Source organism: Chlamydotis macqueenii, chromosome 1 (assembly GCF_036417535.1).
Source record: "Chlamydotis macqueenii isolate bChlMac1 chromosome 1, bChlMac1.mat, whole genome shotgun sequence".
In the NCBI taxonomy this organism is placed as follows: Eukaryota; Metazoa; Chordata; class Aves; order Otidiformes; family Otididae; genus Chlamydotis; species Chlamydotis macqueenii.
Window position 1 is genome coordinate 56,414,413 of NC_141556.1, and position 68,961 is coordinate 56,483,373.

Here is a 68,961-nt window from a genome sequence, read left to right on the forward strand (position 1 = left end):
CCACAATCTTCTGGTACTGGGGAGGCAGCTGGTGGTGAGGGACACCCTGGAACCCAAAATGAGGAGGAAGGTCAAACACACAGTCCCACAACACAGAAACCACAGCTGGAATCAAAATTCTGTAGGGACAGGACTCATCTTGGCATATCTTAGCCTCATGCCAGGGCTCTGCAAGACATACAATTATTTGTTCAATCCTAGCAAGTGACATGGCTCCTGGAGATGACCATCCAGTTCAACTGGAGAACAGAATCCACATCTGCCCAGATGCCACGCAAATCTGAGGCTTTGCCTCTCATCTGTGTCATATGGCTTTGTCCTGGGAGAGCCACGCATATAGGCTGAACTGCTCTCCATATGTTCAGTCCCTTTCTAAAATAAATAATGCTGGGTCTAAGTAGTGCCAGTACGAACAGCGGGAACTCTGGGAAATGGACCAAGATGCTTGCTTCACTTCACACAAGCTCCCAGAAGAGAAGCACAGAGAAATAATTTTCAATTACAGCCTCCCATGGACCAGACTCACTAATATGCCCAAGACTTATCCATCAGTCTGGAAGGTGGGACCTCCAGCAATCTCTGTTCTTAAGGCTACATTACCTCTGGTAGCTGGGACTGCAGGCTGGCCTTCTCTGCCAAGGCATCATCAATGGACTCCAGGAAACTTCTTTCTACTACATCAAAAGCCTAGAAAAGGCCATAAAGAGAAAATTGGAGGCTATCCATCTGTGCCACTCTAAAACTGGTTGATAGTGGTTGATCGCTGTACGTACGTCAGACATTCAAGGATCACTCCATCACATTGAAACACAATTATTTTACCGTAACTAGTTAACAGCTTGTAAAAACAATCTGCAATTACTCAAAACAGCAGACAAAACCAATAAAATTACATTCAAAGCAGTGTCAGAGACCTATCTGATTTTGTGTGTTGATTGTAATAACTTGTCTATCACTCAAGAAAGCACACTCACAAATCCATCTCCCCACACATTAACTTCCCCCTTTCACTCATTGTCATCTCCTTCACGGGCTGACTTGTTCCTGCATGTCCAGTGAAGACCAGCTGCAGCTTTCTGCAGAGCTCTGAGCACTGTGCTGACAGAGCCAGGGGGACAGATGGGTACGAGGTGGGAGTGAAATAAAGCACTACAGCTGCTCAGGATGAGTGCAATCGCAACCATTGGCAGATGTTTCCAACCCCCACAGAAACCAGATGCTGCTACCCTGGTGACAAAAGAGGAGGTGGGTAGTGTGAGAAGCAGAAGTTGTTCCCAGTCAAAGCTTCTTTACCTGCAGCAGAACTCGACGCACATCAGCATCGCTGTGATCTGCATGGAGCTGGCCCAGCAGCAGTTCTGCAGAGAGCCTCTGACCCACGAAGTTGGTGACTCGGTTGCCATCATAGCCATTGAAGACACCATAGAGGTAGCAGTTATTCTCACTCCTGTGAAAGAGGGCAAAAGCAAAGAGGTCACAAATGTCTGAGACACCCAACATATGTAACAAGTTCCTCCAGACACCTCCCGCACACTTGGGCCCCACCCTCTTCTTCTAAGTCCTGTGTGACAAACTAAATACCACTTTTACCTGCCCTTGTGTCTGCAGGAATCTGTGTCCCAGGTACAACCCACTTACCTGAATTTTAACCAGTTATCTTCCAAGGGGTGACCCTCTGTCCCCTTGCCATCAGCACTGTAGGAACGGTTTGGAGCTGAGCCCACCCCAGAGAGATGGCAGGATGGTAAATCATCTGTCCAGCTGGGCTGCTGTTCCTGGGAAACAGAATGAGGAAAAGAGACCATGTAAACCCCAAGCAGCCTAAAGTGGAGATCCTGGTCCAGTAGAGGTTACAAGTCCATCCCCACACTCTCCTCAACCCTTTTCCCTTTGCTAACTGGGTAGCACACCACCACAGCCAGTAACTTCATATTCCCTGCTTGCAGAACTGGGTACTTACCACATTCTTTCCCTCTGAAGCTGAGCTCTGGCTGCACCTCCGGCTCTTGCTAACAAGAAACCAGAAGTGAAATTTGCACCCAAGTTTTACACTCCATACAGCACAGCGCTAGCTTTTCCTTTGGTGAATCAGATGCTCCTGGCTGTAACAGGGAAGGCTCTGGCTCCCCACTGGAGTACGCTCACCCACGACAAGGGGGTTGCGGGCCAGCAATTCAGAGAGGCACTCCGGGGCCGCCATCTCCCTGGCGCACCCCACCTGTCCACACACACCCGGCCTGCAAACGCCAGCTGCCCCCTCACACAGCGGAGCGCCCCGAAGCCCACAGCGCAGGCACTGCCCCCCCCAGCCACCTGCCGCCCCCCGCCAGCCCCACAGCGCTGCAGACCCACAGGTCAGCCCGGGGTCGGGGGGGAGCAATGACCACGCAGGGCTTCACTCCCCAAGCTGGGACCCTCTGTCCTCAGGAGGTGTAGGGAGCAGGGGGGCAGCAACCCCACTGATGGGGGAGGCTCCCGCCCTCGCCGGCCCCCCCCCTTCCCACACGGCACCGCGGGGGGCGGTCGGGGAGGAGGCCCGTGTGCCCCCCTCGCACCCACTTGGGGGGTTGCGTGTGCACGGAGCGGGGAGGAAGGTGCCACTCACACTCTGAAGCAAACTCCTCCTCTGCGCCGCCATCTTGGAGCAGGAGGACGCTCCTGCTCCTCTCCCCCCGCCCGCCCTTCTCCTCCAGAGCAGACGAGTCCGCCAGACAGAGCGGCCACTCCCACCTTCCCCCTCCCTCCCGCCACCTCCGGCGGAGACTGGCTCCACCCACCCGCCCGGGCATGGCCACGCCCCTACCCCCTCCCTCGCCCAATGGACGAGAGCGGCGCCGTGCGCTCGAGCGCGGGCGCGCGGGGGCACCTCCCCCCATCAGGCTCCGCCCCCCCCGCCCGGAGGCCGGCCTTGCTCCGCCGCCATGATGGTTTTCACCTTTGAGGTGGCGGGGGATGCCGGCGTTGAGGGGGCCTTGAAGCGGTGCCCTGAGCAGTGCTGTGGAACACCCTGGGGCTTCCGAAAACCTTGGAGAGGCGTGCACCCCCCCACCCCTTCTCGCGGGCCCTGCGGCGCAGCCCCTGGGCGGAGAGAGCATGGTCAGCTCGCCTCCCCGGGGAGAGAAATCGCACAGAACTGAAATATTTTTAAATTCCCCTGTCGTTGGGCCTTCCTTTTCTCTACAGGGAATGGAGACATCTCCGTGTCTTACCTTGAGGCCTTCGGTTCTCTTAAGAAGCACTTTTTTGGCCACCGCTGCATGGGGAAAAGGGAAGGAGGGGCAGGGTTGTGAGGATCCTGTGAAATGGTGTCACCCTGGGTGACAGAGAGGCCTGAGGGAGCCTGGCATGTAAATGTTTTTCTTAGCACTGCGTCGTGTTGTGTGCAACCTGTAGGGAAGGCCAGGCCCAGGTGAGGCCAAGATGCCAGCTCTCAGCTGCACTGCTTCTCTGTAGACACCGCAAGAGGCACCCATTTGTCTCAGCTTGGAATCCATCTCCTGCCAAGGTGATCCACAGCCCTTTCCCGCTCTCTTCTGCAGGCTGTAACAGGGACATAGTGGGACCATGCACTCCGGTGTCTAGAACAGCTGACAGGTGGTTCCCAATGCTCACTGCAGTTTGGAGCAGCCCCTGGTAGTTTCAAGTCAGGCCCAAAGGTAAAATCACTCATGTGCCTGCCTGAGTGATACAGACAAAATCAGAGGTCACTGATTTTGCTTTTCTTCAAGATCCTTTCTAGGCTGTTTCAGGAGAGGCAGTTACCATTGAATCGGCTCAGCTGGAGCAGGAGGGAAGACACAAGAATCATTCCCACCACTTTCCTAATGTTTAAGTAAGCGGAAGAGCCCTCTAGGTGTGTGAGGGCCATGCCTTGGAATGAGCGATGGCGGGCAGACCAGCTGCGGCAGCTGGGGGCTTGGGGAAGAGCACGTTTCCCTGTGTGAACTGAGGCTGAAGGGGCTCCAACATGAGACGTGCAGATTCAGTCATGTAGCAGTGCAATTGTGGTGAGGGTGTGAGTGTTAAGTAGTCTTTACTTCCAGCAGTGGCTTGATACTCTTAATGACATCTTTGTAGCAAATATATTAGATTCAGATACACTTCAGAAATAATTGCCAGTTAATTTACCTCATTCTATGGAATGATATTGTTTTGCTGCAGGGGGTCCTGCTAGAGGATTCCAGCTCTCTTTGTTGTAAATCCTTTTTTTATTGTTTTGTTACATCTCTTTCTTCCAAATATACAAAGATTACAGATCCTTCTGCTTCACTCAAGGCTCACAAATAATCAGCCATTCAAGCAGTCTTAGGTACACAGGCAGAATTACTTTTTTAAAGGTTATATTGGCTGAAGATAGAAGAAAATGCTAAATTTAGAACCTCAGTCTACAACAAGTTTCCACATGTTTGGCTTTCTGTGTAAGTTTGGTTTCACTAATGTCATTTGGAGTGTTCCTGTAGGTAAAGCTGTGAGTGGGTACAAGTAATAAAGGAATGGGTCTTGAGTCTGCATTAAAATCAAAAGTAGGATGGACAGATTTAGTACTAACAAAGATTTGTTCTCTTACCAGCATTAAGAAAAAGTCCTGGTGCTGCAGAAATCTGTGCAGAACTGCATTGTCCATGTCATTAAAAAGCAACAGGCAAGTTTATCAGCTTTAAAACATGATGTCACTTTTTCAGCATTGCAGCAGAAGCTTATGCTTATTTAATGACATTCAAGGTTGCAGTCACGCACCTCGATGAGCACAGACAGACCCAGTCCTTGCTCAGAGCGCCACTGAAATCAGCAAGGCTTCGAGTGTACTCAGAGACTGCCAGTGTGTATCGCATTGCAGGACTGGGAATTTAGGAGTCATTTCTGTCTTCTTATATCCGTAAGTGAGTCCTAATGAGACTTATGAGACTAACGAGAGCGGAGTCTCTGTGTGGGGGCAATAGGGCAGAATGTGATCTCCGTGAGAGAGGAAAACAACTTTCCGAAAGATATGAGATAGAAAATCTGCCACTTTTCCTTGTTTGTACAATGACTAGTCACCTCTGGCAGTTAAAAACATGCCCTGCTCCTGATTCAAATGTCTGGCTTTGGCTCATAGTCACTAATCATTGTCATTCTCGTGTATTTTTTTACTGCTGGATATTCCTGTGGTTCTGTCACTGAGCTTCTGCCCTAACCTTGAGTGAGGCAATTAACTGCTCGGCATGCAGAAAGTGAACAGCAAGGTTTACCAAACAAGGCTGCTTGCAGTGTTAAATGCGTATTTGTCCAGCATTTCACAGTCCTCCAATGAAAGTGTTACCAAAGCTGGTGTGCTGCTTCATGAGTATCTGCTCACAGAGACCAACAGCTTTGTGCAGCACTGGCAAGATGAAATACTGTACCAGCAAAGTTTTTGTTGGCTGTATTGATCAAGCTTATTTTAGCCTTTGTTTCGTTTATGCTTCTTACCTTCTGTCAATCCCCTCAGAAATTACCATGCGGTATTCTCAGGCAGCCAATATCTCCCCAGGAATGCAGGATATTGGTTCACTGAACCTCATCATCCACGCACCAATACATGAATTATGTGATTCAGTGACTACCAGATCCACAGCTCCCTCTCTCACGTTAAACTCCCATATTTCTCATTCCTCCCTCTCTTTCTTTGTATATTTATTGTTTCTCATTGCTTCTCTGCCCCTAAAGGTGGGGATTATACGCACAGTATTTCTGGTGCCAAGCTGTACTGCTGCCTTCCTGTTCTTACTAATGCTTTCTCTGTAGCAAAGGAAGAAGCATGGTCACTGCTGGGCTGCTGGATAAAAGATGAACAACAGGATTGAACAAGGAGCCGTGGAGAGCAGGGAGCGTAGGGCAGCCCCAGCGCAGGGCTGTTGTAGGCGCTCAGAAACCACGTACAACGGGAAGCAAACACAGGATCGCTGGCAGAAGCCATCACATCATTTAGTTTCTCTCTACTGGTCTTGTGCGAGATATGTTTAGGGAGGATTTTTTTTTTTTCTGCCTTGTTTTGATGATAACAGAGGCTGGAGCTGGAAAGGAAAGTCATGATTTTTGGCAAGGCTTGCAGGAGGTGATATGGCAAAAAAGTGCAGTTCTGTTCTCTGACAGAACTGCACTTGCTCAACTCCTACGGCGGACCGTTACAGAAAGGAACGGTAGAGGGGGCGGCATTGCAAACCCTCACGCAACTGCACCCTGAGCTCTCCTCAGCTGCCTCTACCACCTCCAGCTTGATGCTTCCCACAGGCGCAGATGCCCTAATTCTCCTCGCTCCTCTGTGGACTGCTATTCCCAGGCAGGCTGGAAAGGTGAAGAAATGGAGATGGAGCAGTAGAGAGAACAAGCACTAAAGAAATAAGGAGAGCTGGAGACAGAGAAGAGACAGCAGCTTCCTTCTCCCAGCACCCTCCAGAAAGCTGGAGAGTCAATGTGGAGAGCTACTGCCAGCGGAAGGGGGAATGGAAGTGAGGGAGTGCTGATCTGCCCAAGACAGAGCCAAATACCACTGCAAAACAGAGTTTGTACAGAGCTTTAGGCCAGCTGGATTTTTGGGGGAGGGAAATGGAGTTGTTTCAGTTGTGCCAAAGCATATGATTTTTTTTTTTACTTCTATGAAACACTAAACAAACTGGGATTATGTGAACTTTTTTTTTTTAAAAAACAACTTTATAATAGAGTTATGTTTCTAGATGTCATGGCTGCAGGGAGAAGCTTCAAAACATGACTCATAAGAGCTTGAAATACCAGAAAGCAAAATTAAATACATTTCAAATTATTACAACTGGTAATATTGGAGTCGTCTTCATTGTAAATGCTTGGTTTTGGCAACGTCTTGTCTCACCAGTTTTTAACTCCACCTTATTTGCCTTTCTGTGGGCATGGTATCTCCACACCACTTCCACCCCTAAAGCTGTGACTGTAGGAAGGGTCTTTGTCCAAAGAAAGATTACTCAAGAAACAGATGGGTCTGTCATGACTTTTGCATATAATCTGAGGTGAGGCTACAGTGTTTATGTGCTCAGTTTTGTCCCCAAGAGGGGAGACAGTTTGGAGGACTGGTTGTTCACCATCATGTGCGTCTGCTTACTGTCCTCAAACTGCACAAGGGCTGGGAAATGTGATATTCAGGTGACAGGCTAATTAAAAGGAGATGAGAAGGAAGCTTTCCCTAAGCATCAGCATGGGATGGGATTTTTAATTTTCTTTTTATTGCAAAGCCCGTTGAAATTAGATCCTTTTTAATGGTGGACTATCGATTACTGACACCACTCTCAGCAGTGCCCTGAGAGCTCGTTTCCCGGTATTTGGTCATGTTTTGAAAACGTGCACCACGCCAGACACCTGAGCCATGGTCACACATAGAAGAATAGAGGTAAAGAGACATCAAAAGAATAAACAGTCCTGCTTCCCCAGGTGTGCAAAATGTTAATTTTCATACAGGTTTGTGTCCTATATTCCTGTATGTCCCCCACCCACACCTCCTATAGCCATATCCCTTTCACAATGAGAATCCCCTTCTAATATGGCACGTCAAGCCCCTTCTCATGTTTTCCTGCCGATCAGGTAAGAGACACTTGGCACTGTGTGCGCTCTGAACCTTAGGCCAAGCAAAACAAGCAACCATTAGCTGAAATACGTATCTCAGTAAGGGCAGTTCTTCAGGTGTCTTTCCTCCATCCAAGCCAGTGATTGTCACTAAACTTGCCGACCAGCCTTGCAGGAGCACAGGAGCCTTGCTCTCTTAACAAACCCGTCCCTCCCCAAAGAAGAAAATCCAGACCAGACCTTTTTTTTTTTTTTTTTTCATATAGTTTGGTTATTTTGAACGTCATAACTTTATTGAGACACCAGTAGTTACCACCTTCACTTTGTTAACCACAAATATATAGGACATTGTAAACACAGGTGCCGAGGTGGCGGGGTTCGCTGTAGTTGGATTTCGGAACGGACCGGGGCGAGGGACGGAGGGGGAGGAGGGGGTGAAGGGACACTCGGGCTTAGACAAGACCACTCAGGGGATCCTGTATGCGGCAGGCCATCCATGAGTCATCGTATATACGTATATATGTATAGCTTTATATTATACATCTTTTTAAATATATATATATAATATATATACTATACACAGGCAGTAATGTGGCAGGGGAAGGGGCAGGGCAGCCCAGGTGGTGTTCGCGATGCCACGCAGGCAGCAGGGAGTTGTCTGGATGGACGGTTTGGATTTGCTGTGTGAGGTGGCCTCACTGGGCTCCTTGCCTTGTACCCGCTCTCGGGATAGGAGCCGAGACTCCTGTGGGAACCACCCTGCAACGCTGCCTTCCCGGGTCCTCCCAAGTGCTTGTGAGGGTGCAGGGACACAAAGATGCCTCGTCCCCTGAGGGAACTGCCAGGAATAATGCGGAGGGGAAGCGCATGTGATGAGTTGATGGACAGTGTGGTGGGGACGTGCGTGAGCTGGGAATGAGGACACGTCAGGAGGCCGAAGCCACAGGCAGAACTGGGGCAAAGTTTCATCATCCCTTTGCCCTTCACAGCCTCTGCTTCCACAAAACAGTGCCTTACTTGCAAGCTTCGTAAGATAAGAAGACATCAAGGGGCCATTGCTCCCAACAGGGGACACGTAATCCTCTGTAATCCGGACAAATGGCAGAGGGAGAAGAAAGCCGCCTTATTGTTTTGCTTATACAGCTTTCCCTCTGATCTCCTAATCCCTAGAGTGGGGCTGATCTCACCCATGTTTAGGATCTAAAAGGGACACATCCCAGCCAGCTACTCGGGTCTTGCCTATGATCACCAGAAATCGGCAGCACCTTATCAGAAGCACCCAAGATAAGATAACCAACCCTTTGGGTAGGTCGGTATCTCTCATCAGCTGCAGAACCAGCCAAATGCCACTGGAAATGGCACTTTGAAGAGCTACATGCAAACAAGGAGAGTCCCATCCCCAGGTTTGTCACCACCAACCCTCCACTGCAAAGGCTGAAAGCACGTCAACCCAAGGGGATTATGTCTTCTCCCATAAACAAAACCAGGAAGTTACCCAGGTATCTCCTGTTACAGCATCCCCTGCCATACCAATGCCTTTTCTACGACACAAAGCAAGGAGGAAAGGGACAGAGAGAGGGACAGTCACCCAGGATGAAGCCACCTGGCTCATGTCTCACTGAAGCGCCAGCTCTGAGGGGGAGGCTCATTCCTACCTCAAGCCCACTGGAGCCCATCAGCTGGTTACATGAGGGAAGCAAGCCGAAGGGGATAAAGAAAAGCTTGCTTGTTAGTCAGCCCCAAATGGTGTTCAGCCATCTACGTAACGGAGAAGGGGCATGTAAAGTACTCCTATGCTACACCCCAAAACAGAGCCCCAGGTAGACATATAGCCCGTACCTCTCCTCAGGCACCTGGTCCCTCACTCCGTCACCGAGGAGAGGGGACAGGTGATGGGCTGTTCCTCCCAAAAAGTACAACACATTTCTGTGCTGAGGGCTGGTTATTTGCAGCTTCCTCCTCCTCTTGGTTCCCCCCACACATCCAAAACAAAAGCACGAAGGATGACACAGATGAGTCTGGGTGAGTACAACTGTTTTTTCTCCTCCTCCCTCATCATTTGTTCTTTCCTCTCCCCCAGCAGAAGAGGTGGATGGGAGGGAGCTCCCCCAACAGCCACAGTCATAACGAACCTCTCTCAATAAAGTAACCCCCTCCCAAGCCTAAATATTAGGCTGAGCCCACAGAAAAAGAAGCCCAAGGGGCTTCCCTCCAAAAAAATACCTCTCCTATTTACAGTATTGCTTTCACTCACAGTCACAGAGCAAGGGATGTGTGCCCAGTCCCTCCTGGTGTGTCCATGGGTCTAGCTGGTCCCCCTCTCCGATCCTCACCAGTGGTGAACCACCAGCAAGGGGGCGCAAGCCATGGGGAGGACAAGCCATGGGGACAACCACCAGCAGCAGAAGTCTGCTGGTAGGAGCAGGTAGAAACGGTGCCTATCTACAGCGGAGAACAACTGCCCCCTTCCCTGTTGTTTCGAACAGCTGGAGAGGAGGGGAAGGACTGGCAACTTCGGTGTCCTTCAGTGAGATGTTCATACAACCGCAGGCCAGACCCATATCCCATCCTCCCGACTCCTAAGGGTGCTATGGGGAATAGGCTGGATGCTCAGGGGGATCTCCTATGGATTTTGGATCTGCCCCTGATCTCAGCTACTGGGGCCAGTGTTGCGTGGAGCAGGGTGGCTGCCTGGGGGACGGAGCTCCTTGCTGCTGCAAGGCATACCCCGCTTCTTGTGCTCTGAGATGTCTGTGCTGGGGAGAATTGTCCAGGTGGCTATTGCTGAATTATTTCCCTTTAGGGACCGTCTTCACACATAGACCTTACTTCTCTGCTGGAATAACGAGTGTGCTTCCACAGCCACATCTCCTTGAAGCGAAATCGTGAGTGTGGAGTGATGGCCATGCGAGCTCTGTCTGAGTCACTACTGCCACCTAGGTGAGGCTTTGAAGACAGCCAGGATCTGAGGTGCTGCAGAAGACGCACTAAGGTATTGTAGTCTACGTAAAGTACACAGTAAGACCAGTTTTCGGAGAGCTCAGTCTGGCCTCAACCAGTTCTCTGCATGCCGAGACCTCCTCCCCACCTGAGTGGGAGGCAAAGCGCAGCCGCACGGAGCAGGACCCTTCCCCGCTTGGTTGCACCCCCGTGCAAGAGCCAGATGCACCCTGGCCATCCCAGCAGCGTTGTTTCTTTCCAGGGGGGGGTCCTGCTCCATTCCTGTGTGTTACAAAGAGGCCTTGAACTGTGGTAGCAGAGGAATGGAGGAGGCTTCAGCAGGACGTGAGGAGTGAAACTGGCTTTCTTCTCCTCCTCCTGCTCAGGGTAAAATGGCAAAGCTCTCCTCTCCCCCTCAAACCAGCCCAGCTGGGAACGGGGGCTCTCGGGACTCCCTAGAAGCCCACCTCCTCCATCTTTCTTCCCACAGGGACTGTGCCTGGGGGCTGGGGACTGGGCATGGCTCCCCTCCTGCCTCACCAAACACAAGCCTGAGAAGAGTGGCGAGCAAGACGTACAGGCGAGGGGAAGCACCTCCACCTCAATCCAAGGGGGCTGGCAAAGGAGTGACTCTCACAGCACTGCCCCTCTGCTCCGCCGAATCTCCTGCTGTGACCTACAGATGTACCTGTGGTTTTTGATTGTACCCGCAAATCTTCCTCCTTCCCTTCCCATTTTATCTCTTTGTGCTCCCCCCCCAATACCACTTCTCCCCAAACCCTCTAAAAATAAAGCACCCCTCCCTCATTAGCGTGTGGCAGAGTAAAGCCCCCGTCTTTGCATGGGGGACACCATTCTCGCTCCTCTCCAGCCCCTCCTCCACCCTCGCACTCCTGCATGCTGACTCCAGCACCGTCCCCCTCCCTGAGCCACCAGGCCCTCTGGCCTGATTCGGATGCTCCCACATCTACTCCAGCCTTTAGTGACACCATCTCTTCTAGGAAGATCCCTGGTTCCTCTCACTCCTTCCCTTCTTCCTTCAGCACCCTCTCCTCTGCCCTGCCCGTGCCATCGCCCCTCTCCAGCCCACCGGCCGCACTCTGCCCTCCACAGCAAGGCAGGAGGGAGAGGAGGAAAGGGGGGACCTTCCTGTCACAACATGGTGACAGATTTTGAAAGAATTTGGTTCCGGCGGGTAGTTTCGGGGGGAGGAGAAGGAGGAGGTGATTGGGAAACTCTTTTTTCTTTTTTTTTTTTTTCCTTTTTTAAAAACGATAAATAAAAACAGATGACCCAGAAGGCTGGAGCATAGCTGAGAGCCACCTCTTGTGCCTCTACGCACATGTCTGGTTTGTGCCTCGGCTTTCTGCCGGCAGTGGGAAAGGGGGCAGAAGGGAAAGGGGAAGGGAAAGGGGCATCGGTGGCTCAGTAGTTCTGCGTTTGGTACCCCTGTGTCTCGGTGTCAAAAGCATCTGCCGGAGGGGGCTGCTGGTACGTCCCCACCGCATCTGTAGCATCTTCCTCGTTCGTGTAGGGAGCATAAGGCATGCCGGAGTCCTGGCTTGGGTCCATGTAGTCCTGGGAGAAGAGGGCCGAATCGGCACCCAGCTGGAAACGCTGATACGCCAGGAATGCCTGGCCCACCTTTAAGGGAGGAGGTGGAGGGAAGAGATGGGAAGCGGAGAGGGGAGGAGAGAAAGAGAGGGGGAACACACCAAGAGAAACAAACAAAAGTGGGGTTAGTAGTGGTTATGGATTAGTGCATGAGGCCTGCTTTGCAAACCGCCGGTGAAACCCTTCCATGAGCACGGAGGTTCAGGATGCCCCACAGAAAGCAGGAGCCTGCCGGGAGAGGGCTGGACAGGGAAGGCTGCGAGCCCAGCTGGCTGCGTGCAGCTTGCCGGGGCTCCCGCTGTCTCTGGGGTGTGCTGGGCACCTCCTGCCCGGTGGTGGGGTTTCACTGATGTGGCACAGGTCGCAGAGGCTCAGTTGGGAAGTGGTTATCCCGTTCAGCCCCTCCTACCCCTGGGAAGGCAATCTGCCTCAGCAACACCGCAGAAGGTTCGTCTGCCGGGCAGGATGTATGCAGCTGTTCTGCTTGTGGAGGCCTGGAAGGAGAGTGGGATTTGATCTGGAGTAGCAAAGTAGTGGTAGCCCCTTGTAACCCCTTCAACAGCCAACATCCGTACGATGCAGCACAGACCTTGGGAAAGAGCAGCAGGAGGCAAGGCAGCTGCTTCCCAGACCAGGGAACGGTTAGCAAGTGCAGTGCTGCCTCCTGCCCCAGGCACTGCAGGCAGGATACCCTTTGGGGGACTGAGGGAGCCCCGGCACAGGGTTCAGCCTCACGGATCCCAGCAGGCATGGCCCGTTGTCCCAGAGCATCCCTGACACAGGGAAGCAGTCTAGCAGGTGACAGGGGGAGAGGTTTTTGGGGAATAACGGCTGGGAGGAAATGAAGGAGATAAAGTGGTGGGGGCAGAGGGCATCTCCTGGCTGAAGTATTAGGTCTGAGCAGTCATCAAAAGAAAGGCACAGCGGTGTTACGCAGCATTAGTTAGGGTATGGGTGAGGGAGAGAAGAGAGCAGAGGAGGATGAGGAGAAATATCCAGTTCCAACTCTCCAGAGGGAGATGCCCTGTTCAGTGGACAACCCCACTCCAGTTCAATGGCTCATGTCCCACCCCATGCCCTGCAATGACCAGACACCCTTGGTCAGGGCGTTGGAACCATCTCTGCTCAGTAACCTCCTTCAGCTGCATCCCTCCACCCCCTCCCCCAAATTTCCCCATCAGTGAGGGCACTAAGGCAGCAAGGATGGGGAGTTAGGGAATAGGGTGTTGTATTCTTCCTGAAAAGTAATGTCTCTGAGTCTCCGGAAAGCCAGAAATGTGAGGAAGCCCTGTGAGGAGAGAGAGGGGTGTGGGGAGGAGAATCAGTAAGGAAGAGCAAACCAGAGCATTTGATTGAAATAAAACCCCTGGGGAACCAGGGAAAGAGGATGTCTATTTAGCCACTCACAAGGCCATGCATGGGGGAGGACTGGAGGTCCAGGTGCAGGTGGTGGCACCTCAAAAAGGGTTCCGAGGGACCCCTTGCAAAAGCCTTGCTCCTTATCACGCTTTCTGCTGGAGCTTGCAAGGGGCTTTCGGCAGCACTTGAGTGCAGCTCATGGTGGGGACACACACGCTGCTGTCCCTTGCCCCTGCTTGGTGAGGGTACTGACCGCACAACCCTTAGCAGCCCCCCTTCTTCTCTGACAGCCTTGTCATCTTACGGCACCCTTCCTACCCAGCCCCTGCCCAATATTAAGATCTGTAGGGAGAGGAGAAGATAAAGCCACAAGGACTTATGCATGGACTTACTGGCCCCAAATGCTTTTCTGCTTGGCGCTATCCTGTCACTTCAGACAAAAACCACTCAGGCTTGGTGCTTTCAGAGGTGGGAGGAAATCATAGGGGATATTTATATTGCACACCACACAGTTTTTCCAGGAAACTAACAATAAAGAACTGCTAGGGAAAGGGCAGTCTTGAAAGGCAGCACCATCACCTTCCTAAGAGGTGACCCAGTGGGGCGGTGCTGCAGCCATGGGTGCAGAGGGAGAGCCCAGAGGGATGCCGATCATCGCAGCATCTTATGGCTACTGATGACATTTCACGTGATGGGAGCAAAGCAGGGAGGGAGATGGCTGCAGCCCCCACCCTGGAGCTCCCTTCTCTGCTTAGTATTTGTGAGGTGAAAATGTTGTTAAAGTCCTCTGACGCACAGGGAAAACGATGCCTGGGGAGCTGGTTTGTCCAAGGTCATATCAGAGGTTTGTCAAGGACACTCCTTAGTGGGATATGGGACCCTCCTTCCCATTGTGCTTATTAATGCTCTATCACCTTCTTCCAGGTAAGTTTCTGAGTCCTTGTTTCCTACATTTACCTCCTAACCACCTCCCCTCCTGATTTTCCTTCTCAGAAGCCGTGTGAACTGAGATCTCAGAGGAGATCACTCTCAGCCAGTCACCTTCCATTCCCCACAAGCTAATACGGTGCAGAAGACACTTGATCCAACATCATGGCTGCTGTACTCACCCAGGTGAAGATGGAGAAGAACGAGAACGTGATAGCTGCTCGGGCTGCATCTCCTCCCTCGTTCAGTGGGTTGTCCTCTTCTTTTGAAGCTTGCCACTGGTTGGTCAGAAAGCAGAAGCCAACGAACCAGAGGAATGCCCAAAAGGCTGGGATGGACCACCACCAGCATACCAAAGCAGGAGGGGAGAGACATCAAGAAGACACATGTGAACAGAACATAAAATCATCACGTTTCTTTAGAAACTTCAACCCTATGAGACCCACCAGTGTGTTGCAGTCTGGGCCAAACTGACTGTGCAGCCCGTCTAAGCCCAAGCGAGCTAGCAAGCTCACCAATGGCTAAATTGTCAAGGTGACGATAAGTGTCTGCAGAAAGTACCTCAGGAGGGTTTGTTTGCTTGTGTTTGGATTGATCACAGGACTTGCATTTGTCCTTGGGAGGGAGCCTGAAGGGCTTCCAGTACAGGAGCGATCACCTGGGCTCTCTGAAACAGCCACTGCTTTGCAACCCTGGTCTGCAAGGACAAGCAAAAGGCGATTCCTTCCAAGGGAGCTGCAGAAGAGTAGGAAGCAGCCGTCCTGCAGTGGCACAGAGACCAGCTTTTGCTCTGGACAGCACAGGCTAAGGATCCTGCACCCAATCCTGCCCTCACTCCACTTGTGGCCCCTTTGACAAACTTTGTGGGGGAACCCCGACGTGGAGAAGTTTGCCTGTATGGCTGGAGTAAGCCAGAAGAGCGACTCAGGATCACGGCACAAGAGCAAAGCACCTCCTCGTGATGCTGCTGACTGGCGTTAAGCATGCACACGCACCATCACTCCGTCTGTCACTTCGACACACTACCAGGGGTGGAGAGATCTGACTGTAAGGTAGAACAAGCCTCAGGGCTGGGTGAGGTCCTGCACAGCTATTCACATGGGGAAGGCCAAGTGACCTAGGAGGACTGGTTTAGTCAGCCTGCATGAAACCCTCAACCCTTTTTTTTAATGTTAAAATATACAGGGTTCAATCACCTGAAGCTGTTAAAGAAGAAAGTACCATCTCCAGAGGCATCAACACTTGGCCTTAGCAAGCACAAGCATGCAGGGAGGCAAGACCTGCTGATCCTAAAGGCTCCCTGAGCTACGCCTATGGAGAAGAGTAGAGAGGCATCAGCCAGATTGGCTAAGAAGAAGAGAAAGGGAAAGAAAAAGAGAGAGAGAGAAGGCTTAAGAGAGTAAGGAACCCAAAGACCTCCTGCTAGCAGAGACCTGGCCTGCAAGGCGGCAGAAGCTCCCTCCCTCTCCCTTGCCGGCGGAGGAGAGGGGCGCTGTGGCCAACTGGCCAGGAAGCTCACCCGAGACTCCGATGTCCGAGAGTACTGCCTTCTTGCGGTCCTTGACGCTGCTGATCTGCGGGAAGTAGGCATCCAGAGCCAGGTAAAGAAGGCAGCTGAGGAAGGCGAGGACACCCACGGTAATGCCGTAGTTGCAGGCATTGCGATTGCGGTTGAAAATGCAGTGCTCTTCTGTCTCGTCCAGACGGTTCACGTACCCTTCATTGACAATGGAGCCGAACACCACGATGGAGAACACCTGGCGGGGAGGGAAGCAGGAGACACATCAGGGCAAGCCCCATCTCTCTGGACGAGCACAAAGGAGCAGAGCTCGGCAGGGGACAGACACCCTTTGCAGGCACCTCTCTGAACTGCTGAGCTCCCATCCCATTGCCTTGCCTGAGCTGTAGCCACAGGGAATTTACTGAGGAGATGGTCTCATTTTATTTCTGAGGATTAACTTAAAATAGGACACTTTGAGCCTTTTTATCCATCTGATCTAAAAGTGATGTAAAGCGGTCGCAGTTTGGAGTAAGGGTGACTTCCCACAGACACACAGGGAGGTGACATGGAGTGTCAATTGGGATGTGGTTTTGGTGCATGTGCCTCTGTAAAAGGGCCCCAAGTAGTGGAAATCCTCTTAGTCTGCTCTTATTCTACCACCCACTCCTTTCTCTTCTAGGAATTCATTGTTTCTACCACGCATTTGTTCACTAATTTTATCTATCCAGCTACTACACTCTTCCCCATCCACCCTCCCACAATCCACAGCCCTGCCTGCTCCGCAGCTCCATTCTGCCGGGCTCCCACTCCCCCCATCTCCCCACACGTCACACACCTCTCTCCACCAGTTTTCCATCAGCCCAGCCCATGTCACCACCTGTCCTGCCCACTCACCCATAAGCCAACATCCTCCGGCCTTCCCCATGGATTTCATGGGTCAAACACTCCCCCATCCAGGTCCACCTGTCAGGACCACCATGAGTCCTTCCTACCCGTCACCGCCACTGCATGTTATTTTAAATCAGGTAGAATTAAGGAAGAGTCCAGGTAGAAATGTCATAATCCGCCGTTGCCAGTCTAATCTTCACTCACAAGCTTAGCCTGCGTCGCCTGCCAGAAGGCTGTCCCTCTCTGACGCAGCAGGTTCACCAAAGTAGAGAGCTATTTACAGCAGCCCCTGTCCCGCATCTCAACTAAATAGCTTCCCCTCACAGCCACAGGAGAAACAGGGGAAGATTAAGGCCACAGACACAGATTTTTCTTTGCAGGACACTTTGGGACCCTCAGTAGGAACAGCTCATCTGCAGGCTGCCTGCGAAGGCCTCAGGCAGACGGGAAACAGAACTTCAGGCATGGGGTGAACATTCATACAACGTGCACCAGGACATCACCAGAGCACTCTTGCTAGACTGGGAATTGTCTGTGCAACAGGAGCCTGGCACCCTTGGAGCCACCACCCAGTCCCCAAGGAGAAGCAGCACACAAGAAGATAAGGTGGCCAAATCTTCTGCAGGGAGCGGAGGTAGCTTTAAGGGTTTGGTAGGTCAGAAGGACCCCAGTACCGCTTAACTCAACCAAGCACCAGAAAAGGACAGGGCAGACAACCCAGAAAGCAGAGAAGCAGCTTTGTGAGTGCAGGGAAAATTAACTGTTGATTAATACCAAGCCAATAAACCATCTGTCATCGGTGGGGTTGGATGCCTGAGATCCACAGCACAGACCTGTTTCACTTGTGGCATCAAGAACCAGAGGAAAAACCTTACTCACAATCCCCAACAGCCCTTGGGCAGAAACTCAACACTGACCATATTTCAGCTGCCAAACTCTAACAAGTATCCACCAACGTCAATATTATTTTTTCACCCCAAAGCTCATAATTGGGTCACACTTGGATCGCTGAGATTGGGCGTATTTTTGACACACTGGAGCAAACTGAAAAAGGTGGAAGCTGGTGCTCCTAAGCATGGGGACTGTATGGGTTCTCTGAAAGTTCACAAGAGCTTTTTAAGCTTAGAAGTAAAACGACTGATTTCTCCTCCTCTTTCTTCTTGAAAATAGAGATTGATCATACTTTGCAGAAATTGACCAGGAAAATTAAATAGAAATCTCTTTTGCCTGAAGCAAAAGTCTGGTCTTCAAAATTTCAGCCTGAACAGTTTGGAAAGCAGCAAAATTGCACACAATTACAGCCAGGCTCTTTCAGTGGGAAGTCTCGCACACCTTCTCAACAGGCTGGGCTGACAGATCTGCCTGGGACCACTGGCAGTTAACACCGCGTTCCTCTAACCTGAGGGGGAGCTGACAGACTCCTGAAGCGACATCCCAATGTGAGGCTGTGACCAGCGCTGATGCTGCCACCTGAAGTACCAACCTCCATATACTGGGATTACAAAGTGGGTGCCCTGTTTTCCACAGCACTAGACAGAAAGTGTATCTTCTCTTTGGAATATGAGAAACAGCCTCAAAAGTGGTGCAATCTGTTGTTCAGTTTTGGTTTAGGGCTCAAAACTGGTAAAATGTTAATTCCCTGAGTCAGGTCAACCCTTGCAATGAGCTGTACTGCACGTCTCTGCTTATTCATTTGGGTGAAATGAACCTGCAATGGCCTCTTCCCAGAGACACCTCAGTTCACTCTGCTCTATCCTGATACACATCTTCCCTCTGCTCTTATCTTTGGGTTTGCTGCTGGCCTGTAAGGGCTCTCACCTGCAAGTGAAGAAGCAGAATCGTTCCTTTTTGCATTTGCCCCTTTATACCTATCCGTGTTGGCCCTCTGTGAAGACACAGCTTAGAGTCATGAGATCAGAAGAACATCTCCCTCTCCCTAAAATTTCAAGCAGAGTGGCATTCCTAACTTAATTTCTCCATCTTCAGTCAGCCAAGATGCCACAACTTATCTCGTATGAAGAGAAACCTGTTTTACAGCCTGGAGATGCCCTGGGTATGATCTACTGGCAAGCATCTGATCTTAGGAGTTTTCTGGGGACATTCCACTCAGGGTATTCTCATTTGTGAGCAGAACAAGTCACTGCGGATGCTTATCTTCTGTGTCTTGAAACAGCCACCCCAAAGTAGTCTTTGTCCTTAGGAAAGCCTTCTACGGACCAAAGGACAGTAGCTTAAGGGATGTCTCCTTCTATCCATGTTTTCCTCACTACTGGTATCAGCTCTGGTCCGTGCTCCGCTCACTGGTCCTGCGAAGAGGACAAGGTCAGTGGCAGTGGAAAGGGTTTGCTCCCTTTGCCAGCCTACCACTGCCCTCACAGCGCAGCAAAATGCCGTAAGGATCTGCTCTGCACAGAAGCCTTGAGCTGGACTGGATAACAGAGACTGGGCAAGAACGGGCAGGCTCAAACCAGAGGTTTCAGACCAACAGGCAGAGCTGGAGCGGGAAAAGACGCAAATTGCTGCTGCTGCCAACAGATAGTGTCACCCATTTTATCCTCGTGATGTCTGTACCCAGAGGCTGTTGCAATGGTTGCACAGACAATTTTCTAGAAAAAAAATTATGAAAAGCCAGATCTCACAGCCCTCAGAAGAAACTGTGGCACTCTTAATCCACAGCAGTCACTTCTTCTGGGTAAGGAGGTGGGTGGGTGGAAGCTCACTGACACAGCAAGTCATCTTAGAAAGAGCAAGTATTTTTTATTTCCTTGATTTCACAATCCTTGCAAAGATGATCCAGGCAGCAGGTGCAGTACGCATGCTGCCTGGATTATAAACAAAGCACCAAGTCTGCACAGACGAAGCATTTACGTTCCCATTCCCATCACATCTGCAGCACTTCTGAAGAAATGCCAGCAACCAGCAGCACCGGCACAAGCCTCCTGCCCCTCGGCGTTACCGCTGCTTGTTCCTTCTACCCGTTTGGCATAGCGAAACCTCGCTGCACAAGGCCTCGCCTACAGCCACTACTAAAATGGTCCAACATACGCATCCAGCTGTGAAGAGAAGGGGAGGAGAAGGTGGAGGGTTCTGGAGGAGATGGAGATGCAGGGAAGTGACTTGTCCGAAGGCAGACAGGAGCAGGGCACAAAGCCCCGCATTCCGACACTCCCAAACGCAGCCCACCCTTCCGCTCCGCAAAGGGGGATCATTGGCCGCTCTCCTACTCTTGGCGACGAAAACCAGCCAGCCATCCCTAGCTTTGTGCAGCTCGGTGGCCTCTTGTCTTCAGTGAGGCTGCTTAAGTTACTTGAAGTAACTAGGTTTTTAGGTTGAGAGGGTTTCCTTAAGCCTCCAAGAGCAACGCTAATTGGGCAGGTGTGCGGCCTGTCTGGAGGTGCGCATTTAATAAGCAGTAATATATTCAGCTACACTTGACAAAAGGGACAGAAAACAGCACCTGGAGAAGATCTGACCAACTCAGCGTTGCTGCTGGGACCTGGCTTTTCTTGACTTCACCGCTCCTTAAACATCACATCCACACAGGTCATTGCAATGATTTTCCTAGACTGCTGTTTTCATCAAAGAGCTCCAAGACATCAAGCAAAGCCCAGAACCAGCTGCAGTGCTGACAGACAGAGCAACTTGCCAAAAGACGCAGCAAAATGAACATAATGCTAAGCATTACAGGGCAGAGATGGGGAGAGACTGAAAATTTCCCTGTCCCAGTTTCTCAAGGGGCTCACACTGGCCATCGCAGGGGACAGCAAGAAAAGTGGAGAACAGGCAAAAGGCTGCATCCCACCATAAAAGACCTTTTTTTTTTCCTTTTACTGAACTGGGTGATCTGGTTTTGCCAGAGGCAAAGGCGAGAGATGAGTCTTCAAAGGAGAGGCTCTCCGGTTCCTCCCCACCTCCCTGCTGCAGGCTCAGCCCTGCAGAAAGCCGGGTGAAACCTCCTGAGCATCATGTGAGCCTTTCCACCAGGCTGCCCGTCCCCAGCCATGCATCAGATGCTCCTGAGCATCATGTGATGGAGGCACAGCACAGCCAGCCTCCGGCGGTGCACTAGGATTTTCCTGCACCTCATCCCAGGAGTTGGTCACACTGCCTCCTGACTTCATTCCCGAGATCCCCACGATGATTGTGGCAGGGATGAGGCTGAAAACGGTTTTGGTTGAGCCACTTGCTCGGGTTCGCTGCAGTGCCCTCCCATCATGGGCTCTGTCGCATTGCACGTTGCCTCTCCCTCTCTCAAACCCCGTTTTTATTTTACTCTCGAGAGGAGATAGTTTGGTGGCATAATATTCCTTCTGGGACTTCAAATCAAATCCACCTCGGGCAGAATAAAGCAATAACCTCTTCTGTGTCTGATCTGGTAGTGACAAGGAATAAATCTGTTTAAAAAGCAAGCAAGAGCAGGGGAGAGTGCAAGCGATAAACTGGCAGAGATGATCTGGCTTTCATTTTCATTCAGCCACTCGCAAATGGAGTCTCTGGAAGGCTTTGGAGAGCCCTGCACAGACATGGGTTATTATTATTATTATCATCATCATTAAATCTACTTGTATGTAGTTCATTTTGAAGAAAACATATGCAGCTTTTAATACGCATGGGACTGGCAGCTTGGAAACAGGCGGCCTCTATTTATTCCCTCCCGCCGGCACCACACGGGCAGCCAAGGACTCCTGCCCACGGTCTGGATGGCGTCTGAGCCCTGTGCGGGTGCTGGAGGGGGCCAGCCTCCCCATACCCATTTGTACCCGATTCCCCCAAGCATGGGATGGGGGAAGAGCAGGAGTACCCCAGCACCTCCCTCCCAGCTCACCCTCCCTGGCCAGCAGCCACGTCGCACCAGTGGCACCAGCTCCCCAGCTGGGGCTGAGCTGTAGCAGGTGATGGAGGGGAGAAAGGCTCCGCATCCCTAATTCCTGCCACGGGATCTCCGACAGGCTTTCCTGGCCAGCCAGCCTTTTTTCCACGCATGACTTGGCAGCCGACAGACTGGCCATTAACCCTTCTGCCTCCGCCAGACGCGTGCCCGGGTCGATCTTCCTCCTCACAGCAGCCCAAGCTCCGGGCGATGCTGGGGCTCCCTGGGAGCCGGGAAGCCTCGGATGACAGCCAGGCCCAGGCTGAGCAGCCGTGCGTGCCATCCTGGGGAGGGAGGAAGAACTTTGCTGTGGAAAATGTCCAGTGGTATAACAGGGAGCTGTGTTCCAGAGAGCGACTTCAGGAAGCTCCATCCAGTCCCGCAGGTCTCAACGCTCTTCTCATGGTCAAACAGCATCTCTGTTCCACTGCTATAAGTAACAACTCCCCATGGCCAAACCTCCACTGTGGTATCCAGGACCTTCTGTGCTTTCTAGGTGGTCCCTACATCACCTAGTCGCTGCTCAGTGAAGTGACTGCCATCATTTTCCATGAGGAAGAGTTCAGTATTCCTTCTAGCAACACATCTCTCCCTCCTTGGCTTGGCTGTGCCAACCTAGGGTGGAGGACCGTATCCACTGCCACCTGCACCTGCTCCTCTCACAGCCACACCTGTCCTCTCTGCTGCCGTGTCTGGCCACAAACGTTTGCCTTTGCCATGTCTCATCGCCATGCAGCTTCTCTGCTCTTCACATGTGTGCCTCTCAAGTTTTGAAACAGCAGATTGCATGCGATTATCTTATTCTTTTACATCTATTTCTGACGGCCTTTGGTCCCTATGTGCTATTTCTCAGATTTTTATCTGCAAATGCCATTAACAAGATATTTGTTCCCGCTCCAAGATCTTTCCTGGAAATACTATACTGGTGACAACCTGTTGTACCCAACCCCGAATCACCCCACAGCTGTGCACACCTGTTGCTCATCTTCTGACGTGGCCTCTCACCCAAGCCCAGTGACAGCGATCCCCAAAAACCCTTTTGAAGCTGACCCAGGGAAGGGGATCCCATGAAGAACCATACCTAGGGCTTGACTGAAAGCACGTGCTTTGACCTGCTACGTTTCTTTCACCATGTGCCAACGTATCTTGCAAGCACACAGTCCACGAGTGTGGTGGCTGAGGCAAATATCACGCGGAGGAGCAGAGAGCATGAGCATGTGTCCATGAACACAGGGAACATCTCAGCTAAATTTAGCTGGAAGAGAACGAGGGTGGACATTGCAGCTAGTTTCAGACTAACGTGGCCCCTGGGCTCTAAGGTGGTTTAATTGCCACCGCAAGCCCCAACCAGGTGTTCTTTCCATATGGCGATGGGCAATGTGGGGGGAAGAGGCAAAGCGTGTTGTAAGCCGGGTGTCACTGTGGCGAGCCAGGACGCACCGGCAAGGCAGGAGACAAGGCTCCCTGCCACGCCGGGGCTTGTCCCCGTCCCCCAGCTCGCAGGCACCAGCTCGTCATGACGAGGCCAGGGACGCAGTTCCCGTCCTTCACCTGCCTTGCCTGCTCAGGCAGAGCTGCCAGGCACGTGTAGTGCCTGCAGAGACAGGGGACAGTGCTTCCCGTCCCGGCTCGAAACAACTGCATGCTCCCACCAGCCAGGGGACACGGCAACAGCAGTGGGTGATGGAGGAGGAGATGGAGGGCAGGCAGTGCCTCTCCTCACTGAACCTCCCTCTGGAGGGGTAATGCCCTTGGCGTCAGAGAGAGATTTGGCGTCTCAATCTGTGTGGCTGATTGGTTTTAATAGGCTGCTTTGCCTGCACGGCAGCTGTTGGAAATACTCTCACTCAAGCCACCTAGCTGGGCCTGCTTCCAAAAAGGGAGTTAATTTTGCCTTGTTAGGCTTTTACATCAAGCAGTGCTTCAGTTTCTTGAGCAAGCAGGTTTCCAAGCAGTCAGGAGCACCTGGAACAACCTGTTTCAATTAGCATTTTACTTATTTATGGAGCCAGCGCTGCATCCAACGCCTGCGGGTCGCAAAGGAGCCTCCCAGCTCTCCCGCACCGGCTGCGGAGAGCACTGCGGGTCAGGGCACGACGGCATTATGCAGGGATGTGCCCACGCTTGCCAGCTTTATTTCAGGAATGATCCTGGAGCCACGTACCGTAGCACAGTACCAGCTCGGTGTGGGTCACATAGCTCCATTAGCTCCAGCTGTAGCACCACTAGCTCCAGCTGTTGGGTCATCTAAGTGGCTGAAAGCAGATTTAGATGGCAGGGTGGTAGAAAACCATGGTGGTGGACCCATGTCCCATGGTGGACCCATGTCCCGTCTATTGTAGGCACCAGCTGTGCGATGCAGCTCAGCTCAGAGCACGCCTCCGTGTTGCAGCCGGTGGCAAGCGAAGCAGCACGACGTGGAGCAATGCCTTGAAAAACCACGACTTGAAGTAAAACCCAGCCACCCATCACAACAGGGCAAGTTGCTTGTCTTCTCTTCACCACCACTGGGAATAGAGAGAGGGTTGTTCTGCCCTTCCCCACAGAGAGAGGGGGAAGCCTCCGGGATCTCCCAGCAGCACATTGCTTTTGTTGTGCAAGCCTCAGTCCAGCCAGACTGGACAAGTCCCCTCACTGCAAGATCCAGACGTCCTTGGAAGCATTCTCAGCAGAGGTGCTCAGGAGGCACTGTTCTGTAGGGCTGCCTCCCTGCGCTACAAGGTGTAGCTTCACCCAGGCAAGTGTATCTGCAGCAGAGAAATGTCTCACGCTGAGGTTGAACATCCAAACCTGACACAGGTGCTCTGCAGGACCACCACCAGCAACCTTTCTGTAGGGAGATGCATACTTATTCTGCTGTGCCTGACTTCCTAAGCACCCAAGAAATCTGAGCTGCCTCACAACGCTGCCATGGTGGACTGATGCTCCAGAATTGCAAACCTCTTTCCATAGTTTAGCATCCTTCTTGTCAAACCTATCCCATCTCCTCCTCAGCAAGGAGCAGCATAAATAACCTTCAGTCACCCCATCTGCTCCTGATCCTGCAGCTCTCCCTGGAGATTTGCCACCATCTCAATTGGGCTGCAAACTCCATGGGCAGGAGCCAGTTTTGCTGCCCATTGGTAGAAAGCCATACACACCTCCGTGCCATCATAAAGTCTTGCTAAAAAGGCCGCGTGACCTGAGCACAAGGTCACTGCCTGGGGAAGCAATCACGAGAACTTCTGCTCTCGGTGAAAGCTCATCACATGAAATGGGCCAAAAGGAGTCTCCAGCTTGCCCCCGGGAGACGATGGACCACCCACACCACAAGCAAGATAAAAGCAAATGAGATCTCAGGAGATGGCAGGCGAGGTGCTTCCGGTGCGTGCACACTGAGTGCAAGGAAGGACTCTCACAGAGACCACCAAGAGGGAGAGCCCTTCACCACCAGAAGAGTTTGGCTCGTAGAGCCCGGCGACAGAAAGGCTAAGTGCGGATGTGATCGCGGTCTATAAATATACCCAGAGGAAAACACCAGGGAGGGAAAAGCACCATTTAAACTGACGGGCACAAGAGCGTAAAAGCAAATGGATAAAAACCCAGCCGCTAACACAGTGTGGAAGGCCCTGACTGTTGGAGCTGCTGAATCCTCTCCCAGAGGGAGTAAGAAGGGCAAAAAACCCATGAACTAGTCTTTTTTCAGCAAAGTTCAACCAGGTTATGGAAGGAACCATAAAGGGTCTGAGGCTTGTGACAGCCTGAGATAGGACTTCAATGCCCATGAGGACCCCTCTTGGTCTCAAGTTTAAAAAAAAAAAAAAAGACCAAAACCACAACTGAGGTGAGCTTGTGGCTCCCTGGCTTTGTGGAGGGAGAGAGGCTTGGAAGGACAGACACGACCAAGCTGGTGAAAAAGCAGAAGGAACTCATATTTTGGGAGTGAAGAGGTGCACGCATAGCCTTGCACCATGACGGCCAGGCCAGCCTTCCTTGCTGGACCGCTGACCTGGAGCACCTCCAGCTCCTGCAAAAAGACTTTAATTTCCACAGCCAAGTGAACTGCTCGGGGTAAATCCCGTCCTGTCCTCTGTCAAGGTCAGACAGGCAGCGGGGAAACAACCCTGGGTCCCAAGGAGATGCGGTCCCCAGGAAGTGCTCCTTGCCTGGGGAGACCTTGTTGGGCACGGAGCTGATCTTGGAGAGCAAGCCAACAACGTCTGAGATACTCTGAAGCAGAGTAGGTGCCTAATTAAAAAATAAACATATTTCCTGTTCTCTCTCCTTCACCTGGCGCCTCTGGGAAGCCAAAATCCCGCAGTGTTTGGATGAAGGGGAAGAAAAACGCCACTAGGTCGAAAGAGAGACAGAGAGAAAGACGAAATTCTGCCAGAGATTAGCAACGGGAGAGCCTTTGTAGGTCACATCACATCCATCATCCCCAGGCACGCAGGCTGGCTCTGGTCCACCTGCCCACAGCGGGGGGCACACGTACCCCCTTGCCCGGTGCCCAGCGGCAGCCCCAGTACAGCCAGCCTGCTCCCGGCATGATGTGCCGTAGGTGTAAACAAGCCCGGGCAGACGGACAGAGTGCCTGCATTAATCACGTCCTCAGCTGTCTCGGGGCTCTCCAGCCACCCTCCGAGTCACGTCACCCAGGGGGGACATCACCCACCCACCCAGCTGGGAGGACAAGGGCTGCCTCCCCATCCCCAGCAGCAAGCTGGGCCACCTTCCCCTTTCCTCCTCAATTCCCTTGCCTGGCACCGCTTTTATTTTATTTTCCCAGAGCCAGCCTGACCCCTCTCCTCCTTGCTCTGGTGCGCATGTGTCTCCTTCGCTCCCTCTCCCTGCCCTCCCTTCTCCGCTCCCGGCCGAGACCTCAATCTCTCCTCGCCAGCTCGGTGCGGCAGCTCTCGCTCCCTTAATCCCAATGACCTTCTTGCTCATACGCCTCGGCCCCACGGGCAACCATGGGATCGGCGTCACGGGATGAGGGAGAGACCTTCCCCCTGGCACCCCGCGCCCTCCCCACCGCCTCCCTTAGACCCCCTTTTCCCCCTGCCCCCTTCCCCAGAAATTATGGAGGGGAAAGCTTTACAGGGATAGGAGGTTGAGGGGATGAGAGGATGAGGATAAAATGCAGAGCGACATCCAGCCCCCAGAGCCCCCCCAACTTGCCCCGGTATGGCCACAGCCCAGCACTCCCAAGCCCCGACCTGCTGGGAGCCACGCCAGGGCTGCAGCGTTACCCCCAGCTCCCCCACACCCCCCCATCACCACACATCCCGCTGCCTCCCTGCACCTACCATAAACCCACCGGCATGGGAGGGTGGAAGGAGACACCCCCTTCATGCCGAAAGCAGCCGAGATGCAGACGGGGTCGCACCCCAACCCGGCTCACCCTTTCCCTCCCCGGGGAAGAAACCCCAAATCAGGGTGCTCTCACCACATATGGCCCTATATCTATATGTCCCTATATCCATAGACACGGATAGATAGATATATATGTGTACATATGGCTGTACCTCTGTGTGTGCACACATATGGGGGGGGATATATACGGAGATAAATACCTATGGAGATAGATAAACCCAGAGGCAGATCCATACATCCGAACACACGCGCACATGTAGACGGAGACAGCGCCATAAATGCTTATGGAGGGGTATACGTATATATCTGCGCGTGTACAGATCCAGAGGTCTGGAGACATACCAAGGGGCATATGCATATCTCTACGTGTGGGTACGTATGCGTGCTCAAGCACATATAAATAACAGTAGATATAGAATACACAATAGCATAGAACTATAATAATATATAATAGTACATAATGGTATATAACATGTAAAGCAATGATTTTATATGTTTATATATATTTATATACACGCAGGTATGCGGAGAGGTCGGGGTAGGGGCCGGTGGGGGCCGCCCGCCCCGGAGCCCCGCGCCCCCCCCGCAGCCCGGCACGACCCCCCACCCCCCCCCCCCCAGCCCCGGTGCGGGGCCTTACCCAGGAGAGGAGCCGCAGCAGGGTGTGGGGCTGCCGGATGAAGGCGTGCGGGTCGAAGGCGCCGCCGGCTTTCCCCGCTCCGAAGGCGCCCCCGTCCATGGCGGCGCGGGGGTGGGCGGGAGGCGGGCGGGGGGCTCGGCGGGCGGTGCCGGGCTGCGCCGAGCCGAGCCGTGCCGAGGAGCCCAGCCGTGCCTGGCAGCCCGGCGGCGGCGGCGGCGGCGACGAGCCGCGCGCTCCCGTCCACGGGGACGCGCCGCGGCGGGAGCGCGCACCCACCCCCTTCACCCCCGCCGCCGCTTTTGCCGCCGCCCACGCCGCATCACGGGGGCGGGGAGGAAGGAGTGGGGTGTCCGTGGGGCAGGAGTGTGAGGAGGGGGCTGTTTGGGGGGGCGAGGGCACGGCGGGCACTGCGTGAGCATGTGGGGTATGCGGGGGGGGGGGTGTCAAGGTGTGAACACCTCCCCGGTACAAGGGCACCCCACAAAGGGAGAGGGAGCAGGGATTGCCCTGCTTTGTTTTGGTAGGGCCTAACAGAAGTGCGGGGCCAGCCCCCCACCCGCTCAGACCCGCAGTCTCCCTCACCCCTGCGCCACCCAGCCCGGCACCGGTATTTTGCCCCTTGCAGCCCCCACAGAGAGGCAAGGCTGCTCCCCTTGTGTGGAACCCAGGTGTCCAAGGGGAGCAGCCGGTGGTGCTCTCCTTTCCAACAGCCCTCGCCCTACAGACACCGCGTCCCAGCGAAGGGGCTGTGGGAAAAAGGCTCTTTGCCAATATGGGGAGTCCAGATTTTGGGGAGATCCCCTGACTCTGGGAGGCAGACACCTCGCATGCCTGAGGCTGTAGCCTCGGAGTCACCTGGGCTTACCCGATGTCCACAGCACCACCACGGCCACTAGCACCAGGGAGGGATGCTTGGGGGGAAGCCATCCAGCCTTAGAGGTGGCTCAAGCTCCTTGGCCTTTTTGTAGAATCACAGAATGGTTTGGGTTGGAAGGGACCTTAAAGAAGTGTCAACCCCCCCTGCCCTGGGCAGGGACACCTTCCACTAGACCAGGTTGCTCAAAGCCCCATCCAAACCTGGCCTTGAACACTTCAGGGATGGGGCATCGACAACTTCTCTGGGCAACCTGTTCTGGTGTCCCACCAGCCTCACAGTAAAGAATTTCTTCCTTATGGCCGATCTAAACATACCCTCTTCCAGTTTAAAGCCATTACCCCTTGTCCTATCACTACAAACCCTTGTCAAAAGTCCCTCTACAGCTCTCTTGTAGGCTCCCTTTAGGTACTGGAAGGCTGCTATAAGGTCACCCTGGAGCCTCCTCTTCTCCAGGCTGAACAACCCCAAGTCTCTCAGCCTGTCCTCATAGAAGAGATGCTCCAGGTCTTACAGCACCAGGACACCTTCAAAGGGCTGAGAAATACAAAAGTTGCCACATTGAAAGCTAAATCCCCATGAATTGGGGAAGATGAATGAAAGAAGGGAGAAGAATGAAGAGGAGAGAGGTTTGGTTTTGCTAAACAGGTATCTGAAATGCTCTGCTGTTCCAGGTGAACAGGGTTTGGACCAGGCCAAACAAGCCAAGTATGCAGCAAAACCAGCTGCTTTCACTCTGAACCCAGGCGGAGTGATGGTGCTGCACCCAACCATCAGCATGGAGGCTGATGAAGCAGAATGAGCGGCTGGGTGGTTGACATCCTGCTGTCATGGTTTAACCCCAGTCGGCAACCAAGTCCCACGCAGCCACTCGGTCACTCCACCTGGTGGGGTGGAGGAGAGAACTGGAAGGGTAAAAGTGGCAAAACTCATGGGCTGAGAAAAACAGTTCAATAGGTAAAGCAAAAGCCACGCACCCAAGCAAAGCGAAACAAGGAATTTATTCACCACTTCCCGTCGGCAGGCAGGTGTTCAGCCATCACCAGGAAAGCAGGGCTCCATCACACGTAACAGTTACTTGGGAAGAGAAAATGGCATCGCTCTGAACATGCTCCCCCTCCAGCTTTATATGCTGAGTGTGACATCATACGGTGTGGAATATCCCTTTGGTCAGTTGGGGTCAGCTGTTCTGACTGTGTTCTCTCCCAGCTTCTTGTGCACCCCCAGCCTGCTCGCTGGTGGGCTGGGGTGAGAGGCAGAAAAAGCCTTGACCCTGTGTAAGCACTGCTCAGCAATAACAAAGACATCCTTGTGTTATCAACACTGTTTCCAGCAGGAAACGAAACCATAGCCTCTTACTAGCTACGGTGAAGAAAATTAACCCTGTCCCAGCCAAAACCGGCACACCCGCTCTCCTCCAGGTCACACCTATGCAGAGAGTCAGGTTAGCAACAGGGGAGCAAAGGGCAGAGCAGTGGGATGGGGAAGGTGCTTGACCCCCCTCTAGCACCATTTCATTCTGCCCAAGTTCGAATCCATTTTCTTGGCAGAGTCTATGAATTGGCTTCACAACTCAAGAGCTCAGTGCAGGAGCTAGAGGCAAATGTATGGGGGAGATAAAAGAGCATTTAAAGCCCACCCTTGGTTGCCCATTTGGAATAGCACCGTAAAAAGTGAGCAACCGTCCTTTGTCCTTTGTGGAGCACCTTCTGAGGGGCAGGTTGGAGGTAGAGGATGGACACTCTTGCATCACATCCAGCTATAAAATCATAGAATATTTTGGGTTGGACTGGACCTGTAAAGGCCATCTAGTCCAACCCCCCTGCAAGGAGCAGGAACATCTCCAACCAGATCAGATTGCTCAGAGCCCCATCCAGCCTGGCCTTGAATGTTTCCAGGGATGGGGCAGCTCTGTTTTGGGAAGATGCACTGCAGCACCAACACAGCTGGACCCTCAGCCCCCTTCTGGTCCCCTTCTCACTGTCTACCAGGTTAGGGCAGGCAATGAAACATCCTCCAGATGAAGCACCTCTTGGTCTGCGTGGGCTTTTTCATGCAGGTTTGCACGCAGAGCCCCTCCAGCAAAGCCTCCAGTGTTGGGTTTTACTTAACCTGCAGGGACTGGAATTGGAGAGGGAAGGTGGAAGATCTCTAGTAGGTGATTAAGTGCGTTTAATCCTTGGATATGCCCTCCGTAATTATTTCATGCTAGCTGGGTAACCAGCCTCCCCACGCTGAATGGCTTAGCTCTCTTACACCTGTGTAGTTGGCAGCAGGATTTGGCTTTACAGGTAGATGTCTGCTTGATCTGTTTAATTAATGTTTGCAGTAATTTGATATCACTGCAATGAACAGCACTTACATGACATGTTACAGGTCAGCATCCCCACAGTGGGAATTCAGATGGCTTCTGTGTGGTGCCACAGTGGCTGGCAGGGAGGGAGGAGGCAGGGCAGGAGCCATCCATGGGGGCACTGATCGCCCCACGGTGCGGTGCCTGTCAAACACATCCTTCTCTGTAAGCCCCAGGAGACCCTGAGGGCCGACTCCGGGTGTCCCATGTGTGGGAAGCTCCAGCCCACCCAGCTCTGGGTACCATCATCTTCATGGCCTTGGGTTTGTATCCCCTTTTGTACCACAGGCAGTAGTGGATTGAGGCCCATGTTCCTTCTAATAACACGAAACTATCTATTTATTCTCAATTTATTCAGCCTCTGGATGTGGTGGGAGTGGATCGTATTATTCAGCAGTTTGGTTATTTTCCACAGGTAACCTCGCAGATATATCTAATACCATCTGAACCACCCAGCAGCTTCATCGACTTCCCCACTTTGCTCATGTTCTGCATCCTCACCCCAGAGAGGGGCTGTAGGTAGCGGGATGTGGCCACCAGCTGAGCTGACTGGGCTCTTACCAGCCACCCAGATGCCTGATACCATGCCAGTTATCTGAAGCCTGGATTCAGCCCCAGAGGCAACGTGACACCCCGACATTTTGAGCGAGCAGCCAGGAGTCGTTCCTCCAAAGGGACTGGCGGAGTGAGGGCTGGATGAAGCCCTCGGCTCTCCCAGCAGCTGGGTGCATGTCCTGTGTCTCCATTGATGTGAAAAATCAGGCACGCAGCTCGTGAGGCTGGGAGGGCGCCTGTCTCTACACTAACGCATGGTGGTCCTGGAGGGACCACGTCTCACACCGCTGTCTTGATACCTCCTCACCTGGTCTTTGGTCAGCCCAGCCAAAGCGGGCAGGCGGCTGGGCAAAGCGGGCAGCTCTGCCCAGCCTCGTGACCCTCTCCTGTCCCTCAGACATGGACCCACTCTAGATCCTTTGGGGTGGTCCTCCTTCCGCCTCGTTGGCCATGAGGTGTGGGATTTCTGACTGAGGACCAGAGCCACTTCAGAGGATGTTTCAGCCCAAGCCATGTGCCACATCAGCAGTCCCGCAAGGGCTCTCACACCATTCCCAATCCAGGGAAGTCTGAGGGACCTTCTTCAGCTGAGCCCTATCCGATTTCCCAGCATCAACAGAAGGAGAGTGAATAATTTATCTCCTATCCCCCAGCTCCCTCCCCGTTCAGGTTTCACCTTGGCTCTGCTTCGCCCCTACTCTGAAGAGACACTCCAGTGCCAGCTCCCATGTTGGCGAGTTTCTGACGTGAGCCGAGATGGCCAACATCTCCCAGAGACGCGGCTGGTCCTGGCGGTGCGTATCCGTGGGCCCAAACAGTGGCAAATGGAGCGAGAGAAATAATAGCATGGGTAACAACTGCTCCAGGCAGGTTCCACAGCAAGTCTTATGCTCAGTTCCTCTTTCACAGCCCAACCTTAGCATCTACATTGGTTTTATTGTTTATTATTAATTCAACAGTAGCACACAGAGGCCCTGATGGAGGTTGGTGCTGCGCTGTACCAAGTGCTGCGGGAAGACACAGCGGGACGCAGCCCCTGGAGAAGGCACCATCAGCCTAAGAACGTGTCCCCACATGAAAGAAGAGAGGTTGTCTGATGTCTTTTTCTATTTTGGCATATATGCAAAAGGAACGGGTGCCAACGTTAGCAGTGAAACCTATTTTATCTTATTAATTTCACTTTTTTCTTTCTTGTTACTGCATTTCTTCACATTGCCTAATGTCTTAGAAATGGCAGTGAAGATTTGTCAAGCGCCTTTTGACCCAGGGGCCGTTGCTGCTGCCGATGACTCCGCAGCTGTTGGATAGAACCGGTTAAATGCCGCGTCGGGATGCTCCGCCGAGGCAGGGACTTGCTCCCAGCTCGGAGCACGCACTCCATTTCCCTGGAGAGGAAACACAGAGCCTGTTCAAGGCGGAGGACTGCAGTGCGACACGCTTTCTGACGTTACACACATCTGAACGACGACACGGGGACACCGCGTTTTTGCGTAATGGGATAACGAACCGCAGCTAAGCATTTATGTAAGGAGCCGCGTGTATTTTATTACATTCCTCCCTTTCCTTTTGCCTTTTTAAACCACAACATAACATTTTCTGTAAGCGTAGGCTCTTAAATTTTCAAGACGCCCCGGCACTTTTTTTTTTCTTTTTTTCCCCGTGTCCCAGCAACATCAACACAACCAACCCCCCCCCCACCGCGAATCGCCACTTCCGCACACTTTCTGTCCCCGCTCCCCACCCGTAGCGCCGCGCGCGTGCGCCGCCCCGCCCCGACCCCCTCTCGCGAGACCGGCGCGCGGCGCGCACCTGCGCGCCACGCGTCACCGCGAGGGGCGGGGCGACTATAAAAGCCGCGCGCGCGGCGGCTTTCGGCCCTTCCGGCCCGGCGCGCGGAGACAAGATGGTGGGTGTTGGCGGTGGTGCTGCCGCCCGGGCCCAGCCGCGCCATCCCTCGGGTATCAGCGCCATCCCGCCCCCGGCGGCTGCTTGGCTCCGCTCCCGCCGCGCCAGGGCTCCCGCGGGAGGCGACGCGGGACTCATTTCGGGGCTGGGCCGCAGCGAGCGCCGTGGGCGGGCGAGGCTCTGCACTGGGGACGCCGGCCGGGCCTGCTTGGTGCTCGGGGGCGCTTGGGGTCTCGGTGGCGCGGGCGGCGGTGGGGGCCGTCAGGCGGGCGCTTTGCCCCGGTGAGGTTTGATGTGTTTCGTTTTAGGAAGGGGTGGGCAGAGGCGCTGCTCTGGCGAGCTCCCGGCAGTAACGTCAGCTTGACCAGGCAGTGGAGTGACAGTTGAGGGCCAGGAGCGCAGGTGCAGTGAGGCCGTGGTGGGGGGTGCGAGCACACGGAGTGGCCTGTCAAATAACGGGCTTCTCCGCCTTTCATCTGTAGGATCAAATTTCGTGTATGGTCGCGTCACTCCTATGTGGAGGTATTGAGCTGGCAGCCTTCAGTCTTGTGTAGGTGTCAAAATTTAGTTGCGCTGGGCTGTGCCAAAAGATCCATAATCCTAACAAAAAGCCCTTTTTGGGCCTGGTAAGCTTTGTCTGCTTAAGGCAACTTGTGTCGAGTATTTTTTTAGAAATAAGACATATTTCTTAGCTATTGATTGTTAGCTCCATATTTAGCCGTACGGTATTTTTCTGAAATTTGTATGTGAGATTGGATGAGTAATCCTTGGCTGCGATGAGAGTTCTCGGGGTAGAACCCAGCCTTACCTGGCTCTCAAGTTGCAGAGGGAGGCTACAGGGCTGGTGGTTGAGAACGTCTTTTCAAAGACAGCATTTTCACCCAAAGGGACTGACTCAAAAGTAGATGCTGAAATACTGTTTTACTGCAGCTTTTCAAACTCAAATTATTTTTGTATTGCTTGTTTTAATAGTGTTATCGATTCATTGAAATCTGTCGTGAAGTTATTTGTGCTTCTCCATTTTCTAGGCTTCTGGGGTGCATTGAAATTCTAGTGGTGTGCTGTGGCCTAACTACAGCTTGTGTAGTTCCCTGACTAGACACTTGGTGGTGTCTTAAAATAAGCTTGTAAGAGGGGGGGATGTTGAAGACGTCTAGGAGGGACATGTTTGGGGCGTGAGGATTACATTCTTATAACATGATAATGGAATTCAGAAGCCAAACAGCTGATACTGAGAAGAATTTGTAAAATGCAAAGTGTCTTGTCATAGTCATGTTTCAAGGCAAGAAGAGATTTGGCCTTGGCCCTTAAGTCGGTATAAGTGAATCTCTGTAGCAAGCACTAAATGTTTCATTTTCTCTCTCTAGTCTCACCGCAAGTTCTCAGCTCCGAGGCACGGGTCTCTGGGCTTCCTGCCCCGCAAGCGCAGTAGCAGGCACAGGGGCAAGGTGAAGAGCTTTCCCAAAGATGACCCCAGCAAGCCTGTCCATCTCACTGCCTTCTTGGGGTACAAAGCTGGCATGACCCACATTGTCCGTGAAGTCGACAGACCTGGATCCAGTATGTATTAATGTTCCTCTTTGTAGAGGAGTTAGGTTTCTTTTCTTTATGAATGGCGAAAGATGACCTTTTTGTTAGTAGCTCTGGATTTTAGCCCTGGCTTGACTTATTTCCGTGCAAAGTCCACGAGTCGTGGGGTATAAAGCACCCAGACTCCTCCCGCTTCTATGTGAGTGATGTCCCAGCAGGAGGACTTCATGTCTGTCTACGGTCCTGTTTGAGATGCACAGTGACCTGATGGTTTAGTTTAGCTGTACTATAACTGGGTATTTGGGATGACCTCTTCTCAATGGGTGGGCATAAGTAAATTGCCTTTGGCGGCTTTTTTGCTCATTGTTGAGTCCTGAACGTGGTTCTGTTGCTTGCTGCCTTCCATTTTGGCTGTTGGGCTTTGCTGTGCTTCCTAGTGAGCCAGCCTCAAATGCTTTCAAGGCATTCAATTATAACTTAGAGTTGGTCACTTTACCATGCCTTGTCTTTGCTCTTTGAAAAGAACTTGAGTCATTTAACCTTTCACATGAAGGATTTGTGAGTGAGGATGAACAGATGATGTTTAGTAGCTGATGCTGGTGTTAATCGTTGTGCTGTGTTTCTGTCTTCATCCAGAGGTGAACAAGAAGGAGGTGGTGGAGGCGGTCACTATAATAGAGACTCCTCCCATGGTCATTGTGGGCATCGTGGGCTACGTGCAGACTCCTCGTGGTCTCCGTAGCTTCAAGACCATCTTTGCTGAGCACATCAGTGATGAGTGTAAGCGTCGCTTCTACAAGAACTGGTAAGAGAGCAGGGCTCTTGTTGCCTCCATTTCAGGCCATGGTTTATTTTTTCTGCTGGGTTGCAGATTATGCTAGTACAGCTTTTTGAAGAGGTTTTTACAGTGGTTAGAGTTTAGCCTTGGTGGACTGGCCTAATAATGGGCCAGGCGGTAGGAATGGCTCTGGGAGGGTGACAGCGTAATGTTAATTAGCACCCTTCTTGGCGTGGGGTTGATGGTGTTGGTTTTTGCCTGAGATCCCCTTAACGGGCTACGTGTGATGATACTTCGACGGGCGGACATAAGGAAATCGCCTCTGGCGCTTGTTGTTGAGTGTCGAGTCCTGACTGTAGCCCTGTTTTCTCAGGAAAGGGGAAGACAAGTGTTACTTTGATTACTGTTCCAGGCACTGTTGTTGTGATTCAAAGCATGCACATTTGCCCAAGCGTGGCTCCAGCGTGTCTAGAGCTCTCAGCCTGTTTATGAACTTCGCAGGCTGAGAAGACGTCAGAGTAGCGCAATAATGATCTCCAGGGTGTTACAGTAACGACCTTACTGTTGGGCATGGCTTGGGATTATGAGGGGGGAAATTGCAGTATTCTGAAGCAGATAGGAATCATCTGACAATTGCTTTAAAGACCTGTTTTTTTCTGTTATTGTTCGACATTTCTCTACAGTCTTTTGTCTTCTGTACTGTGAATGTTAATGTGCTTTGGAATTCATGGCAGCTCCGCTCAGCTCTGGCAACTTTGCCTCTGTCTGATGAGCTCCAGGCTCCGCTTGCCAGTGGAAAAGAGTCCTTAGAAGCTGGCAATGAGCCGAAACGAGCTGAGGTGGCAGCTCCTTCCGCTCGTCCCCTCTTCCCTGGGGGATTGATGAAGGGCTTAGCCAAACCTTGTCTCTGCTCTGCTCCTGAAGGCACAAGTCCAAGAAGAAGGCCTTCACCAAATACTGCAAGAAATGGCAAGATGAGGAGGGCAAAAAGCAGTTGGAGAAAGATTTTAATAGCATGAAGAAATACTGCCAGGTTATTAGAGTCATGGCTCACACTCAGGTAAGTGTCTGCAGGGCTCAGATGTACATTGGAAACAGACAAGAGCAAGCATAAAACTTGATCCATCTCTTTGGGGAGATTTCTGCCCTCCCCTGTGGCCTGTTCCTAACTGTTAGGCTCAGTACAAATACTGGCTTCATTCTGTACCAAGCCTGTGCTCACAGAATGCTTGGGGAGTGTTGAGCGCAACCACTGGCAATTTTCTGTCCAAAGAGGCTGAACTACAGTAGGAACTTCTTGGACTCGGTCTTTCGCTGATACCATGTAGACCTGGGCTTTCTTAATTCCAGCTATAAATAAAAATAGGCTGAACCCTTAACTGTGGGGTTTGTGTGGTCAGCATAATTTCAGGCTGTGTTCTGCAGGGACTGCAAACATTCTTAGGCTTTGGGTGGCTTCTGTTGCTCAGCTGGAGGAGGAGGTGTACTGCTGAGTGGTGAGGTGATGTCTCCTCTAAACATCAGTGCTCTGCCAGCCTTTCTTGGGAGATGCAATTAAATCTTTGGGTTGGCTCTAAGGGCAGTAAGATGTCTAATTACGACATTGCTAGTTTTACTAGAATTTATTTTCCATATTGGACAGCGAAGGTAGTGTTGCAGCTGCTGTTGATACTCATATCAGTCCCTCTGTGCCAAATATAGTAGAAGTAGCTGTAAGTGTGACCCTTCCTGTAGTGTTATTCAGTGTGGCAGGCTTTATCGAAGAATTAGAATGGTTTAGGTTTGAAAGATACCTTTTCCAGCCTCCTTGCTATGGGCAGGGACATCTTTCACTGGATCATGTTGCTCAAATCCCCATCCTTGAACACTTCCAGTGATAGACCATCTACAACTTCCCTGGGCAACCTGTGCCAGTGTCTCACCACCCTCATCCTGAATTAAAACTTCTTCCTTGCATCTAGTCTGTATCTGCCCTCTTTCAGTTTAAAACCATTGCCCTTGTTATCTCCTGTCCTTCCTGGATAGAGTTTGGCTGGTGCCTGTGGGGTTAGAGAACTGTGTTCCTGTGAGTGGCATATAACTTCCAGATACTGGAACTTGTTACTTAAGACGTAATACAGCCTTTCCCCTTAGTCTAAGTCCTTTTTACTTCTGTATGTTGAAGTTGTACATCTTGGAAAGTGATTGGTTAAAAAACCAGATAGGCCAGGACTGGAAGGATACTTGGCTACTAAATGTAAGGTCCATCTTGGAAGAGAAGGAGCTAAACGTCATCCTTTCTGTTTTCTAGATGCGTTTGCTCCCCTTGAGACAGAAGAAGTCTCACCTGATGGAGATCCAGGTGAATGGTGGCACGGTTGCTGAGAAAGTGGATTGGGCCCGGGAGAAGCTGGAACAGCAGGTGCCTGTGTCAAGTGTCTTTGGCCAGGATGAGATGATAGATGTCATTGGAGTCACCAAGGGCAAGGGATATAAAGGTAAGCACATGGAAGCTCCCCTCTCTGTGATCGAGATCTAGATCTTAATGAAATCCTAGCCTTGAGTTTTCACAAGTGTGTGGGCTAAGAGCTGAGGAGGTAAATCCATCCTGCTGTCACAGTTCAATGATGAGACCATGGAATGAGCGCTGGGCACAGCGCCTGACATCCGTGAGGAGTCATTCCATGCTGCCTTCCTTCTGAGAACATAACCTAGGGACAGCTGGAGGGGGGAGCATGGGCAGTTTAGGGGCAGGGTGCTTCACGGGGAAATGTGGTTAATTCCTGGGATGCTGAGTCTGGGCTTCACTTTTGTTGCCTAGGGACTGCAGCTTGAAAGGTGGCTTAAACTCTGGCTAATCAATTTGACATCTCAGCTTGATGATAGCTGGCAACATTGCTTTCGTTTCTTTCAGGTGTTACCAGCCGTTGGCACACCAAGAAGCTGCCCCGCAAGACTCACAGGGGTCTGCGCAAAGTGGCCTGCATTGGTGCGTGGCACCCTGCTCGTGTGGCTTTCTCTGTGGCCCGGGCTGGTCAGAAGGGGTATCACCATCGGACTGAAATCAATAAGAAGGTTTGTGTCTCTGAACTGCTGGGAGGAAACGAGAGCTGGACAAGGTCATACTTGCTGTATGACAGTGAATAGAGTGGAAAGTTTTGCTTTGGATGCTTTTCTCTGTTTGAATGTGATCTCAGGGGCCGTAACCACAGTCCATTATGTTGGATAACCATAAAATTCTTGTGTGGCCGCGGGCTTTTAAATTGCAGCAGATGTTTTTCTCCAACCTTATGCAGAATTCTTCGTGTTTTGGCTGATGACATGCCCTTTCTCCTGCCTTTTGCTAAGTAGAAATTCTTGACATTTTTAGATCTACAAGATCGGCCAGGGTTACCAAATCAAGGATGGAAAGCTGATCAAAAACAATGCATCAACGGATTATGACTTGTCTGACAAGAGCATTAATCCTCTGGTGAGTTGTTGCAGCTGAATGGTGAGAGCCTGCTAGTGAGCTGCCATCTTAAGAGGCAGTTGGGCCGGGTACAAGATACAAAATGATTGAATGAAGAGCTCGAGGGAAAACTCAGCTGCTGTGGGAGGTGGTGTTGCTTAGTCATTCTCTACTAACTTGCTAATTGCGTTTGTGTGGCAATAGTATAGAGGAGTGTCACAAACCTAGAAGCTGTACTTGTAAGTAAGGACTAACTTAGCAGGGAGAGCAGCTCTTGCCGTTTTGTCGGCCACTTCTTGTTGCTGTTCTTAGCAAAAGCCTTACAGCAGCAAATAAATTGCTGTATCAAGAAACGTGACCAGCAAAAGGTGATACTGGAAACAGGACTTCAGTGAATGTGGGAATGGCTGAGACCCAAAAGTGCTGTGAGAATATTGAGCTGTAGGCAGATGTGACCGCTGGTTCTGCTTCATACAGAGCACTAACTGTTCTCTCCTCGCTCAGGGAGGCTTTGTCCACTATGGTGAGGTGACCAATGACTTCATCATGCTGAAAGGCTGTGTTGTTGGGACCAAGAAGAGGGTCCTCACCCTGCGCAAGGTGAGTAGTGCAGCCTGCAGTCAAATGGGCTGGAACAGCTTAAGTTACCTGTGTTGCCCCTGGTACAGGTATTGCTTGCTGCTGTGGGGATTTGTGTAGCCAGCTAGAAAGGAAAACCCCATGCACACAAACCCACCTCGTTAACGACCTCGGGAGCAGCACGAGGTCCTTTTCCCCGGTTATTTCAGTCCAGGGCTGTTTGTAGCAGAGGACACACTTTAGAGTTGAAAATTCTCATGGACTGTAAGGACACTGCAGGCAGACTTGGGCTCGCCTGCTGGTGTGAGCGACCAGACTTCAGCCCCGAAGGCCAAAGGTGCAGGCTGGCTTGTTGGCAGGTGGTCCTTGCATGCAATAGTAGCTGAAGTGTGAGATCAGAGAGACTTGGAGCTGTTAGCCATGGAGGGGATAAGAAGTAGGCAGCATACTGGCAGGCTGAAAGGCTGCTGCTGCGTGCTCACCTGGCATCTCTCTTGCAGTCCCTGCTTGTGCAGACCAAGCGCCGGGCCCTGGAGAAGATTGACCTGAAGTTCATTGACACAACCTCCAAATTTGGTCATGGCCGCTTCCAGACAGCTGAGGAGAAGAAGGCTTTCATGGTAAGGATGCTTTCTGAAGCTGGCAGCTTTGTGTTGTGTATATCTGTACTGTCGTTCAGCTAATGGCAGTTGGTAGCTTGACCTTTTGGGCTGCCACAGGGCCAAAATTGTGGAAAAAAAACCATGCAGCTTCAGTTGAGAGGGTTCATCCTGCCAACTCAGTTATAACGAGCGAAGGGGGCTCGCTTCACCTGCCACAGTGCTTGGTGCCTGAGGGGTGTTGCCATGTTTGGGCACAAGTTGTTCAGGGATGAGGCATGGAACAAACGCTGAGCAGGATGGGGAGTGCTGGGTGTGAGTCCTTTGCTGGGTCAGTGTGGATCAGCTGCTTGGGGTCTGCATGCGAGCTTCCCCACAAGGTGGCACCAGCATTGCTTCTCTGCTAGATCTGAAGTCGCGTGGCTGGGCCGAGATCAGCCTTTCCCATGAAACCTGTAGCTGTGGGGATGCGGACTGGGATTTCCAGTGGGCTGCAACATTGAGGGCTGCTTTTGCCTTAATTTCTTTGCGGCAAGAGGAGAAGAAATTGCAGGATTGTAATGGGGATGTGATGTGGCTGTTGGTGTGGACTGCTGTTTACATAGTTTTTTGTTTGTGTTTTTTTTTTTTTTTTCCAGGGACCACTCAAGAAAGACCGTATTGCAAAAGAGGAGGCAGCTTAATGTGTGGAACAGTCTTCTGTCCTGTGGCCTGTGTGCTCTCAGACGGAAAAATAAATATTTTAAAGAAATTAACTTTGCCTCTAGGTTTTTACATGGCTGTGTCAAGTCTGGTACTCTTACTGCAGGCTGTATGTTTGGGACCAGCCCAACCAAAGAAGCAAGCAAAGCTCAAATTTGTGAGCATCCAGCTCAGAGCAGGGTTCCTGTAATGAAAGAAGCTGCCAGTGCTGTTTTCAAAAAGCAAGGCTTCTCTGTGGCGTTGCGTGAAATAGTAAAGCAGCAGGAGCCCCAAACATCTGCAATTAATCCTCTGCCAGGTGGCCAGAGCTCCTTTTGAATCAAAATGGTTTTGAAATACATGAAACTTCTTCCGATGGTTGAAACATCACTGAATTTTAGGTAGCTGCCAGTTGCCATGGAGACCCTCCAGTTTCCATGTGATGGAGAGGATGTAACCTGCTGGCTGGTTGCAAATGCAGCTTGTTGCTGCTGTTCACCTGCTGCCTTCTGCTGCTCTTGTGTAACAAATGCCTACCTTGCCACAGCTCGCTATTCTTGAATCCATTTCCCATCCCTGCTGGTAGGAAATGGGCCTGCCTGGGAGGGGAGGAGGATGACTTCCACATCCTACCCTCCAAGGAGGTGGGAGAGCTGCCAGTGGTGCTGGTGTTGTGTTACCGCATGGCTCAAAATACCCCTGGGGAGACCATTTGGCCGGTGTTCCCAGCAGAGTCCCGAGAGTGAAGGGCAGAGGAGACGGCGCCTGTGTGCGGGACCAGCTCTGCTTACAGCACCAGTCCTGACAAAAGCATCGCAGTTTTGGGAGCTGAGGTGTTACACCAAGAAAGGCAGTGGCTACCATGACCACTTGTCTGCCGTGAGATCACGTGTGCTCGGGCCATACCCTGACGGAAGGCTTGTGTGAATTTAGGTAACTGTGGTGGTGTATCCGTCACTGACCATAATCTGAGGCTCAGCAGTGGCTGAGACAATAACCTTCCAGATGTACACACTGATGGGTAGCGCTGCTCTGGGACTGACCCCCTTTGCTGCTGTTTACTGTAATGGAAATGGAGAAAGGTGGATGTAGAGAATGTTTCCTGTGGTGATGCCTAGGAACCTTCTAAGAGTTAAAAGGTGGCAAGAAGGAGGGAAAACATTTACCTTGTTTCCCTAGAAACCGGGCTCTGCGGCTGCGCAAGCTGGCTGGCTCCCTGTCAGCCTCGTTTAACACATGAACCTGCTGCCTGCTTTCAGCCAAGTGTAACAAGAGAGGTCTCGCCCACTATTTTTCTTTTTTTTTTTTTTTTTTTTTTTTCTTTTTCTCCCCATGAGTCTCAAATCAGCAGGCAGGCAGAGAAGATCCCTAAATTAGTATTCCCCTGGTACGGGGAAGTGGAACTTCCAACCTCAGGCCATTTTGAGGCCGCTGTTTTACAAGCAGCTCTGAAGAGTGGGGTTTTCCTGCCCATTAGGGAGCCCTGGGTGGTCTTTTTGCTTGGCTCCAAGATGGATGTTTTAAACCACGCATGTGCTAGCTGGCTAGCAAGCGCCCGGCTCTAAGCCAGCCCTGTCTGCTACTGTTGCTTCGGTCAAACCAGTTGGGGAAACTGGGATTATTGGGATAAATGCTGAGGTGTTTGGGATGAACATGCATAACGAGCTGTGTGCCACCTTGATGGAAATCTGTAAAAAGCACCTCACTTTACCAAACCTTGTGTGAGGGCTCCAGTGGAGGCTGGGTAGCTGGTGAATGTATTTTGAAGTGGCAATGGCAGCAGAGGGAGTTTTTAGTCAAATTAGCACCTAATGAGAAGGAAGCAGGCCTGAAGAAATGCTGTCCTTGAAGACACAGCACGTGTCTAGCAGGAGGAGCTGCTTCAGCTTGGGACCCAGTGCCAGACTTGAGTGGGTTTGGTCTTGAAACGATGTTTTGCTGACTGATAGAACACTGGATGGGGAGGGGGGGAACCCTCAAAAGCGGTTTTTAATCCTTTTCTCTCCTGAAACCCTGGGAACAAGAGAGTGCTCAGCGTCAGGAGGTGGCGCTCCTTCCTCTGTAGATGGTGTACGGGACACTTGTCCCCAGGGGCTTGACTGCTGGGGCTGGCCTGGAGAAAAACCCTGTGTAGCTGAGGCCAGATCACCTGGGGCTTTGTGGTCCCTCCCGGCCCTTCCAAGGGCTCCCTGAAGTGCGGCGATGCCCCCCGGGCACTTTGCTGGGGGTCTGTGGATCCAGGCTTGGGAGGTCCCTGAAAAGCCATGCAGGTTGGGGGTGAATCTGGAGGGGGGGGGCAAAGGTGGAGGACACTAAGCTGGCTTTGGCAAAACTTCCCACTCGCAAGGCCTGGATCTGCCCAGCAGCCCTTGTCCCCCCCAGCCTTCCCGATCCTGCAGACCATCCGTCCTCTGCTTTGGGGACAGTGCCCAGGGCAACAGGCAGCAGGAAGGTCTGGCGGCTCCCAAGACCCCAGAAACTGGTTTTAAGAAGGTTTATGTTTGGTTTTGTTTTTTTTTTTAAACTACCTTCTCTTAACTTTGAGCTTTATCTGTTCCCCACGGTTGTCTCACCCCCCTGCAGCTCCCCAAGAGCCGTGGCCCTGCTCTGAAATGGCCGACGACCTCCCCATCAGAAAAGATCCTGTGTCCCGGTGATGGCTCGGACCCGCCCGTGAGCCGCAGGGGGACACGCACAGCCATGACCCTGCCGAAATAGCGCCGGGCACTGTGGGAACGTGCCCCATCCCAGCTGGTGCTGGGAGGACCACGGCTGGGAAGTGGGGCTGGGTTTCACCCCCGGCACCTGGCGCTCCCCAGCTGCCAGCGACACAGAAGCTGGGACCCGGCGATCCCAGTGAGGGAGCCGCTTTTCCAGCCTTCCCAGGGCGCATCTGGCTCTGGCGCTGCCTCCTTCCCCAGCCAGAGATGAAACGAGACGCAGCTGCGACGCTGGAGCAGAGATGTTAGAAGAGTGTGAGGATGCCTTGGAGGGGAGAAAAAAAAAAAAAAAAAAAAAAAAGCAGGTTCAAGTTGGAGGTCTTGGCTCCCACATTCAGCTTCACAAGTGGCCCAGCTGACACCCCTGCCCCCCGCCCCGGCCCCTGCCTTTGATCCCACTGACAGGCAGGGAGCTTCAAGCACGCTCCACAGGGGAGAGGGGCTGATGAAGGTGCCCCAGGGGAGCCGCGGCCGGGTTCACGCGTTGCGCGGTGGCTTTTCTGCCGGAGCAGCTCCGCTGGGCTTTTCTAAGCGTGGCGTGTGTTTGATTTGCACCCCCCCCTCCCCCCCACTCCCCAGCCCGAGGACTCCTTTTGTACCTGACAACTCTCTGGCTTCTCACCAACCCTTAGAAGTGCCTGTGGACCCAGAGGGGATGGATGAGGTGGGGAGATGGGTCCCTGTGGAGGTCAGGCCCTCCCTATGTGGGACAAGACGGGGGGTGGGCAGCCCTGTTCCAGGACCACAGCCCAGCAGGCACCCCGAGCTCCTCACGCCAAGGCAAAGCTGAAGCTGAAGCTCCCCCATCCCTATGGCCACCACGGCCTCCTCGCCACTGAGTGCCAGTGGTCCCAGTGCAGTGCTGTTCCTTGGCCAGGCATGGGACTTAACAGGACCCCACATGAGTTTTGGGAAGTCCTCTCATCCCCTCCTCCAGCGCAGCGCTGGGGAATCATGTGTTTATGCGGCAGCTGCCGGGCAGAGCAAGGAAGACTAAATTTATCTCAAATCACCTCCCAACTTCCCCAAAATGTAGCGCGGGGCTGCCCTCTCATGTGCCCGGGTCTCCGGGGCCCCCAGATGCCACTCAAGAGGCAGCACCAGGGCTCAGCCCCCCCACCAGACCCAAAGCACCCCAGTGCTGGTCAGCACTCTCGGCAGCACGCGCAGCACCGAGTTCAAACCCAAGGATTGAAGCGGGAAAAGGTGTACGCCCGGATCTAGTGCAGTGCCCTAAGGGACACGGGAACACCTCTCCGAGGCCGTCCACCCCACTCAAGCATTGCTTCACGTCCAGCCGCCATACACAGACAGGGCTTTTAAAATGTATTTTTTAAACGTCCTTCTTGATGGTGGCAGTGGTGGAGGCTGAATGAAGCCAGCCCAGGCTGTTCCTGCCCTACGCAGCCGTGTGTGTGGCCGGTGGGAGACGCTCCCCCTGCGTGCATCCTCCCGCAGAGCCAAATCCCCCCTCCCTCCAGCTTTATGGCTGGAGCTGTCTGCTGTGCACTCCGCTCCTCTCTGCCACCACGTTCGAGGGCTGGATGGAAACCAAAGTTCATTTTTCCCCTTGGGAATCAGCCAACAACCGGGGCCCCGGCAGACCAGGCCGGCGAGGAGCTGTTGATGGCGGGAGGTATTTATAATCTTTGTTTGGTTCCAGCGAGGCTGGACGCCCACTCCCGTTTCCCCCCATACAATAAGATCAAACAGCTCCGGGACATTTCCTCGCTCCTTGCGGATGAAATCCCTGCATCTGCCGCCCCGCTCCGCCCTGCCTGGAGCTGCAGCCTCTTCCTCCACTCAAAGACTTGGGAGGTCGCTGCTGCTGTTTCTTCTTCCCTGAAATGGGAGATTTTCTCATTTTTTCCACCCCTCTCCATTTTCAGAGGTCATGGCTGAGGGGTGCAGGGGCACTGGGACTGCAACACCTTCCCCACCTCAGCTTCAACTCCCACTTCTGAGGGACCTCAGCGAGGGCCCATGGGGAATCAGATGGCTCCCACACAGGGCACGCAGGCTGTGCCCATGGATGTCGCTGCGGCTGGCGGCAAGAAAGCAGGAGGACACCTGCTCCTGGAGAGGGGAAGGTGCTCAGCAGGAGTTTATTTCTCTGTCCCACAGCTCCATCCTCTTCCTCGGTGGCTGGCCCTGGTGACGAGCAGGGATACGGGGAGGGTGAGGTCCCAGGAGTGCGGTACGGCTGCACTGGGCAGGTTGTCTCCGTCACCGGTGATGCACACGGGGGATGATATCCTTGCTGTGGGAATCTGCTGCTGTTGATCACATCCCAGCCAAGGGCTCTCGCTGTGCTGCCATGTTGGGGATCTTCCCAGACCCTTTCCACAAAGGCCATTTTGCTCTGGGGATCCCTCCTGGGGCTCACTGGAGGGAGACCACTGCCACAGCATCTCTGGGGAGGTGACACTGAGCATCAGCAAAGGCTCACTGTCCCCTAAGCTGTGCGTGGGACAGAGTGGGAGCATCCCTCATCCCTCCAGCACCCAGCCACCAGCAAGCAAAGGGGGTGGTGGGTGAATGCCGGTCCAGCTTCACCCTCCTCTCTGAGAGGGGCTTCGCTACGGGGCAGGAGCAGGCCCTGGGGATGCTGGCTGACCAGCAGAAGCTGCGGCTGGCCATATCCCAAGCCGGGCTGTGCCGTGCTGTCTGTGTCCCGAGCAGATTCCCGCTCTCCTCTCCCGGTGGGTGCCTTTCCCAGGTGTCCCCGGTGCCGGGGAGGCCTGGCTGCAGGCAGGGGCTGCGGCTGCTTTTCATGTCCCCCCCGTTGCTTAGCTCACGCTCACTCTTTCAGCAGGTCCCTGTGATCTCCGGGGTAATTACGGGTGTCAGGTTCAGGGCAGCCAAGAGGGGATTTTTGGAGGGGGGGGGTGGCAGGCAGCAGTGCGGGGGACAGTGAGGGGCCATGGAAGGATGGAACAGGGTGGGTGCTAGTGGAATTTTGGTGCTGTTTCACCTGCGTCCTGTCCTGCTCTTTGCCACATGCAGTCAGGTGCTGGCTCCCTGTTTCAGGGTCTGCAGCTTCCCCACCACAACCATCCCCAGTGCCTGTGCAGACCAGGAGGCTCCAGCTCTGTTAATCGCAGCTCCTTGTGTGCAACCTCGCTCCCTCCTTTGCTGTGCAAACACAGTTTCCCCCCAGGTGCCGGCCAGGGCTGGGGAGGGAGGGTGAGGCTACGAAAGTTCCCTTCCCATGGCGACATGTCTTTCCTCCCTCCATCACATGCTGCTTTGCTTCTTGCACCCCTGAATGAGCCGGACCTTCCAGCATCTCCACATGGAGCACGCCGGGGTGTCAGGCTGTGTTTGGAGGGCCAAAATGCATGCATCCCACTCTCAACTCTGAGCCTTTGGCATCACTTCTTCAACCCAAGCCTTCCTCCCAAAGGGAAACCCTAGGTAAGGTGCCCCCATGCCTCCCTCCTCCTCCTCCTTGCTCTGGGACACTGAGCTGACTCTCCTCAGGGGTGGGGGCATGGGTGGGATGGGTGTCAGGGGCTCAGCCGCTGGAGGAAATGCGGGAGACAGCGGCAAGGCTGGGGCCCAGGTGCGAACCTGCACAAGTAGCAAGGCCGTGACTCAGCCACCCAAGAGAAAGCGCCTCTGTGCCCCAGCCGCCAGCACGGCCGTGGCCGGGAGGGCTCCGGCAGGGAAACCAGACAAGCTACTGGCCTTGCCAGCGTTTTGCTCCAGCAGCCATGCTTGGCCGCCCCGGGGCTGTTGGGGTGCAGGAGCAGTGAGCTTCCAATTTTAGCTCCATTTCTACGGAGCAAAGCACTTCTATCTCTTGGAGACCCAAGAGATGGGTGTACCCCAAAGCTCTTCCTCCCCTCTGGCCAGCCTAATGTCAGAGTCTGATGGGGTCAAACCACAGAGACCCTTTCTCCTTGTAGGCAGCCTTCCCTCTTCCTCCTCTTTCTCTGCAAAGAGTTAAATCTCTTGCTCCAATTCAGCACTTTTCCCCTCCCTCCTGCCCCAGGATAATGTTTAACCAAGCCCATTGCTAATTAAATATCGATGACCTCAGGCAGGTTTTGTTATCGTCTGGAAACACCTGATGCATGTGTCACCAGCAAGAGCTTTTCTCGTCTCAAGTACACCGGCAACCCTTGAACTCACGTTGGCTTTTCCCTTCCCACCCCGCCAGCGGCCGCCCCTGCCTGCGGGCACCAAGGCCGACGGTTGAGCTTTCGCAGGCTGCCGAGCGGCTCGTGTGGGCTTGTCATCGCCGCTCTTAATCACAGGGGACAAACGCGGTGGGAAGGAAGGCCGTATTCCTCCTCTCCTTTCCCAAAGCTTGGCCATTGCTGCTAGCTGTCCACTGCCAGGCAGGCTCTGCTTGAACTTGGTGGACCTCCCTATTTTGGGCTGAACATGTGTTTTCTTACCCCATGTGAGCATGGGGATGGCTCAGCTGGGAGCTCATCTCTCCACAACATCTCCTGGGCTTTCCCAGGAGAGAGGCAAAGCCCTGTAAGGAAAGGGATGCCCTGTTCCCTCTTCCCATGTCCCCCAAGGCAGACCTGGAGCAGCACCACCAGGCCAAGCAGGGTGGAGCTGAAACCCTTAAAGGCTGAGATAAAGACGGGGATAGAGAAAAACAGGGCAAAAAAAAAGAAAAATAGAGAGAAAGGGGAGGCTGGGAGGGAGTTGGAGATGTTCTGGGAGGAAGTTATTGGAGACAAGATGGATTTTTGCAGGGGTAGAGCCATATCCTAGATGGGTTTGGGACAACTGGCCCCCCAAGCTGGGTGTGTGGAAGTGGAGGGGACTCCTTGGGAATCGCATGGCAGCTGCAGTTTCCTGCTGGCTCTGCCAGCCTTGCAAACAGCCTCTGAGTCTTGCTGTTGAAGGAGGTCTCTTGGCCCTTCAAAAATTCTCAGGGCTGGTTTTCTTCGCGGCAAAGAGCAGAGGTTTTGCTGACATCATTTTTACACGCCATGGTATAAATAGCCAACCTGAAAAACAAAGGAAAACTCCCCACGAAGCCCATGTAAGGCAGAGCTGCAGTTGCACCATTTATTTATTCGCTCACCGTAGTTATTTCCTGCCTCTGTTGGTCAGAGACCTCCTGTGTTGGCCAAAAGTCAGCTTTTCCTCTCTCGCTGGGAATTTACGGATCAGCAGCACCGCTGGTAACTGGGGGATTACAACCCCCTGCCCCTGGCAGAACAGCCTTACACCTACAGTTGGCCTTGGTTCCACCGGTTGCTCCAAGGTCCTGTGCATCTGCTGGGCATCCTCAGGGTAGGGCAGTGGTCATCTCCCCATGGAGCAGCAAGGTCAGGAGGGATCAGTAAGGCTGGAGGCAGTGTCCTGCTCCAGCTTTGCTCTGCAAGGCTGGCATTTGCTGAGCGTTGCAGCAGGCAGGACTTCTGAGCTCCTCCATCTCCTGGACGTTGCACCACATCCAAGACACCTGCAGCCCCAGTGGGAAGCAGATGCCCCACTAAAGCGGGGTATGGTGGTGTGGTTTCCAGGCCATAAAGCCAAGGGGCAGGTCACTTGGGTAGCTTTTGTTGCCCAGAGTCAGTTTTTGCTGCCTCCCAAGCTGCAGGTCTCTGCTGTGTGAGGCGAAGGGAGCACTCAGTTAGGAGTGAGCGAGTATCTGTGAGGTGGGGGGCGGCCCAGACATCTGTGTGCACGTGGACCCCGCTTGTTCAACAAGCCAGTGCAAGGCTGCAGAGGTGTCTTCTTCGGGCTCCAGCTGCACTCCTGCTTTGCAGCTCCTTCCCAGCGCTTGTCGCTGCCCCCAGACCCGCTTGTGGATCAGTCCCTGCATGCGCTTCCTAGCTGCTCAGGCAGCATCAACCAGGCTTGCTCAGGCCCCCTTTTCCCCCTGCCTCAGCTGCGCTGGCTGGCTTTGCACAAAGTGAACCAGGCGACGCTTCTCCCCATGGCTCCACTTAGCATGCTGGGAGGCTGGCAGCTCCTCGGAAGGGAGGGGTGGCGAGCAGCCAGGGATGGGACCTCCTCCAGAAACAAGGCTAGATCCAGGAGAGGATTTGAGGCCATGAATGAGGGTTCCCCAAATTTCAGATCTCCATCTGGGGTGTTAAGCAATCCCAGCTCTTCCTCTGGCATGCCTAGGGCAGATGGATGGATATTCAGTTCCAGAGCTTTCACCTCTCCTCATGGATGAAGCCAAATCGTGATTGCCCTTGGCTGCTGCTCCCTGAAAATGCTCTGCCCCTGCGAAATGACCTGGGTTGGCAAGGGAGAACACGGTGTGGTCCCTGCTGCTCTGCTGACCACCGGTGGGGATGGGAGTTGTCGTGGGGATGGAAGCTGTCATGGGGATGGTGTCAGAGCTGCTTTGCCTGGCCACCATGGCAAAGGGTGGGGATGGATGGACCTGCCAGCGGGCAGTGGGTCAGCCAGGATTTACCCTTTCTGGCTGCTCATTCCCCTGCCTGAAATCTCCCCCATGCACCACAGGATGGGGAAGAGGGGGTGCTAAAGATTGGCATGAGCTGGCTGGGGGCCCCACTTGGTCTGGCTCAGGGGAGGGTCCCGTCCAGCGGACTGTCTCCTCGGTCATTGTTATCAGAGTAATTCTCCAGCAGCTCGAATCCTGTTTTTGTGCCGGTGTTGCCTGGCTCTACGGGAGCGAGGGGAGAGAGAGAAACACAGGAAACGCCAGCGACGGAAGCAGAATCATCTCCTGGAGGGAGCGAAGAGTCGCTGACGCCACCGAGGGGAACAAAGACGGAGATTCAGAAGGGCTTATGCACGGGCTTGCACTGGAGACAGCCCAGACAAGTCGCCTCAGTTCCACCTCACAGCACAGCTCCCACTCCTCTGGCACGCTGCACCTCCGTCTCCCTCAGCCGCAGCCCCCCAAGCTCTGGGGTGCAAGGAGACCTCGAGGAGACCCAGGATGCGGAGAGAAGGAAGCAGTTAGCCAACGCCAATATTTTTGGCGTGGAGAAGCTCTGGGGAGGGGAACCTAGCGGGATGTTCTCTAGCCAGGCCCCCGCTGCTGGAGCTTTGGCTGGCACAGTGGAGTGAGGGCAGCGGTGGGAATAGAGAAGCACACAGTGGTGGCGTGGGCGCCAGCCTCGCCGCCGTCTCAAAGCTCTCCCCTCCACCACCCCGAGATGACAGGGGGGTTGTCCCCATGCCCTGTGTGCACAACAGGCCCTCTGTCCCATGGGCACAAATGGAAACTTTGAGTAAAAAGGCCAGAGGGCCTGGCCGCCTCTCTCACCCAGGGCCGGGAGGAACGTGCAAGCCTCTGCCTTGCAGAGTCACGAGCCACCCCTGTCCATGCCCCATCCACTGCGCTTTTTTGTCCCAAGGAAGCTCCCATGCACTTCCTCTCCTGAAGATGTGGGTCAGCATCCCAAATGCCAACAGCTCTTCTGTGTGGCTCTGGGACAGGAAACCCACTGTCCTAGCAAAGCCTTTGAGTCTCCCAGCCCCTGGCCCTGTGGGATGCAGCTGTCCCGACCAGGCTGAGCTGAGGATCTTGCTAAGCCCTGGCCTTGTGCATAGCTTTGGAGAGCGATGACAGTGGTCACACTCTTCTCCTCAACACACTTGTGCTAAGGCAGTCCAGTCCCCAAATCCCTAATTCCAAGAAAAGGATGTGTACCACAGCTGCCTGCAATGAAGACTTTCCTTTCTGCATTCCAGAGGGCAACACTCACCTCTCAGACCCTTCTGTGGCTGAGGAGCAAGAGCCTGTCAGCCCTGTCAGATACAGGCCCCCTCAGTCCATACCCTGTCCCCATGGCACACACACTGCCTGCTCCAGAGCCAGCGGGGAGGATCTTCCATCAGCAATGTGGTGAGACTCAGTGATGCTGCAGGGCACCTGGGAGAGCACTGGGGACTGTTGAGCCATGCGAGGCGGCACTGCTTGAGGGAAGCTCACGGCACCCCTACCTCGCTGCCTGTGGCAAGGGCAGCACAGCCAGGATGCTGTTGCTGTCGAGAGCGCTGTTATTCCCAGGGTCTGCCTTCGTGAGCAGTGTTTGTGGCTGGAACACAAGCGCCAAAATGTCATCAACCCCTTATCTGCAACATATCCGGGTCTTTTCGGTACCCACTCAGCCTCCAAAAATAGCCCCAGCAGAGGGAAGGAATACATCCCTAAAATAGCACGGCTGCTCGGGCTCGCCAGCTCTGGAGCTGACACCTGGTCAAGTGCCCATCGTGGCTTTGCAGGGAGATTTCAGGTCTATTCTCCTGCGCTTTACCAGCTTAAAACGGCAGCCGCGTTTGTGTGAAGCCACAGAGCGGAGCGAGGGCCAGGTGAGTCACCCCGAGGGATGCAGCCAGCAATGTGGGATGAACGGTCCAGCCCGTTGCCTCTCCTGAAAAGGAGAGCTGCCGAGGAGGAGGAAGCCGGGAGGAAGGAAAGCCTTGTTTGTCTGTTCCCAGAGCGGCGCAGGAACTGCTATATGAAGAATTACCTGACCTCACTTACATCTCCGGATGCTTTTCACCAGTTTCACCCCCCTTCCTTGTTTGAGCCTCCCCCCATCTCCTGCGACCCTGCCCTTCACCGTGTTGCTGCTGCTTGCTTCTCCTCTAAACTACTCCAGCACCAGCAGATGTTTTCTGTGGGCTGCAAGTCATCTTCCGCCTCCTTACGCTCCAAATTTATCCACACCTGCTCTTCTTCCTGGATGGACCACGTTTGCTCTCTGTACATGGACCCAGGAGCCCAGCTCTTCCTGGCAGGCAGGGCATGGCCACAGGGCTCTGCCGACTCAGGGAAAGCAGGGAAAACCACGGCAGGTGGGATGGTTCATGGGCTTCCAGCTACAGGGTGGCTCAGGTGCGGTGCGGTGCTTGGAAACTGGGGACTCAGGAAGCAGAAAAATTGGGCACATGTTGGCCTTTCAGAGCACAATCAGATCCCTACATATCTCAGTTTGCTCCTTGTGCAGCCCCTGCCTCACACAGCATCGCACAGCCGGGCTTGTCGGAATCTTTGAAGGACGAGTGGGTAAGAGCATGACGCAAAGGTTTCATGCTCTTTGTAGACAATTGCTTCCTCTCTTGCCCACCCCTTTAGAAGATCTAGGCAAAGATGTTTATGCAGAGTACAAAAGGTTTAAGGATGCATGTTGGATGCTGAGGGATGGAGCCCGGCATGAGGTAAATGCTGAACTGGAAGCAGGATCCAGCACCGCTGATCTTCACATTGAACAGCATTTCCTGGGGTAAGTGGTGGAGGGGGTTAAGCTGCTGAGGACAGCAGAGCTGGGAATCATGAAGCTAAGATGCTCCCAGGGAACAGAATAGAGCTGGTGTATTCCACAGCCAGGGATGGAGGCACATTCTGCTGCAGAATAGGCCTGGGGGTGGACATACGTCCAGGAGCAGGGCTGGGAAGGGAAACATGGAAGGGCAGGCAGAGGAAGGGGAGATTGGTGATGACGAATGCTGAATGGAGGTTAGAGCAGAGATGTTCTCAGAATTGGGAAAGGCTTCTCTTTCAGGGACTGTGCTGGCAAGGGAATAGATAGTCAGAGTACCTCGAGGGACAGAAGTGCCCCCAAAAGCAAGTTGAGGGATAGAGGGCAATGGAAATGGACTCCTGAGGTACATCAGGGAGAGCTGAGAATGTAAGGAGAGCAAAACCTGCTCATCCTGTGTAAAGCTTTGTTTTCCTCCAGGGAGGAGTTGTTCAACTGGAGACTCTCCTATTCTTTGCAACATCATAGCACCCCATAAACCCATGGTTAAATTAGGGGCTGAGACCATTCCAGGCTGGAGGAGGAGGAAGAAGGGGGTCTATGACTCAAAGCAGCAAACATAGCACCCTTGAGGAGGCTGATTTCAAGATTGGGAAGGATCTTCTGAAATAACAGGTTATTTCTAGACTTAGGAAATGAACGAAGTAGCCCACTGGCCCAGAAGGGACCATGGGGAGATCTCATATCTCTGAATTCAACAACTTATTGAGCGAGCTGAGGTCACTGCTCATTGCAGAGGACAGGAACTCAGGGAGAGGAAGAGGGGACCGGATGCTTGGCCAAAATACCTTAAGAAGTGATGTTAAGGATATCCCCTCTACTCCAGAGCCAAGATGTGACGGTACCTCCCCAGGGCTCCATGGAGAGCGGTGGTGAGGGGGTTGCTTGCAGCAGGTGTTCCCAGGAGCGGTTGCCCCACACCTCTTCCCACCTCCTCCATTTCTCCCAGCCTTCCTCCACCAGTAGTGTTTGTTTACCCCCATCCCCCATCTTCCATTTTTAAATGAGAACCGGCAATTGTAACCTTCCAAGTCCACCAAAACAGGATACACGTGGGTCAGGACTGAGTGGGGAGTGGTGTAGTGGCAGAGGGGTGAGATTGCTGACTCAGGAGAGACCATGGTGACGATGCGATGGGCTTTGGGAGGTCTGGAAGAGCAAACAGGCTGATGTTGCAGCAGCAGGAGAAGTGAGAGGCCAACCTGGACATCATGCCAGGCCTTTCTTATCTTTGAGAGACCTTACAAGCACATTAGCCTGTCCAGTTCCACTGCCCATCTGAGTGGGAGGTTTCCATTGCTCAAATCATCTTTGAACCCTGGCCGGGTTTTCCCAGGGAGATGCAGGGAAATCGTGGGGATCAGAAGTTCCTGAGGGGCCATGCCCACACTCCTTGGCCTGCCTCTGTCTTGGAGGCAAGCCACTGCTGAAGAACTTAGGTCATCTCATCCAGGGAAGGTGGTACGGTCTTTCATGGTCCCACCACTCATCTGTCAGACAAATGTGACTGTATGAACTTTAAAATCCTCAACAGAGCCCTGTGAACCACAATGGTTATCCAAAGAGGTGGGAATGTGATCACGAGCAGGGATGTGGCAGAATACCAAGAGAGATGCACAGCTTTTCTGGTTCCCAGGAAAGGAAGCCACCATCTGTTACCAGAAAGAGTAATATCAATGGAAGAGCAATTTAATTAGATAATCTATCTAATTAAGACAGGTGATAGGTTGCAAATTTCCCTCCTGGAGAGACCTCTGGAGACACCTCAAGCAAGGATGCCCCTGACCTTGTCCTTTCAGTCAAGGTCAAGTGCCAGAGCGGGAAGAGGGGCTGCAGGTCCCCAGCACCCTCCTCGCTGCTCCTCACTGCCTGACCCCACCGAATGAGACATGGCCCCTCAGCGCGGTCCGCTAGCTGTGGTTGTGGGAGCTGGGCACTTCTGAGATCCCAAGGCACTCACTCCCAAGGCCCTCGCTCCCACTAAGTGTCCTCTCCTCCACAGTGCTTGGATTTAAAGTCCTCTCCTCTGCTGGGATGGAGATGTGGTATCTGCAGACCAAGCTGTGGGCTGCAGCTCTCTGTGGCCAGGTGGGACACTTCTACAGGCCTGGCTGATTGTCAGCATCTGGGGATGGTGGGAACCAGCAGCCAGTCCACCTCCTCGAAACAAAGCACCCCTCCCTTATTTAGGACCGAGCGGTCCCACAGCAACAGGCTATGTGCAAACTTGCTTTCCCATGCAAGTCAACATCTGCTGAAGGCACAGTTTACTTGGGCCATGCTTAATGCTGGTGGCTTCGTCACTCTTCCCTTCTCCCCACCCCCTTTTTCCCCCTGAAGAAATTTCTAAGAGATTTTTTTTTTAATGGGCATTGTCTGTTTGGTCCCTAGTTCCTAGCCAGGCAAAACAAGGCATGCATCTTACTGGAGACAGGATAGAGGACTCTTGGAGTTAATCGTTTTCTCCATTGTCTTTCGAATGTGTGCTGAGATGTCCGTAGCTGGGGGACCCATTGTGCTGCCTTCCTGCTTGTTTTTCCAACAGTCTCCAGTGAATAAAAGCAATGCAAGGCTCGTAATACACTTTCCATGACCTCTAATCTTGCTGTACGATCTATCTCCATTGCCAGGTCGCATACAGTACTCATGAACAGCGGTTCTACCTCCATCTCACCTACTCCAAAACCCAGTCCCAGGCTTTTCCCGGCTGGCTCCAGCTTCCCATGTCTGGACCATCATCTCCTCTGCCCTAATCCATGCCTTCTTCTTCCGCCTCCCTTTTTTTTTCTGCTCTCCTGAGTGCTCTTTCCTCGCCTCACTTTCTCCTGAGCACTTGGTCTCTGGAGGTGTTGGCACTGGGATGTGCTGTGGCAGGGAGATGATCTTCTGGTGCTGTTGAAGTTGTGCCTGTACCTTCAAGAGCGTGCTAGCTGAGGACCATCCTACCTCCTTGTCCCATCAGGGATGGATTGGGGCAAGGCCACAGCATCGTCACGACCCACTCGTGGTGGAACACAGAGGTAGCAATTCAGCTACCAGTGCTGGCAGCACAACAGAGAGCCAAAGCAATGGCTGGAGAGAACTTCCAAGCGAACAAAGCCCTGGGTTTTCCTTCCCACCCTGGCTATGAGCTCACTCTGCTGCGTGGGCTTGATGAGATTCCCAGATGCGGAGGCACACAATGTGGCAGGGAAACCCTTGTTCTCCTGTGGTTATTCCACATGGCTCTTCCGGGAACATTTGCCCTTCCTACTGCTTTCCTGCCATGCTGGAAACCCTCAGGTGTCCCTTGGCTAGGACAGCCACCTGGGCTTTGAGGATGAGTCACCCCCTCTTCCGGTGTTCTCCTCAGCCTTCCCTTTGGCAAGGACCAGCAATAAAGAGCAGGAATGAATCAGAGGCCGGGATGGCTGAGGGACCAGCAGCCCACCTCTGGGCATCCTGGTATGTGTGTCCCAGCTGCAGCAACACAGAGGACTGGGCACTGCCCACTGCTGAATGGCATGGGCTGGTGACCTCAGGGGACAGAGAAATCTCTGAGTCATTTCACTGGAAACTGTGCTCAAGAATCCTTGCCTAAAAGGACCGAAATCCAGCTGTGGTCTTTCCAGCACCAAGAGAATGTTCACAGATCCTGCTCTCACCAGAGCAAAGATCCTTCTCCCACTCCAAGGCTTTGTGCCCAGGCCAAGGACAACACACCAGCTTCATGCTTTGGCCTTCTTGCTCCATCATCCAGCCTTTTCTCCTTGTTTTTTCTCTCATTTTCTTCTTCACACCACTGGGCAGACCCTGGCCTGGATGTCTGTGCGCCCACTTTAAAGAGTTGGCAGGTTATTCCTCTTGAACTGCCAGAGCAAATGGCCAATCTCCCCACTGTTGACAAGGGGGCGTAGGCAGGAAGGTATGGAGCTGGGGCATCACCACAGCTCAAATCTCCAGCCAAACCATTTGTCAGTCACATCTGCTGAGGAGGCAACCAGCAAGCCCAGTCATGCTCTGGGATTCCCAAGTGCTGCGCAGCTGAGCCTCTCTTGAGAAAATTGGCAACAGCCTGAGCCTCACTGGATCCGACCACTTGCGACTTTTCTGACTTCTTCCTGTCTCCCAGAGAGCTCCCACTGAGCCCATAACATGCTTGTACCAAACTGTGCCACAGCGCTGGGATTGGTCACAGCCACGATAAGATGGGCTGGGGAAAAGGCTTGGCAAGCAAGATTTTCTGGACTGTGTCATGCAGGAAAGGGGAAAAGAGGACCCAGCTAAGCAGTCAGAGTGGTTGTCTTTGGATTTAGAAAAGGCAGCTGGAAATCAGCCTCTTCTTCTGGAGATGGTTCAGGTAGTTACAGAAGGGACTTATGGTTTGGTAGGACTGCTCCTCTGGGCCTTTCTTCCCAGACCTCTGCTCGTTTCAAACCCACCACATCTGTGGAGGCAGGAGATGGACTCAGGATCTCTGAGGATTAAGAACATGCCCTCACCTGGCAAAGCCTGCAGAAGCCTGTGCTAGGGTCCTCCAGCTAGCTACCATCAGAGGTATTGGTCCTTGCCTGCTCTCCTCAGCCTGCGTGCACTGCCAGGTTTGGGTTATCACAGGCACTCTGAGCTGCACCTGGCTGGTGCAGGTCTGTGGGTGGTACCACAATTCTGAAAATGGCCCATCACCGTTATGGGAAGGTGCTGGATGGCCTCGCAGTGCCCCAGCAGTGGGCTGCGAGACGTGGAGGGGCTGGAGGAGAGAGGGCAGTGGTAGCTGGAAAGATGACCACTGTGTGATGCACCTGCAGGGCTCAAAGACTTTGAGAGCCAGGAGGGACTGACTCTCTGTACAGCGTGCACAGTCCAGGCTGGAGATAGTGCAGACAGGCGTTCAGATGCTCCCTGTTCCCTCCCAGGTAGGGGAGTGCCACAGTGAAATGCTACCCAAATATTCTGCCACCTTTATCAGCCTTGGCTTTACCACCCATAATCTCACTCCCCTTTTCCGAGTTGCTCCTCAGGTTACAGCTCCTGATGGTAATCAATGGGAGACATCGTGCAAGGGGACCTGAGGACACAGGTCAGATGGTGGGGAGAAAAAGAGGGCCACGGCTGGACTGCTCCTGTGGGAGCCCACCAGAGAGGGTGGCAGGTGTGGGCGTCTGCCCCAGGGGACGGACACAGCGGTGGCTGTGGCAGCCCGGCGTGCTGGCAGCCCGGTGTGCCGGTAAGCTGCCCAAGACTCTTGTTATCTCTGGTGAAAGGCAAACAGAAAGGGGAAAGTGAGAAGGAATTCCTCATTCGAGAGGGCTCTTATCACCTTTCCGCTTCCCTTGCCCTGGAGAGATACGGCAGCTCAATGCCCTGTTGTTCCTCAGGGGGCCTCCCCTCCCCTACTCACCGGCCGCATGGGGATGTGACGGGGGGGGGGGGGGCTGGGGCTGGGGCTCCCAGCCACAGTGCTTCCTGCCCCACAGCTCGCCAGGCACCCCTAGGCACGTGCTCCATGCCACGCCAACATGCAAGCACCACCTAACACCTCCATCCTCACCTGAGCGCTCACCTTTGGGTTTTGCACCCCTAATTGGACACACCAGAGGTCCCCCAAGGAATAGAGACCTGTTTGCTTTGCTTTGGGGTACCATGGCTTCGTGCTGGTCCCAGCGCATGCTCAGCTGGGTACTCAGCATGGTGGCCCCAGCCACATGACAGTGACAGAACTCACTGCAGCCTTGATCAGCATCATGTAATTGAGGCTGAGAAATAAAACTCAGGCTCTTACCAGCCCTGCAGTGAGTCACACCAGGCTTACACGGTGACCAAAGTCAATTAAATCTCCAGCAGAAGCAGAGAGGGTCCAGCTTGCTGGCTGAGGGTGGGAGGAGGTAGTCACACGTGGTTAGATGCCCCTAGAGCGATGAGGTCCTCAAGGGCAGGCAGAAGAGCTGAAATAGTCTGTGCTACCGCATGCAGGAGAAGCAGAGATGGTGGAGATTCGTGCTCCGTTCTGTCCCATTGATTACCATCAGCAGGAAGAAACTGCTGGTCAACACCATGGTGAAACCTCAAAGCTCCTTCCACCTATCCATGTGAGAAGAGCACTTGGGAAAGATTTTACGCAGCATGCCAGCTGCCAGAAATGGCAAAGCTATTGATCATCAGGTTACAGAGCTACGGCATAAAATTGTGTGAATCCGAAGAGTGAACAGATGGCCAGCCTGAGCGGGGATGAAATTATTTTGTTGCAGAACTGACAAGCAGCTCGATTCAGTGTTAGTGCAAGAACCGGATTTGATTTGGCAGAGAAGACAGGGTGCTTGCAAGGCTCGGTGGTGCCGCGTTTATTCAGCTCTTGGAATTTTTATTCATCCTGAGGTTGTTTTGCTCAAACTGGGGATGCACTCGCAACTTGCTCATCTGTGATTTGATGTAGTCGCTCAATTATTGGTATCCAGTTTCATTTTAGATGCAGTAGCATATCCAACCTGGCCTCCAGCTGCTACTCCAGACGGGTCCTGGTCTTCAGTAAGTCCCGTGGCAGATCTGCTAGCCCCCTTCATGTGTCTCAGATAACCTAGGACATCTCAAATGCCTCTAAACAACTCTGTTTTGGCAACAGGATCCCAGGATTATAGATATATTGGAGAAAATACTTAATTTTGCCGCTTGGTCCATTTTGGATAGGTCTTTGGGGATTTTAGGTAGCACAGACAAACCTCTGAAGAAGTGGTCAAAAGGCAATCAAAATAGAATGTTCTGTTCAGCACACGGGCGGGGGACAAAATCTTTGTACAGCCAAAGGCAAAGAAAGTGCAAATATTTCCACTCTCTTTTCTTGTGTTGGATTTTGCAAGGACCTTTTTTTCAGTGACTGAGGTCTCTCATAGCAGCACATCTCTGAAGGTCTTGAGAACTTAGAAATGCCCGTGGCTGACGTGCTGATTTGGAATAAGATTGACCAGAAATCGTAACTGGAGTCTGAGGAAGAAACTGGCCAAAGAGAGGAACTCTGACCCAAATAACAACAGCTACCAAAGCTCCTTGCCAGAGTCAAGCCCGGCGAAGGCAGAGGGATACTCGTAGCTGAGAACAGTCCGTTCATAGAGCTGTCTCATTTTGGTCCCACTAAGGTAGGCTGCCTGGGAAAGTCCCCTTATTTTCTCGTTGAAGACGAGCCGGTGCCAATGTAAAGAAGCCTGGCAGAGCGCAAGGGCAGGTTCAAGCAGGTTCAGCCAGGGGAAGCTGGGCTCTAGAGGTTTTACCAGCTCCGTTGCAAGGAGTGCTGCACCGTCTGCTCTCCCAGGGTCTCCTGCTGGCAGCATGCTTTGGTGGACCTCCTTTTGCAGGAAGAGTTTGGAAAAGTCGCTCTGCCTTCACCCCCTTAGTCCCTGCCTGGCAGAGGAAGGACGGGGAGAAGTGATAGTTTGGGAAGAAGGATCCCAAAATGGAGGAGCCTCCTGGAGATTTGCAGACATATCCAGGGGCACAGCGAGGTTCCACAGGGTCTGGGGCAAAACCCATGTCTGTGATCTTTCCTAAATGAGGATGTCTCATAATGTAATGAGCCAGGCCTCTCTCAATGGGTACCCGGGGGCAAACCGCTCTCACTTTTCTTTCTCCCCTGCCGCCCTGCCCACCCTCCAGCTCATCCTGGGCATGTTAAATGAATTAAAATTAAATGCATCTCTAATTTATCTCCATTCTGTTCTCCCTGGAGAATGATTGTCCCAGGGTGATCCCTTCGATAATGAGAAGAGAACTGCTTTCAAAAATTAAAAAAGACTTGTTATAGAAACCCCAAAACCAAATGCCCTGAGACTAACAAGGAGGCTAGAAACCCCAGTGAATGCAAATTTGCAGAGATTAGCAGCTGTTCCAATGCAAGATGATCACCCAATGGCATATGCTTCCAGAGCATTGACTAAAGCCCCACAGAACTATGAATAGATTAGGAAAAAATGCTAGCAATGGCTTTGACTTTGTGAGCGGTTTCACGGATATCCTTGCAGGCAGGAATCGGTGGAGGCAGACGCCCACCCTGGGCTGGTAGAAGCCCTGCTACAGAAACCAGGGTGGGACTCACGGCCCAGACATCTGATTGTGAAATTGGAGGAATATTTGTTAGCGAAATTCCACTGTGTTTTCCAGAGAGAGGGGATGAGGGGAAAGGAAATGGCTGCCAGAATGGCTCCAGCCCCGCTTTTTTTTTTTCATGAAGCTTCAGTAAGAAGCACAAAACGACCCAAGACTAACAGGCTGGGGAGCAAAGGTCTCACTGAGCAGGTGTAAAAATCCCCGGCACTATGAACGCAGCTCCTCATCGGGATGACAAAGGCGATGGGATCCCGTGCAGAGGACATTCCTTCATTATGTCACACAGCCCAGGGTCAGACACACTAAATCGCAGCACTTGTCTGGGGACTGAGATGTGTAAGAGGAGACCAGATGATGTCTGTTGTAGGTGTGGTGCTAAAGCCATTAAAGCCCTGCAAGCGCTGCACTCAAGACGAGAAGAAAGGAAAAGTGCAGCCGGTTATGGGAAAAGCAGATTGCCTGGGAAAGCCTTGAGCTTTCTGCTGTTAGATGTTTCCCCAACAAGGGTCCAGGTGCTGCCCACACAAACGCAAGCTTAACCCTGTGGAAATTGGACGATTCCCCACTACGTTATGGACCCAAAACCTCCTCCAAGCAGAAGGCAACTCCGACCTCCTCCGACGTCCTTGCCTCTTCCATCCCCTGGGTCCCCTCTGCCCTCTGCCCCTGCTTCCCTTCCCCATGCTCAGTTGTTCCAGCAGCAGCCTCCGCGCTCGCTGCTGTCTGCGTGCCTGGCTTGGGTGACCTTTCCCTGGGACAATGGCTGCTATTGAATCCGGGCAGGCATGGCTGACGATGACATGGAGCTGCAGACGCAACGGTCCCATCGCTGCAAAGAGGGTCCTGCCCAGCACAGCTGGGAGCGGGGGAGGCTGGCCTGGGAAAAAGGCTTCAGCCACCAGCCTGCCTTTCATTGCACTTGGTGGCTCATGCGTCACACGGATGGCTCCCTGGTTAGACACGCTTCTTAGCTGATTTATTCCCACTGCGAGGTGCCAGAGCCTCAGCACTGAAAATTAAAGTCCATAACATCACTTTAGGAGCTTAAAGCGGTGGGAAATACCTTCCCATGTGCCCACACATTGTAACAGCTTTGCTAGGGAAAAAAGTAATCTCAAATTGTTTTGGAGAGACGGTTACTTTGATTTACTGAATCCTTTGTGGATGGGGTGCCTTGAGAGGGTAGTTGTTTTTTAGCAGACACTTATCACACAGAGTCTTGTGGATGTGGAACTAGCAGGCAGGGACCAATTTATCGACAAAACCCCACTACTGGCCCTCTCCGCAGGGCTTGGGATGTCTGCTTCCCCACATCTGCCATGGGCTAACAATTCCTGCCTGTCTCACCAGGGAAAATAAATGAGTCAGTGCACACACAGAAATTGCAAGATGGAAATTGATATCTGAATGCTGTGATGATGATGAATATTACTATTGTTGCTATTATTGCTAGTGCCAGACAGTACTAAAGGATCTGTTCTGTATAACTCGTGCTCCCTCCACCCAGCCCCTTCCAGCTTGCCTGCATTTTTACAGAAACATCAGTCTGAATTTGGCATTTTACCCAGAACCACCTCTCAGCAAAAATCACAGGTCTTTATGATTCAGAGCCCATTGCTGCAGCTAGAGCAGGACCAGAGAAGACCTCCCTGCTGTCAGCTCCAGAGGAGCCCAGTCCCTCAGCAGAAGGAGGCCAGCATCACTCCAGATCTGGGAAGCAGTTAAGGTGCAAATGAGGGGGAAGCCCATTCCTTTAGCGTGTGAGCTTGAATATAAAAGGCAGAAGGAAAGACTCTTCTAGCCCTACCATGAGCTAAGCTGCAATCCCTCAATCCAGAAGAAGAGGCAGGGAAACGAATACACAGTATTAATATACTGAAGTCTTCAGATTGAGAATTTCCATCAGTGTTCTAAAGGCAAAAAAAATGTCTCTGGAAATATGTAGAGTTAGGAAGGAACCTCACGGCAAACCTTGAGTGGGGAAAGGCACATTAGAAACATACGCCAATCAGTCCAGCATTAGCAGGTTTTAGAATAGAATCATAGGATGGTTTGGGCGGGAAGGGACCTTTAAAGGCCATCTAGACCAACCCCCCTGCAAGGAGCAGGGACACCTCCAACCAAATCAGGTTGCTCAGAGCCTGGTCCAGCCTGGCCTTGAATGTTTCCAGGGATGGGGCATCTACCACCTCTTTTGGCAACCTGTTCCAGTGTTCTACCACCCTTGGAGGTGCTCGCCACCTTTGGCTAATCTGGCAGTCAGAGCAGCCCTGCACTAGCTCTATTCCTGCGTAGAGAAGCTCCTGAAAGAAAGAAGCAGTCTCTCTCCAAAATAAATTATTTCTTCCAAGCCAGGTCACCCTCTGGACCACCGGCAGACCAGTCTGTCTGGGGCCAGCAAACACCTTGCCAGGCAATGCCTGAAAGCTCCCACGCTCCACTGCCCCACTATCTGCTGGTGTCCTGGGGGGTTGCTGTCTCTTGGTAAGAGAAATCCCAAATACACAATCCCACCTCTCCCTCCTCCTCTTCCCACCATCCCCAGAGAGGGTGGCGAGTGTCCCTGTGCACACACGTGCGCGTGGGTTTAAAGGTCTGTACCAACCAGCCCTCTCCCTGCAGACCGGTCCAGCCTGAGTTCCCACACACGTCCTTGGGAATGTGCCTCCCTTGGAGCGGATAACAGATACCCAGGATTTGCTTTGCCCACTGGGACAGTTTCCCTGCAGACGGGGTGGGGGGAAAGGGGGGTTAATTCAGGGTTTCATTAACCTAAGAGTTGATTGCAACAGAAACTTGTCCTACATAGAAATTGTGTCAGGAGATAGGCTGTGGAGGAGGGGGAGAGGACAGTGGGTTACAGCAACTCTGCTGCTTCTTTCAGCCTCGCTCCCCTCAGCCAAGACCCAGAAGAGCGGAGCGGCTCATGTGAGTTTGGCTCCCAGCTCCAGGCTTGTCATGCTCCACGTGGGCAAGGAAAAGGCAAAGCTGTGCCATGGAGCAGGGCCGTCTCGCATAGGAAACACAGATGATCCCACAGACACAGATATGGGAACACGTGTGAGTCCATGGAGAACATCCAGGCTGTTTGCACAGCATCTATTCCCATGCAGGGAATTATACAGCAAAAATCTCCCTGCATACACTTATGTAGCCTTCTGGAGATGTGTGGAGCATCTCTTGCATGGAGGCAGAGTCATAGATACACACATCCCACATAGCCCTAGGGATACTCCCCAGGAGGAAGAGAGAGGGATTGGGACCGGGTGGTTTCAGGACTGGTTTCTGCTGGTCTAAGCTTCTGCCTCCAGCAAAAGGGCTGGTGCCTCCATCCCAGCTATGCCTTCTCCAGCTTCCTACGTCAGTACAAGTGAGCAGGTAGCAAGGTGGCAAGTTGGAGCCGATTCGTCTGAAAACGATCCCAGCAAAACGAACAAACCAGGAAAAGAAAAGAGGGAATGCACAGCTGGAGGGAGGGGGGAGAAGGCAGGAGAGCTGCTTTCTCCAGAAGCTTTTTTCCAAGCAGCTTGCGCCAATTTTGAAACCACACCCTCAGTCACAGACAGAGATGTAAATACGTCTGTTCCCAAGTACAGCCGCAGCACGGGGACACCCCTCCTCCCCAAAAGCACCCACTCGGCTGCCCTGCATGGCAGGGGCCAGCTGGGCTGGGGGAGGAGAGTGGGAAGGAGGTTTTGTTCATCACCTTCTGGGAGAAGCTCTGGGAACGTGTGAGAGCTACAGAAGTGGAAGGAGGAACGGGGAAAGGAAGGAAGGAGCTATTGTCATCAGAGAGGGCTTTGTGTGACCAGCATTGCTGAGATTCCCTTGGCCCCGGCGGGCCTGCGGAGGCTCCCGTGGGGAGCAAGCCGGGGCAAAGGAGAGAGAGGCCAGACAGGTTGACAAGAGGGGCTGCACCACTCCTGGAGCTGTGTTTTCTCAAGATAAGTCTGACCTATTCGCAGTCACTCCAGAGCAGCAGCAGGAGCCGGCCTTTACGTCTGACTTGACCTTCTATTGTGGCTCGGACACCGGAGGAGATTAAGACTGTAGTCAAACAATTCCCAAACTTTGAGGCATACCCAGCATGGGGCCGGGGCAATGCAGAGAAGCCCAGACTTGCCAACCACTGCCAGGTCCAAAACAGCCCGTCTGGCATCTCTTGCCTTGGGCCTATGCCAAGCAGATTGACTTGGGAGGCTGGGGCGTCCGGAGGGGTCTAACTCGCAGCATATGCCTCCAGTGACTGTTGATCCCAAAATCCTGTAGGATACCTCTCAAAGCAAGAGCCAACCATGTAGATCAATGGCTTGGCATCAAGTCCAAGTCGCTGTGGCAGATGAGCATGCCAGAAGCACCCAGCATGCTATTATTTTCTGCTTAGTTAAGACAAGTCCAGATCTAGGCCATAAATAATTGGAAGGGGAGGAGAATGAGAAGGATAGGAGAAGATTGAGAGGTACCAAAATCCATATTTCAAGTATACCTGGTTGGCTGCTTCAGTTGAAAAGACAAGGTCTTGTTGCACCTTGGAGTACATGCCCTTTCTCAAACTAGGGAGTGATGGTTGTACAGCGCATGCATGCGATGAACTCTGTCTCCCACTGCCCACGCAAATATCTTGACAGGTTGGCAGAGGGAAGAAAAAATGGGGATGTGTGCTCCTTCATCTCTTCTGAGATGGGCCCTTAGGGCCCAGGGCAGCCAGCCCAGCACCTTTCCTCAAAAAAAGGGCACAGGAGAAAAAAAAAGTAATGCCTTCGGGGAATCCCTTCAGGGGAAACACGAAGAAAACAAAATGTTTTGCGCGTTTTAATCAAATTCTCATCAGAGGTGTGAACAGGAGATTGTATCCCATTGCTGTGCTTCAGGCCAATGAGCGCACACACTATGTTAGACAATCCCAATGCAGTGACGATGTTCCTCTGCCAGCCTTGGCACCGCTGTTTGCAGTGCATGAGTGGTGCAGGTAGCCCCGTTTGGATAGTGCAAGGTTGGGGGAAGCTGTCGGGCCCAATTTGCTCTGTGTGAGATCAGGAGAGTTGCCCTGGAGTGGCACATGGCCAATGCATAGGGAAGGGCTGGTCTTTGGGCACAGAAGGTAAAGACTTGCCAGCTGGGCTTGACTTCAAGTCCAGCAAGAACTTTAGACTTTTTTTTTTTTTTTTTTTTTAACAAGAAGAAAGCATCCTTGGATTCTAGCTGGGTCCGAGGGCCTGTGAGACGTGAGGTTGTATCTGTACCACACTCCCATCCTTTACTGGGATTTTTCCATTCTCTGAGGTATCTCAACCCTCCCTCTGCCCAAGATAATGGAGAGGCAGCCAAAATGGCTTTTTAAACTCTTGGCTCCCTCTACCAACAATTGGACAAAGCAGAGGCAGGATGGGAGAAACTGGCTTTCTGGAAACTTCTGTTAGATGGAGAGGGGTCACACCCCCTTCAATAGAGATTGGAGTCGGGGGTCATTTTACATCTGTCTTTAATGAAGAATGGTGGGAAGGGAAATTTAGCTCTGATGAGCTAATTAAATATATATATAATTTCCACTCTGGTAGCAAGGAAAAAAAAAAAGCCTTGGAGCAGCTGCTAGGTCATTGTTTGTGAATTTAAAAATAAAAGTTTCTTGGCATAGATTTCAGAGATGGAGGCAGTGTCTTGTGTTGTCATTCCAGAGGGAAAGGGAGAGCGAGTGAAGGAAGGATGAGGCCAGGCGAGGATAGTTCAGCTTGACTACGTGTTGCTCAGGTGTGTCTTGGCTTTCAAGCCTCTTTTCCCTCTGGCTGGTTTAGGTAATCAACATCCTGCCCGGATGATGAGCCTCACCAGGGACAGATTTACAGGCCCCACACCCTGAAGAGCTGGGCATCTCCTGCCATGGGGAGGGCTAATGCTTGGCAGTGCCCTGCGCGCATCAGTGGGGCTTGATGATGCCAACCAGGCTCACTTGGGACCACTGCCCCTCTTCCCAGGGGCTCCATTTAAGCTCAGGCCAAGGTACCTGCTTCTGGCCTGAGCCATGTTGTAGGTGTATCCGTGCCTGCCCTTGTCCCTGGCTGTCCTGGTTTCATGACTGGTTGTCCCAGATGGACTCCAGACCTTAGCTGGTGGTAGCTTTGTCTCCAGGATGCACCTTGGACCTATGCTGCAGCCTTGTCTCCAGCCCTGTCTCCTACTGCTCCTGACTGGACCTTGCCTTGTCTAGGGCTGTGACTGGAGTTGGTCCTCATACATACCTTGATGGCTGTCAGGAACCTGAGTGCATTACTGGGTCTTATCTGTCCTGGCCAGCCTCACCTGGGACTTGAACCCAGACATCCTCATGGCCCAGGAGCTCCATTTAACCCCAGCTGTGCTGAAGGTGTACCCCCGCCTGGTCCTGTCTCCTGCTATCCTGGCATACTGACTGGTTTTCCTAGATGGACTCTAGACTCACTTTGTAGGTCATTTCATCTCCCATCTCTGTCTCTGCTCAGATACTAAGGAATCAGTGGGGTCACCACCTGGGCCGGGGTCACTCCTGGATCCTGGCTTGTCCTCTCTTATGGAGCAGCCCTGTTCTTGCTGCTCCCTCTCACTAGTGACAAGCCAGACCGTGGTAGGAGGCCTCATCTCCAGTGGCCTTAATGCTGGTTTTTCCCTTCCCACCCTGCTGCATCCATTAGCCTGATGCTTTCTGGCGGTGGCTGAATGTGGAACGGGAGACCTGAACTTTTCCATTCCCCAGCCTCCAGCGCTGCCAATCCCTCCAAACTGGGAACAGGCATTAAACTCTCTCTCCACCAACAAATGACTCTTGGCTCTCCCTCTTGCTTCTTGAGCCCCATGTGCCGTTCACCCTAGCCGAGAGGGAAGGAAGGGAGGCATTCCCCTCTGCTGCAGTGGGTCCAGCCCCGCTCGGTTTCTTTGTCTGCTCACACGATGTTGATGTCAGCCAGGGCTGTGGCAGCTCTCCCATTCCCTGTGAGCACCTAGTGCTGCTCTTTCCCCCCTCCTGTCCCACCAATGGCTCTGGCCACCTTGGCGTGCTGTCCTTGGCACGCAGGAGCGTCATTCCAAAGAGCCTGTCCCCAAACTCTTGGCAAAAGGGAAACTAATAATAATAAAAAAAAAACCTCATAATCCACCTCCCCTGCCAATTACGCAGCCAGGGAAAGAGAGCGAAGCGTGGGAGAGCCTGGCTGGCCTCAAAGCCCTGCTCCACCTGCTTGCCAACTCAGCCACCATGCTGGGGAGGGTCAGAGGAGGCTCTCAGGAGACACTGTTCAAAGTTGAAGGAGGATGGGAGGAGTTTTCCTTGGTTTTGAAGCAGCCCCTTGGCCCATCTGCCTGGATCCCGCTCTTGGAAAGGACCTCTGCACCTCCAGACAACCCACAGACCTGCAGGCAAGCTAGAGTCAGCTCCTGGTGTGCATCCTCGTGCAGAAAATACTGCTGGCCCACGCTCCCGTTTCCACTGATAATGAGTGGCGCAGTCAACACTCACAGTCTAGGCTTTTTTTTTTTTTCCCTCTCCAGGAGCAAGACAGAAAGGCTTCTCGTGTATGCACTTAAGACAAGTCTGTCCGTCAAGAGGTGTTGGCTCGCTCCTCACTGTGGTTATGGGAAGGCCTTTTTGTTTAAAGAGGAAAACAAATGAATAGATTCCCCTGACACCAGCCTTATCAGCCACGAACCCAAGGGAGTCCCTTGTTTAAACATGAGGAGTACATTGCTGGATAACACCCCTCCTCTCCCTCCCCGCTTGCCTTTTTTTTTTCTTTTTTTTGTTGGGACAGGCTTTTTTTTCTGCCTCTATTTGCTTTTTCTGAGCTGCTTGCTTCTTGCCAGACCTGCTCTGGGAAAGTGGGAGGACAGCGAGGGTCCTAGGAGCCAGGGCTTCTGGGCTGGCACAGCACAGGGGCAGCGCTGCTCCGAGGAATTGCCATGGCAGAGCTGGAGGCGAGGATGCTGCGAGCAGGTGGAAACACACGGACAGAGCTTTTGGGACACATCAGGGCCAAGACATGAGG

At 52.9% G+C, this 68,961-nt stretch overlaps 3 protein-coding genes and 1 non-coding gene across 5 annotated transcripts in view; 2 read left to right on the top strand and 2 right to left on the bottom strand.

The window, feature by feature from the left end:
* TAB1 (TGF-beta activated kinase 1 (MAP3K7) binding protein 1) overlaps window positions 1-2,654 on the bottom strand; it is an 8,810-nt gene extending 6,156 nt beyond the window's left edge. The window contains exons 1-5 of the mRNA XM_086752675.1: window positions 2,606-2,654; window positions 1,639-1,775; window positions 1,294-1,447; window positions 601-687; window positions 1-46 (exon numbers count right to left, since the gene is read on the bottom strand). The exon at window positions 1-46 is cut by the window's left edge and continues 93 nt beyond it. Coding sequence (XP_086608801.1) covers window positions 1-46; window positions 601-687; window positions 1,294-1,447; window positions 1,639-1,775; window positions 2,606-2,638 — 457 coding nt within the window. The 5' untranslated portion in view covers window positions 2,639-2,654. The remainder of the gene's footprint in view (window positions 47-600; window positions 688-1,293; window positions 1,448-1,638; window positions 1,776-2,605) is intronic.
* A 5,157-nt stretch (window positions 2,655-7,811) lies between these two features.
* SYNGR1 (synaptogyrin 1) lies at window positions 7,812-27,874 on the bottom strand. Of its 2 annotated transcripts, none has more exons than XM_086752691.1 (4): window positions 27,643-27,861; window positions 15,908-16,145; window positions 14,571-14,716; window positions 7,812-12,132 (listed from the first exon to the last, which is right to left on the bottom strand). In XM_086752691.1, the coding sequence occupies exons 1-4, from the start codon at window positions 27,739-27,741 to the stop codon at window positions 11,914-11,916; spliced, it is 702 nt and encodes a 233-aa protein (XP_086608817.1). In that variant the 5' UTR covers window positions 27,742-27,861; the 3' UTR covers window positions 7,812-11,913. The 2 variants fall into 2 exon arrangements, with proteins under 2 accessions (XP_086608817.1, XP_086608828.1); XM_086752702.1 differs by having other exon boundaries at window positions 11,993-13,390; window positions 27,643-27,874.
* Window positions 27,875-31,075: 3,201 nt separating this feature from the next.
* Window positions 31,076-41,000, top strand: RPL3 (ribosomal protein L3). The gene is made up of 13 exons (XM_086745657.1): window positions 31,076-31,108; window positions 31,285-31,384; window positions 32,094-32,218; window positions 33,172-33,330; window positions 34,697-34,889; window positions 35,496-35,664; window positions 36,562-36,697; window positions 37,928-38,114; window positions 38,531-38,691; window positions 38,987-39,088; window positions 39,572-39,667; window positions 40,147-40,266; window positions 40,884-41,000. The coding sequence occupies exons 1-13, from the start codon at window positions 31,076-31,078 to the stop codon at window positions 40,926-40,928; spliced, it is 1,626 nt and encodes a 541-aa protein (XP_086601783.1). The 3' UTR covers window positions 40,929-41,000.
* LOC147602110 (small nucleolar RNA U83B) lies at window positions 38,233-38,325 on the top strand. Its single transcript, XR_015257602.1, has one exon. It is a non-coding gene; the product is annotated as a small nucleolar RNA U83B (small nucleolar RNA).
* Window positions 41,001-68,961: the final 27,961 nt, after the last annotated feature.

What these genes read in the sequence shown, in the direction of transcription:
- SYNGR1 (XM_086752691.1), bottom strand. Translation starts at nt 27,741, where the DNA reads ATGGACGGGGGCGCCTTCGGAGCGGGGAAAGCCGGCGGCGCCTTCGAC. An exon ending in TGCTGCGGCTCCTCTCCTGG is followed by an intron (nt 16,146 to 27,642) that starts GTAAGGCCCCGC and finishes CCTCCCCGCCAG; the next exon opens with GTGTTCTCCATCGTGGTGTT. An exon ending in CTCGGACATCGGAGTCTCGG is followed by an intron (nt 14,717 to 15,907) that starts GTGAGCTTCCTG and finishes GGTCCATCCCAG; the next exon opens with CCTTTTGGGCATTCCTCTGG.
- RPL3 (XM_086745657.1), top strand. Translation starts at nt 31,076, where the DNA reads ATGTGTGGGAAGCTCCAGCCCACCCAGCTCTGG. An exon ending in AGACGCGGCTGGTCCTGGCG is followed by an intron (nt 32,219 to 33,171) that starts GTGCGTATCCGT and finishes CCCCACCCGTAG; the next exon opens with CGCCGCGCGCGTGCGCCGCC. An exon ending in ACAAGAGCATTAATCCTCTG is followed by an intron (nt 39,089 to 39,571) that starts GTGAGTTGTTGC and finishes CTCCTCGCTCAG; the next exon opens with GGAGGCTTTGTCCACTATGG.